The sequence below is a fragment of the Carya illinoinensis genome, chromosome 10 (assembly GCF_018687715.1).
Source record: "Carya illinoinensis cultivar Pawnee chromosome 10, C.illinoinensisPawnee_v1, whole genome shotgun sequence".
Lineage (NCBI taxonomy): Eukaryota > Viridiplantae > Streptophyta > Magnoliopsida > Fagales > Juglandaceae > Carya > Carya illinoinensis.
The window spans coordinates 32,898,759-32,970,847 of record NC_056761.1 but is presented as its reverse complement, the minus strand read 5'-3'; the positions used below and the strand labels follow the sequence as shown (position 1 = coordinate 32,970,847).

The following is a 72,089-nucleotide window of genomic DNA, read 5'->3' as shown; positions in this document are numbered from 1 at the left end:
CTTAGCAAAAACAGGTTGGGAACTAAGTGGACCAAAAACCGGTTTATGGCACTCAATACTATCCTCCAAATACCTAAGGAACACAACCTTCCGGACGGCAATCTCAAGACTTTCAGATTCTCCAATGTGGAAAGGCATTCTCAAGACTAAAGATCTACTTTCTAAAGGTAGGTGTTTCCAAATCTTCAATGGCCAATTGGTTAATATTTGGATAGACCCATGGATCCCTACTTTAAAAACGTTCAAGCCAACACCCCTCAGGAACATGGATTCCATCCATCCTTTTATCAAAGTCTCTGACCTCATCCAAAATAACCCGAAAACATGGGATATCTGGAAATTGCAAAGCCTCTTTGATCATCCCAACATAAAGGAAATTCTAAAGATTTCGTTGTCTCAAACAGCACAAGGCGAGGATAAAGAGGTATGGGCACTTAATCATAGTGGGAAATACTCAGTCAAGACAGCTTATCAAGCACAGGTCGACTACCACGAATCAGTTCTTCAGAATCAAAACCCCATCTTTAAGACATTGTGGAGCCTTAAAATTCATGACTGTCACAAGCTTCTATTATGGAAGATACTTTGGAATACTTTTCCAACAAAAGCAAAAATCAACGAAAGAATCTCTCAGCAAGTCAACACAAAATGTACTTTTTGAGACCAAGAGGAGGAGACAGCACTTCATTTATTTGTGGAATGTCTAATCGTCAGGATATTATGGCAATAAGGCAGCTGGCCTTTAAATATAGCAAGATTGCCCATCCATTCCATTTCATATTGGATAAAAATGATTATCTATCCTGGTAAGTTCCTAGGACTATAGGGACAAGATAGTCATCATTTCCAACTTTATGTAGTCATTTTGCTAGATATATTATGGAGAAACTGAAACGAGATAGTTCACAATCTTTCAAATTTCTCTCTAGAAGAGATAAAGAAGTAACTATTCACAGTTTATGTAAGCTACAAAAATGTCTGGTTCGATAGCTCTTTGTTCAAAGCCCCAACTCTCAAATGGACCCCTCCTACAGTCGGAACTCTTATTATCTCTTTTAATGCAACAATGAGAAATAACTTTTCTATAGCTTCAACAATTCAAAGGAACCACTTAGGTGAAATTTTGGAGATCTTCACAGAAAAAATCACCTCTTCAACCCCTTTGGTAGCCGAAGCTAAAGCGGCGCTACTTGCAATTGTTATGGCAAGCAATTCTTTTCAATCCAACTCAAGTTCTATAACAATAGAAGGCGATGCTCAATCAGTCTTCTCAGCAATCAAATGTAAATATTCTACCCTTTTCTAGTCGATCTGCCCGATCATAGAAGACATCTGATCATATGCAGAAGATCATTCAGGTTGGAAATTTACCAAAATCCATCAATCTCATAATCGATATGCGCACTTGGTGGCGCATTGGGCAGCTACAAACCATGTGTTTGGTAGCCTACCCCTAGTTTCAATTCCTCAATACTTTTTGTATCCGGATAGTGGAAAGGATCCACCTCTAACTTTGTAATCCCTCTATTTTTATATATATTAAGCTTGATTAGAAAAAAAAAAAAAAAACATAGTATCACTTTACATCTGACATAGTATAACTTTACATCTGACATAGCATAACATAATATAACTTGACATAAAGCATAACATAAATTCACATATGACATAGCATAATTGACATAATTTAAACTGAAACGTGGACTAAACTTGACTTGTTTGACATGAACTTGATCTGAAACTTGACTTAACATACACTTAATCTAAAACTTGACTTAACATGAACTTAATCTCAAACTTATTCTTATCTCATGAGGTCACCATGATTACTTAATCTTATCTCATGGGGCTACCATGATGGTATATTCTTATCTCATGGGATTACCATGATTGCTTCTACTTATCTTATGGGTTCACCATAATTGTTTATTCTTATCTCATGGAGTTACCACGATGGTGTATTCTTATCTCATGGGGTCACCATGTTGCTTATTCTTATCTCATGGGATTACCATGATGGTGTAGTCACAATAAACTGAATAATAACTTAACTGCACGAGGACATACATGGGACAGAAACATTTCATAACTTGACATGGCATGCAGCAGACAACATTTCTTAATATAGCATACTTGCAATAGTGAACTTCACGTGACATGATTTACATGTAACATTGGCATACTTAACATGATATACTTGCACTGTATAGCAATACGTGATATAATATCTTGTATAACAAAGGAATAATTCTTGACAGAATAAATTATGTGTAACAGAAAAATATGTGAGAACTTGACATGGCATAACATATATGATAACATACATACATACACTATAGTTCCTTTACTTATCACTCATACACAATAAAATGCCAGTAAGTTAAAAGTTAACTTACCTCGGTCTTCGCATTTTCTAATTAATTTCAAGTGAGATCACGAGGAACTGAAAATAGTGATTTTTAAAAGTTAGAAATTAATCCCTAACAATTAGAAATATGGAAAAATATAAACTTAGAGCAAAATTAGTATTTTACTCTCTACATGTAAAAAAATGATTATTTTACCCCTAACTTAAGGATTTTGCATCCTAACTCCAAAAATCACTAAAATTTACATACCTCATGTAAGTTTCATCATAAACTCAAATATCAAATCATAAAAATTTAATACTAAACAAAACCATAAAAACTCTATACGGGCCAAAACTTTCAAAGGCTTTTTCCTTGATTTTTGTTGCAAATCTTTCAATTTCAAAACTCATTATCAAACCAAATTTTGACAACAAAGATCTTTATATCCTAGGTTTAAAAACATACTTAAAACACCCACTAAAATATGCTAATCATCAACACCAAACTTTTAGAAAAAGGATTTAAACTTTTTAACTAAAAGCGCAAACCATTGAATCAAATGTTTTGATCTATTTCCAAGCATCTTCAAAAACTTAACAAATCTAAATCTTTCTTCTAATATATTCATAAAATATTCCTAAGAATAATCATATTTTGAATCATCAATAAAAGTCATCAAAATGACTAAAACAATACTTGGAATTTTTTTGGCTTCTTTCTAAGTTCTAAAAGCAAATTTTTGTTTCTAACTTGTTTTGATCAACCTTTTGATCCATGACTTATAAAGATGTGATCTTCAAACCAAAACATCACATGATTTAAAAAGGTGTCTTAAAACATATCTAAGCTTCTAATTCAAGATCACATGGTTGATTGAGCTAAAATATTGCATACTTCATACATTCAGAACCAATATATTTTAACTATTTCATGACATTATTATTGATTTTAGATGGAAAAATGATTAATAGACATAAATCTGAGTTGTGATTTAAATTGATTAATACCATAATTTTGTTTATTTTTATAACTTATGATTTAATTGTTCAATAATTCTTAACATGGACAACACAGTTTTAATATTCTATTCTTACTTTTTTTTTTTTTTTTTTTTGTTGGTTCTATTTCTTTCTCAGTTTTTGAAAGTTAATCACCCAGACGACACAAACGGAATGACTTTTCCCTACCTTTTCACTTTTGACCCTCAGAACATTCAAAGAGACCGATTGGACCCTTGGTTTAAATAGAGAGAAGGACTTTTATTTCTCAGGCAAAAAGACGAGACTTCTTCATGGGGAGAAGGCGATTTTTGGCAGCTGGAGAAGTGGCACTTCAGTTTTAGAGAGGAGTAGGGACAGAGTAGCGACAGGCACCAGGGAGAAAGAGGAAGACCAATTCTGCAGCTGCTCTGCAGACGCTCAAATCTTTGCCATTTCTATGTAACATGCAGTGAATTAATTTTGGCAACACAATTGGCTTTCGAGAAGGCTTTTAGGGGGAGACACGCTGAAACTGTAGAGAAAGCAGGGATTAAATCACGGACAAGACTTTGGGAGGGGGGAGGGGGGGGGGGGGGCGGGGGTGGTGGTCAGACGAAAAGGAAAAGATAGGCGAAGAGTAGATTTTTATTTTTCATTTTGGAGAGCTGAAGGGAACGCCAGACAGGGAAAAGAAGGGAGGAGATTTGTGTAAAGGTGGTTTACGGAGAGAGAGAGAGAGCAGTTTTTGGTCTGAAGCTGGGTTCACGGCAGGAAGCGAGGCTCTGGTTCTTTTTTGGGTATAGGGAAAACAGGGGCTTTCAGTAGTTCAAGGCAGTGGTTGTTTGGCCTGTTGACTAGCCTAGGGGCTGTTGTTTGGTGTTATAAGGGCTTCTGGGTTTTATTTTTCTTGGTGAGAAGAAAAACAGAGCAAGACGTTTGGGGTGCGAGAGGACTGACCAGAGTGGGCAAAAAAAAAAAAGCTTTGAGAAAAAGGGTGTTTACGGAGAGAGAGAGAGAGAGAGGGAACTAAGCACTTTGGATGTTGAGTGAATCACGGAGCCATGGAGCTTTGGAGAGAGTGGGGAGGCTGGACTTGAACGAAAAAGAGGGGAGAATTTATTTTTCTTCATTTTGACGCTGGAGAGGAGATGGGTAGTGGCGTTTGAATCTGGAAATGAAGGAGAGACAGAGTTGGAGAGCTGAAAACGACGCAGGAGAGTTCCTTATTTTTTTCGTTTGGCTCACGCAGGAGGTTTTGGGAGTTTTTGAGAGGCCGAACTGCTGGGAACTAAAAGGAAGGGACTTTCTGGTTTCAGGAGATGGGAACGTGGAGACCTTGGGGGTTTACGGATTTGAGTGAGTTATTTATTTGGGGCTTCTATCTTCTTCTTTTTTTTTTTTTGTTTTATGGTTTACATTATTTTTCTAGTCTTAATTTGTGTGTTTTATTTTAGTGTTTTTATGGAGAACATTTTTGTAATTTTCATAGCTCTTGTGTTGAATATGGTTGGCTAAATTTTCGCACTAAGGTTAGAGGTGAAGTTTAATAATTTAAATATTGTTTCCGGATCAACGTAGAATTTATATTGAGAGCTTGATCGATTGAATGATTTTATTATTGGATATTTTGATTGTCTATATATTTATCTTAATTAATTGTGATTTCTAAATGTATTGAATGCTTGAAAAATTTCCTGTGATATTCAAATGAATTTATGAATGTTATAATCTATTGACAACACAATCAATGATTCCAATTTGCACAAAATCCTCACCATATTTTCAGCAAGAGTTATTCATTTGTAAATTATTTCCATACTTAGTCTAGTTTCCTTACATTTGGTTATTTCCACGCTTAGTCTAGCATTTCCATACTTAGCCTAGCTTCTTGTAACTATTTAATCATCCGTGTATCATTGTAATCAGAATGTATTTTTTAAATAAAAGTTATTCAATTTCTCACATTCTTGACATGGTATCAACCTAAACACGATCCCTACCCTACCGAGTCCTACATGGCCTCTTCTTCCTCTTCCTTTTCCTCCTCCTCTTTTGTTGTCCTCTCTCCCTACCTCCTCCATCCCGCTGATTCCCCTAGCCTAATCATTGTTTCTGGCCTCCTTACAAGTGACAACTTCCCAAAAGGGCAAAAAGCCATGACCCGTGCACTAAATGCCAAGAACAAACTCAGTTTTGTTGATGGCTCTCTCCCCACCCCTGATCCTAATTCTCCCGACTACAAACAATGGAATCAAACCAAAGACATGGTTCTTACCTAGATTTTGAACTCCATCAGCCCATCTCTAGCCAACTCACTTGAATATCACACAAACCCACGCGATGTTTGGATTGACCTCCAATCTCGTTTCAGCCACAACAATAACGCTATCACCTCAAGCATGCCCTTTCATCTCTACACCAAAATACCAACTCCATTCATGAATATTACAACCATATCAAATAGATATGGGATGAATTAAGTCATCTTCAAAACACCACTGACCTCAAGGATATGCAAAAACAAGACGATGATGAGCGTATCTTTCAGTTCCTCCTTAGCATAAATGATTCCTTTGCTCAACTCAGAACCCAGATCCTTGCTATGGACCCGCTTCCTTCAATCACCAAAGTTTTTTCTATCTTATTTCAAGAAGACCAGCAGCGACTCCTCCAACTCCAACCACTGCCGATGGACTCCATGGCCTTCGCCGCCGCCAACTCCAGCCACTCACAGAGCCACCTTCGTTGCACCGAATGTGGAAAACAGGGTCACACCCGTGACCGCTGCTGGAGGGTCATCGGATACCCATAGGGCCGCGATCAACGCTCCAAGCCACGTCCCTCCATCCTCGGAAAACGCCCATCTAGCTTCACTTCAACTGCCAATCAAGCTCCCCTCCTCGGATTGACGCCGGATCTCTACCAGCAACTCTTGGACCTGCTCAAACCGAAACCCACTTCCTCTAATTTTGTTGGTAACGTTTTTTCTTCTCCCCCCTTCTTCAATCGCCGTCGGGACTGGCTTGTGGACAGCGGCGCTAGCGCCCACATGTGCCATGACCGGCAGCTGTTTTCTATTTTGGAAACCCCTCTTTCTCTTTCGGTGAAGCTGCCGAAGGGCCATACCCTTCCTATTAAGGGTATCAGCACTTTCCCCTTATCTCCCTCTCTTACCCTTTTAAGTGTCTATTTTATCCCTGAATTTCATTTTAATCTCTTATCTGTCCCTCAACTTACCACTCACACAAATTGTACTATTTCTTTCTCCTCTAAAAATTTTTTCTTTCAGGACCCACAGTCGACGAGGCTAATTGGAGCGGGTGATTTTTGCAATGGGCTTTATGTGTACTGGTCCAACAATATTCTGGCTTCTTCCGTGCAATCCACTATGAATAAAGACTTATGGCACCGACGCCCAGGTCATCCTTCTCGTCTTATTATTCCCCAATTATTTAATAATTCTCATGTTGTTTCGGATTGTGATGTTTGCGCACGTTCCAAGCACACTCGTTTGTCTTTTTCCTCTACTGATAATAAAAGTACTTTTGCTTTTAATAGAATATTTTGTGACATTTGGGGTGGCTACCACACTTCTTTCATTTGTGGTTCTCATTATTTTCTCACTATCGTCGATGATTTTTCACGTACTACTTGGCTCTATCTTATGCATTTTAAATCTGAGACATATGCCAATCTCATGCATTTCTTTGCCCTTGTCCAAAATCAATTTAATACCACGGTAAAAAAAATTCGCACCGATAATGGACAAGAATTTCTTTCGCACAAATTTCAAACCTACCTTCATACTCACGGCATTATCCATGAGCATACCTGCATTGAAACTCCTCAACAAAATGGCGTTGCGGAGCAAAAATATAGGCACCTCTTGAATATTGCTGATAGCCTTCGCTTCCAAGCACACTTACCCCTAAAATTTTGGGGCGAGTGTGTCCTCACTGCAACATATCTCATTAACCGTACACCCAGTTGCATTCTTCAAAATAAATCCCCTTCTGAACTTCTCTTCCACACCATTCCCAACTATAATCACCTTCGTGTGTTCAGTTGTCTATGTTACACCCAAACCCTTCATGCTCATCGAGATAAATTCTCTCCTCGTGCTTCCAAATGCATCTTTCTTGGCTACCCCAGTAACCACAAAGCATACAAACTCTACAATCTAGACACACATACCATCTTTTTTTCCCCCGATGTCACTTTCCATGCAGACATATTTCCCTCCCAAGATCTCCCCGATCTTTCCCTGTCACCTTCTCCTATCCTTCCCTTACCTGTTCCCGAACCCCCCTCATCAACCCCATCTCTCCCTTCTCCCACCACTCTCACGACCCCTTCCCCCCTCCCTACTACCATCACAGAATTTTCCTCTCTACCTCCTCCTTCACATCCTCGTCGCGCTACTACTCGACCTGCTTACCTCCAGGATTATGTTTGTCCGACTCTACATGCAGGGCCCACGGCACAATCACTCGCTGCGTCAACCTCAGGTACTGCTCACCCTTTATTTGCTTTTCTTTCTTATTCTCATTTCTCACCCTCTCATCTTACATATTTACATGCTCTCACCACTTCTATTGAACCTTCTTGTTATTCTACTGCTCTTCGTCAATCCCATTGGCGTGATGCCATGACTAATGAGCTACGTGCTCTTGAAGCGAATTCTACCTGGACACTTGAACCCCTCCCTCCTGGTAAAAAACCCATCGGTTGCAAATGGGTCTTTAAAACCAAGCTCAAAGCCAATGGCTTTGTTGAAAGATATAAAGCTCGCTTGGTCGCCAAAGGCTACAATCAAGTTGAAGGCCTCGATTAAAATGAGACTTTTGCCCTTGTTGCAAAAATGACTACTATCCGGTGCTTGTTAGCTGTCGCCGCTACTCAGCAATGGATCATTCACCAACTTGATGTCAACAATGACTTACTACATGGTGATCTTGATGAAGAAGTGTACATGACACCACCTCCCGGATATTGCCCTAAGGGGGAGACCCGTGTTTGCTATCTCCGCAAATCTCTCTACGGCCTCAAACAGGCATCCCGCAACTGGTTTTTTAAACTAACCACTGTCCTTCTTGATTCAGGTTTTATTCAATCTCAAGCAGATCACTCTTTATTCACCTTGATCACAACCACGAGTATCACCATTGTGCTCGTCTATGTTGATGATATTCTGGTTGCTGGAAATGATCTCTCCAAAATAGAGGACTTCAAACATGCTCTCTCCACCAATTTCAAAACCAAGGATCTCAGCCCCCTCAAATATTTTCTTAGTTTCAAAGTTGCTCGTTCATCAAAAGGCATCTTCCTTAATCAACGAAAATATGCTCTTGATATTCTGAATGACAGTGGCCAACTCGGCGCCTGGAACGCTCCCTTTCCCATGGAACAAAACTTGAAGCTCACCAATCAAGATGGCACCCTTCTTCCTGACCCAAGCTCCTATCAAAGACTTGTGGGCCACCTTATCTATCTGACCATCACTCGTTCTGATATTGTCTTCGTCATGAACATCCTCAGTCAGTTTATGCATGCTCCCCGTCTTCCTCACATGCAAGCCGCCACCCGTGTTCTCCGTTACATCAAAGGCAGCCCTGGTCAAGGCATTTTCTTTCCATCCTCCAATACCTTACATGTTACTGCCTACACTGATTCTGATTGGGCCAGCTATTCCACTACCCATCGCTCCACCACTGGTTTTTCATTTAGCTTGGCACGAGTCCTATTTCCTAGCGCACAAAAAAACAAACGACTGTAGCCCGCTCTTCTGCTGAAGCTGAATATCGAGGTATGGCCGTCACCACATGCAAGCTGACATGGTTGAAACAACTCCTCACTGACTTTGGTATCTCTCATTCTGAACCTTTCAGTTTGCATTGTGATAATCAATCCGCTGTGCACATTGCCCATAATCTTGTGTTCCATAAACGCACCAAGCATATTGAGATTGATTGCCACATTATTCGAGATAAGATCTGGTCTGGTCTACTCACTGCAATCCATAGCTCATCACATGAGCAAATTGCGGACATCTTCACCAAAGCTTTAGGCCGCGAACTCTTCCATCATTTTCTATGCAAGTTGGGCATTACGGATCTTCATGCGCCAACTTGAGGAGGAGTATTGACAACACAATCACAGGATTCCAATTTGCACAAAATTCTCACCATATTTTCAGCAAGAGTTATTCATTTGTAAATTATTTTTATACTTAGTCTAGTTTCCTTACATTTGGTTATTTCCATACTTAGTCTAGCATTTCCATACTTAGCCTAGCTTCTTGTAACTATTTAATCATCTGTGTATCATTGTAATCAGAATGTATTTTTTGAATAAAAGTTATTCAACTTCTCACATTCTTGACATAATCAGCAATTGTTCATACTTAATCATTAGTGCCTATTTTTCTTGACCTTAAATGTTAAATCATCCAATCAAACAAAATCATTATTCTAGTTTAATTGAAGTAAATCAATAAGAAACAATATTCTAAATTATTAGATGGATCCTCAAAACTTTATTTTTATCAATTTATTTTTTGGATCCCCATATCAATTTATTTTTATCATTTTAGTTTTATTCGGTTATTTTAAAAATCTTTATATGGATAATTTTCTCTTCTGTTTGATTGCACGTTCCTTTTAGTAATTTCTTTTCATTGTTTGAGTTTATTTTTCTTATCATATAAGTCAATCCATGTAGATTCGACCCTGTTAGGTACTAGAACACCTGTATACTTGTAGGTGAAACTGCTCTAAATTTTTGGTTCACTAGTTGAGTCAAAGTTTAGATGCAACAATGATTAAAAATCAACAAAAACATAAATTTAGCCAAGAACATCCACACTTTGGCCTATCCAAATATCTCTTTGCATAAAATTTCATATCTTTGAAACTAATATCAAATATTTTTAAAATAAAATTCTAACATGTATATAAGAAGCTTAGGATCCTTCAATAAAATTATCAAAGCCATTGGAATAGGCTTATACCACCAAAGATTTAAACTTTCTCAAAACAGAAACTGTTTTTTCCTCTTCCAGTTTCTAAGTTTATAGATCTAAGAAAATCTTTCTCCAAACCTTTAATCATGTAACAAATCCTCAACCAATAATCATGTGACGCCCCCAAATCCCCACGCACGGACACGGGGAAATCGAGAAGTCCGAATGATGACATCACGGGTCACCACCCTAACGACGTGTGCCAAGTGTGTGCATAAGAAACGAATGTGCACGAGAAACACGCAGCAAAAAACAAAGTCAATAACTAAGTACCAGAATTTTTTCTGTTTTAATACAAAGCTGTTTAAAACATACATAATAAAATATTACAAAACACAAATATTATTTCAAAGCCAAATACAAAGCATAAACTCCACTCAGAACTTCGGCGAAGCCGCATCCTCGGGATCAGCCTCCTCTTCCTCCTCCTTGAACTCTGCACCAAAATCTACGGAACCAAAAATGGTGCCGCAGGTAAGTAAAATCCAAACACCACTAGATAAAAACATATAAAACTCAAACAATATGCATGAAAGGATGCCAAAGCACAAAACCCATAAAATCATATTTTTTCCACACACACCAAAAAATCTCATTTGGCCCAAAAACATATCCTTTCCAAATATCACGCCAAAAGTCACATTTGGCCCATATCAAACTCAAACCGTTAACCAATTAATCCGTATGCACCATGACCTCCCCTAGGGGTCATCCGCACACTCTGGCTCCAGTGCCACACCGCAGGTAACGACTATGCATGTGACACCTAAACGAGTGATGCCCAGTTCCGCGCCCCACGCATTTGTAACCAAGCATCCTCTAACCCTCGCCAGCGAAGGGCCACGGAGTCGGTGCGTAGAGCGATGCCCGGTTCCGCTCCCGACGCGTTTGTAGCCAAGCATCCTCTAGCCCCCACTCCCATCGTTGCCCAGCGACAACTCAGGGGATGTCACTCTGTTTATTACGCTCCCAAGTGACCAGAGGAGCTCCACCGGGATAATACCCCATCCCGGCTTGAGGTCGTGATACACATGCACCCGAAAATCCACTTACGCCAATAAAACAAGATTTTCTCAAATTAAATAAAATGCACGTGCATGCACCATGTAAATGCGATTTCAATGCACAAAACAATCAACCAACCATAAATTAATAAATCAAGCAACTTCGTCCTCCATCCATCCGACCCCCGAACTCCTCGGACTCAATCCAGAATCAGCCAACCAACAACAAATATTTATTGAATGAGAAAAATATATTTAAATCTAAAATTAGGGTTTGGAAAATACTTACAGCATTATATGGTATTTTTAGAAAGCTCGCGGCGTTGCAAACGGCGGAAGAAAAGCAACGTAACAGTGAAATTTCACTGTGGTCATAGGTTGTAAAATACCCACTTTTGAACGGGGACAAACCAAAGCTCGGGATTGATAGGGAATGATCTAAGGATGTTTATGAAGCTAAGGGAAGTGGAGTTTGGCCGTGGGTGGCGGCGAAAATGGTTGTTGAAGGGCTGAAATACCCAAATCGGAAACTAGCTCGTGGGAGCTGTTCCGACGACTGTTAGAGGCCGAAAATGCGTGGGTTAGGATGGCAAGGAGTTGGTAATGAAGTGGTGAAGAGGTGGTGGCCGGAGGTGGAGCGACGGCGGCAAATTGGGGCTAAAACCGTGTGGCTTGATGGTGGTTTTCCAACTAAACGGCGGCACGGTTGGGGATGAAATTTGGCGGGGTGGTTCACTGGAGGGAGGGGAAGAAAACGGTGGTGGTGGTGTGGCTCACGGTGCTGGCAAGCGGCGGCCCTGGGTGGCTGGACGAAACGGCGTGAGGGAGAGGAGAGAGAGTGTGCGCGCGGGAGAGAGAACCGGGGAGGAGAGAAAAGAAAGAAATAAAAAAAGAAAAAAAAAAGAAAAAAGAGAAAGAAGAAAAAAAGAAAAGAGAAAAAGAAAAGATGATGGAAAAGAAATGAGGTCCAGTCCTCACTCCATAAACCAAAACAAATCCGCCGAAAACGATTTTAAAAACCGTAAAACGACTAAATAAATAAAACACAACATCAAATAAATTAAAAACCAAATAAAATACATTAATTTAAAATAAATAAACCAATATATTAATTAAATTAAAAATAACCCTTCAGTGAAAATACACGTAAAAGCGGGTCATCACATCCTCCCCCCCTTAAAAACAAATTTCGTTCTCGAAATTTACAAGATCAAACACCAACTTGAAACAAGCCACATAAAATCAAATAAACCACTTGTGACCAAGATTAAGATACGTACCTTCATTACTCAAACAAGTATGGGTACTGCTCCCTCATGTCCGCTACTCGCTCTTAAGAGAAATCTTGAGCTACCGGATCTCCCCATGCCACATTAACCAAAAGTATCGTCTTGGTCTCAACTGTTGCTCCTTCCAATCCATGATCTGCGACAGAACAACCTCATAAGTAAGATCCGGTTGCAACTGAATACTCTCTGGGTCGACAAAGCGTGGCTCTTGTTGTCCAAAGCTCTTCTTCAGGGATGATACGTGGAAGACATCATGAAAATCCCCAAAATATTCTGGCAAAGCAACTCTATAGGCAACGGACCCTACCTTCTCCAGAATTTGAAAAGGGCCGACATACCTCGGATCCAGTTTCATCTTCTTACCAAAACGCTTAACTCCTCTCATGGGAGAGACTTTGAGATAAACCCAATCACCTTCTTCAAAAGATAACTCTCTCCTCCTGGTATCAGCGTAGCTTTTTTGGCGACTCTGAGCTGCCGCCATTTTATCCCTAATCATCCGAACTTGGTCTTGCATCTCTTAAATTATTTCGGGTTCAATAATCTTACTCTCCCTGACTTCATCCCAACACAAGGGCGATCTGCACTTCCTCTCGTAAAGAGCTTCATAGGGAGCCATCTGAATGGTCGCATGGAAGCTATTATTATATGCAAACTCTAAATGGCTTTCCCAACTCCCTTGAAATTCCATGACACATGCTTGCAACATGTCTTCAAGGGTCTGAATGGTGCGCTCTGATTGGTTGTCTATCTGCGGGTGATATGCAGCACTGAACTTCAACTTAGTACCCAAAGCTGCCTGCAAACTCTTCCAAAACTACGACGTGAACCTTGGGTCTCGATCCGACACTATACTATTTGGAATGCCGTGCAGCCGCACTATCTCTTTCACGTACAAGCGTGTCAACTTACCCAAGGAATCGGTGTTGTTAACAGGCAAGAAATGAGCACTCTTCGTTAACCGGTCAACAATCACCCAAACAGAATTTTTCCCACTAGACGTTCTTGGCAAGCCCACTACAAAGTCCATCGTGATGTCATCCCATTTCCACTCAGGAATAGGGAGGGGTTGGAGCATACCTGCGGGTCTTTGATGCTCGGCCTTGACTTGACGACAGGTGTGACATTTCTCAACATACAAGGCAATATCCCTCTTCATTCCATCCCACCAATAACTTTTCTTCAAGTCCCGATACATCTTCGTACTGCCCGATACATCTTCAAGTCCCGATACTGGCATAAGCTTCTGCCATGATCCGCTCCTTGAATTCTGAATCCTTGGGGACCACTCTAAGATCTCGGAACTGAAGTATTCCATCTTTATCCAGGCTATAGTGCAACGGCCCTCGAGATTTTCTAACTCTTTTTCTGATATCCAGCAGCTTCAGATCCTTCCTTTGAAGAGCCTTCAATTCGTCAAAATCAGTTACTCGAATATCAAGAACTGAAGATAAAATCTCTTCTTGCTGTGAACTTTCAATAAGGAGTCTTCTCATCCCACAAAGTAAAGAATCCAATTCTGACGGCTCGGCTTCATCTTCCAAGTGCGATTTTCGGCTCAAAGCATCAGCAACTATATTTGCCTTTCCCGGATGATACTTGATCTCACACTGTTAGTCACTGATTAACTCCAGCCATCGCCTCTGCCTCATGTTCAGATTTTTCTGGGAAAACAAATGCTTCAAGCTCTTGTGATCAGTGTATACTTCACAAGCTTCCCCATACAAAAAGTGTCGCCAGATCTTAAGAGCAAAAACAATCGCAGCCAATTCCAAATCGTGCGTCGGATAATTCTTCTCATGGACCTTTAGCTGACAAGATGCATAGGCAACAACCCGTCCTTCCTGCATAAGGACACAACCCAATCTGAATTTAGACGCATCACTGAAGACTACGAATGGCTTATGCGGTTCTGAAAGCGCTAACACTGGTGCTGTAGTCAACCTGTTCTTCAATTCTTGGAAGCTTCTCTCACACTTATCTGACCAAACAAATTCTATATTCTTCCGAGTCAAAGCTGTGAGAGGTCCGGATAGGCGAGCAAAACCCTCCACAAATCTTCGGTAATATCCGACAAGTCCCAAGAAACTCCGGATCTCGCGCACTGTAGTCGGACGATGCCATGATAAAATGGCTTCCACCTTACTAGGATCAACAGCCACTCCGTCTCGGGAAATCACATGCCCAAGAAATCTGACTTCCTCCAACCAGAATTCACACTTGCTGAGCTTGGCATACAACTGGTGTTCTCTCAATTTCCCAAGAACTAGACGAAGATGATACACATGCTCTTCAACATCTCGGGAATAAATCAGAATGTCATCAATGAATACTACCACAAAGGAATCCAGGTAAGGTCAAAATACCCGATTCATTAAATCCATGAAAGCAGCAGGGGCATTGGCTAATCCAAACGGTATCACCTTAAATTCATAATGCCCATATCTCGACCTAAAAGCAGTTTTGGGCACATCCTTGTCTCTGATCCTCAACTGGTAGTATCCCGACCTCAAATCAATCTTTGAGAACACAACTGCTCCTTGAAGCTGATCAAATAAATCATCAATCCGTGGGAGAGGATATTTATTCTTGATGGTCACCTTATTTAATTCCCGATAATCAATACACATACGGAGGGTTCCATCTTTCTTTTTAACAAATAGAACTGGCGCACCCCACGGCGAAGTACTAGGCTGAATAAATCCCTTATCTACCAGCTCTTGCAACTGAGTCTTCAACTCTTTTAATTCAGCCGATGCCATGCGGTAAGGAGCTTTATGTAAAGGAGCCGCTCCAGGTTCCAAGTCTATAACAAACTCCATTTCTCAAACGGAGGGGTAGTCCAGGCAAGTCATCCACAAACACATCGGGGAATTCTTCCACAACTGGAATGTCTACCAAAGACTTCTTCTCAGACGGCGTGGACACCATCTGGACTAAGAATGCATCTGCTCCCCATGCAATCTCTCTTCTTGCCTGAATTGCCGATATAATTACCAGCTTTTCTTTTAACTTACTCTCTGCAAATTCCAGACAATCACCATCTGGAAGCTGAAAGGTAATTACCCGACTTCTGCAATTAATACTTGCAGAATATCGGTATAGCCAATCCATCCCAAGCATGATATTAAAACCCAACAGCTTAAATACCACCAAATCAGCATCCAAGAACCTTCCATCAAAATTTAATGGGCATCCCAAAGCAACCTTGGAATACCACACCATTTCACCATTGGGTAGAGCCACTACCAATGACTTCGGCAAAGGTTCCATGACCAAATTACACATCCGAGCAAACGTGGAAGATACAAATGACTGTGAAGCACCCGAATCAAACAAAGTGCAAGCATAAAACTCATATAAACAGACTCTCCCTGAACCAAACACATAACCCATGAAATCCAAATACACAAAGAAATCAAAGCACAACAAAAATCAAATCCAACATAAAATTAAATTAAATCCATACCTGTAATTACTCCAGCATCATGGGTCGCTGGCGCCTCATCATCCACATCTCCGGGTGTGACAGCATAAACCCGGGCTTGCACTGCTTATCTTGGATTTGTTCTTCCACCGCGTCTACCTCCACGGCTTCCTTGAACTCTGACGGGGCACTCACAAGCAATATATCCCACTTGGCCGCATCGGTAACACTGGGGTCCACCACTCAGCCGACACTCGCCCTCATGAGCTCTATTACAAACTCCACAAATTGGCACCCGTCCTCCCATACGAACACCTAAGGACGCTTGCGGTCGAGTTCCGGTCTGCTAAATAAATTTCTGAGGCAAACCCGAGCTGCTTCCTTCACCAGAAAAACTCCGCCTCTTATGTCCTGGAGGGGAGCCCATACTCAGATTATTCTCTCGCTCTATAAGAGTGGCCACATCCACTAAGTCCTGAAAAGTGGATATCTGGTGACTGACCACCATACGGCGTATATCAGGGCGTAGTCCCTCCTGAAAACGCTCAGTTCGTATTTTCTTAGTGGCGATGAGGTGGGGAGCAAATCGCCCAAGTTCTATAAATCTTCGAGCATATTGTTCCACTGTTGTGCTCCCTTGGACCAAATTTGAGAACTCTCTTGCCTTTTGCTTCCTTACAGAAGCGGGAAAGAAGCGATCATTAAACTCTTTCTTGAAGCGCTGCTAGGTCACAGCGGCGAAAGATCCCAATTCTGATTCCAGCATCACCCTCTTGGTATCCCACCAATCAGAAGCGGTGCCTTGCAACAGATAGCTGGCGTAGAGTACTTGTTGCACCTCGGTGGAACCACATACCTCAAAAGTTCTTTCCAAGTCTTTGATCCACTTTCCAGCTTGAAGTGGATCCTCTTCTCTAGTGAAGTGTGGAGTTCTATGCGCCAGAAAGCGCTCATAGGTGCATCTGGCTTGCACCATGCTACTAGGCCCTCCTGGGTATAGCCAAGGCCCTCCCTGATGTGGCCAAGGACCTCCTGGTTGTGGCCAAAGCCCTCCTTGTTGTGGACAAGGCCCTCCTTGTTGTGGCCAGGGACCCCCTTGTTGTGGCCAAGGCCCTGCCTACTGTGACCTAAAATTCTGCTGCATAAACTCCGTCATCTACCGTATTGCTTGGGCTATGGAGTCATCTCTTGATGTATTGTCCCGTGACTCCTGAGTAGATTTCCTTGGTCTCACCATTTTTCCTACCACCACAACCTTTGACCCCCTTTAAGAAAACAAAAATAAATAAAACCAACAACAAACAAAAAACAAAAACCAAAGACCAACACCACATAACAAAAAACAAAAAGAAACCAGCTTACAAAAACATAACCAAATAAATAAAAACAAGCAAACAAGTTCAAACAAATAAAACAAATCAAATAGCAACTTTACTTAACATAATTTTTTAAAACACAACTTTAAAAACATTCTGGTACTACCTACGGGATATGTGGTTTTACCCAGAGCCAAACCGCTCTGATACCACCTGTGACGCCCCCAAATCTCCACACACGAACACGGGAAATCGAGACGTCCGGATGATGACATCACGGGTCACCACCCTATCGACGCGCCAAGTGTGTGTAAAATCAACGAATGTGCACGAGAAATATGCAGCGAAAAGCAAAGTCAATAACTAAGTACCAGAATTTTTCTTAATTTAATACAAAGCTGTTCAAAACATACATAATAAAATATTAAAAAACACAAATATAGTTTTAAACCAAATAACAAAACTTTAACTTTAACTTCAGCACCCCGGCAGAGCCGCATCCTTGGGCTCAGCCTCCTCCTCCTCATCGTCGATCTCTGCACCAAAATCTACGGTACTAAAAATGGTGCTGCACGTAAGTATTTTCCAAACTTTACTTTTAGATTTAAATATATTTTGCTCTTATAATAAATATTTGCTGTTAGTTGGCTGATTTCGGACTGAGTCCGAGGAGTTCGGGGGTCGGATGGATGGAGGACGGAGTTGCTTGATTTATTGATTTATGGTTGGTTAGTTGTTTTGTGCATTTAAATTGCATTTACATGGTGCATGCACGTGCGTTTTATTTAATTTGAGAAAATCCTGTTTTATTGGTGTAAGTGAATTTTTGGGTGCGTGTGTCTCACGAGCCCAAGCCGGGATTGGTTATTATCCCAGTGGAGCTCATCTGGTCACTCGGAAGCGTAATATACTGAGTGACATCCCCTGAGTTGTCGCTGGGCGACGATGGGAGTGGGGGCTAGGGGATGCTTGGCTGCGAACGCGCCGGGCGCAGAACTGGGCATCGCTCTACGCACCGACTCCGTGGCCCTTCGCTGGTGAGGGTTAGAGGATGCTTGGCTATGAAAGCACGGGGCGCGAAACTGGGCATCGCTCATTTAGGTGTCACATGCGTGGTCGTTACCTGCGGTGTGGCACTGAAGCCAGGGTGTGTGGATGAACCCTAGGAGAGGTCATGGTGCATACGAATTAATGGGTTAATGGTTTGAGTTTGATATAGGCCAAATGTGACTTTTGGCGTGATATTTGGAAAGGTTATGTTTTTGGGCCAAATGGGATTTTTGGCGTGCGTGGAAAAATATGATTTTATGGGTTTTGTGCATTGGCATCCTTTCATGCATATTGTTTGAGTTTTATATGTTTTTATCTGGTGGTGTTTGGATTTTACTTACCTGCGGCACCATTTTTTGTACCGTAGATTTTGGTGCAGAGATCGAGGATGAGGAGGAGGAGGCTGAGCCCAAGGATGCGGCTCCGCTGGGGTGATGAAGTTAAAGTTTAAGTTTTGTTATTTGCTTTAAAACTATATTTGTGTTTTGTAATATTTTATTATGTATGTTTTGAACAGCTTTGTATTAAATTAAGAAAAATTCTGGTACTTAGTTATTAACTTTGCTTTTTGTTGCGTATTTCTCGTGCACATTCGTTGATTTTACACACACTTGGCACGTCGATAGGGTGGTGACCCGTGATGTCATCATCCGGACGTCTCGATTTTCCGTGTTTGTGTGTGGGGATTTGGGGGCGTCACAAATCATATACACATGTTAACAACACTCCATAAAAACAATTTCGGACCAATATCTATCCATTAGCTTGGTCAAAAGCTCCAAAATATAACATACTCTCCAGTTTATCACCCGAAATGACCTTTCTAAGGCCTAAACAACCTATGACTGAACAAATAATCTTAAAATAGAACAAATAAGATATACATGTAAACTAGGCTAAAAAAGAAACAACTTTTATGAAGGAAATTTTGTGAGAAAACACTTAAAAGAGCTTCAAAATTGGTGTGCAAAAGAACTCCTAAAAGCTATCCAAGAGAGTCTTTGGCTTTCTTTCTAAAGAATGTGGGAACAAGAGGTGGAATGATTGTAAAATGAGTAGGAAGACTTCTTGGATAAGTGAGAGATGAAGAGAGGGATGAGAGTGAGCTTGAGTGTTTCTCTTGATAACCCAAAAAAGTAAACAAAACTATCCCAAGATATTTCCTCATGGTGGAGTATTGAGTTGAAAGAGTGAGGTGGCCCTTTTAGCTTATCCCTTCTAGAACCTTCAAGGCCCCTTTTTGAAAGATCTGGTCAGTCAAGTGAGGGTGCAAAATTGAGCCAAAAAGCAATGCTAATGAGGCCAAATTCATGGGCCTGAACTTGGGGTTTTAAGAGGGTTTGAGTTGCTATCAAGGCCAAATCCAATTTCTCTTGGTCCAATGAAATATCCAAAGTTAAAAAGGTTGGATAATGATGTTCTAACATAAATTTGAAGGATTAATAGCATGTGTAAGTAATTTAATCAACCAATTAAACACAATGCTAGAAACCAATTCAGTCAGTATTTTGAGGCCAACTTTAGAATTCGGATAAAACCGTTTAGGATTTTGGTTTCAACCATGCTTTTGGGTTCTTAGTTGGATTCCAACCATATAGGGTTTTACTACGGTATAAATCCTCTTTGGTTTGGCACAATTTAATTAGTCAGATGGAATAGGGCTTTTTGCTTAGGTAGCATGGTCTCACACCTTGATTCCTTCAAATCCAACAAATGTCCCTCATGGTGCCATGTGTCTAATACTATTCATCATGTGTGGCTAAGATCTTGCCAAGTGTCCAAAAAAAAACTTCTTGAACCTAATTTGGACATTCCACACTACGATTTTGAAAACACTGCACTTGATGAGCTTATGGAGGTTACTATTCACTCCAAAAATGTGCATGATAAAATTGATGCCAAAAAATCCTAAATATTCATATGAAGCTAAAGTGAAAATCGTTTATCGAAATTTGACCCTGAAGTGTCCCTAAAAATAAATTCAAAGTTTCAAATAGGCATTTTGTCAGAAAATATGAAAATAGGTTATTGTACCATAAAATCCTAAATAATTCACCGAGTCTAATGGCACCAACCATAACACATTCTGACACGTCTAACTATCTCAAATAATTAAAATGACACTTCTGGCATCATTGTGAGTGATAATACTAACTATGTAGTTAGACTAAAACCTAAGTTATTGGTTTATTCATGAAAACTTATTAGTTCTTCACGAGACTAAAGCCAATAGAAATTCCACCATTGAATTAATTTCTAGCGGGCTATTACAACTAAAGACAAAGGAGGAACACATGACCTTGTTAAAGGAGAATTTGAAAAAGGCTCAACAAGGGATGAAGAGTTTTGCTTACATAAACAAAACTAAAAGGTGTTCTGAGGTAGGGAACTAGGTTTTCTTGAGGCTCCAACCATATAGACAAAAGACAGTTGCTTTAAACCGCAATCTGAAATTGGCACATCATTTTATGGTTCATTTAAGATCGTTGAAATTGATTATAAATTGAACTTGTCCCCTTCATCAAAAAGACAAGATGTCTTCCATGTTTCATGTCATAAGAAGAAGTTAGGTCAACACATTGTGCCACTTCCATCTTTGCCACTAGTGGACAAGGAAGGGAACATTCGACTTGAACTTGAGGCCATTTTGGACAAATGTATGTAGAGGATTAGGAACCATGCTATGACTGAAGTGTTGATTAAATGGAGTGGAACCCTGCCTAAGGACAACACCTCAGAATCTTTGTGGAAGCTCAGAAACCTTTACCTCACCTTGTGGGCAAGGTCTTGTGAGAGGGGAGGGTCAGTCCTTAGACTTGTGGTCAAGGCTCTTTGAAGGAGAGGAGAATGTTATGGGTGTGAAGGAATTTTTTATGTATTTAATTTTGGATGGTTATTGTATATAAATTTTATATTTTGTAGATTTCGGGTTAAAAGGGTTCACACTCGGGTACTGGGATGGATAAGTTGGTATCAGAGCCTCGTTTTTAGATTCAACAAACTTTTATATGTGAGTTTGATTGAAGGCTAGCTTTTATATTCAATAGAGTTTTAATATGCAAGTTTCATTGACGCTAGGTTTTAGATTCTATAAACTTTATAGAACAATTTTTATGAAATATGAGATTTTAGATTCTATAGATTTCAGTATTTGAGTTGATCAAATCTAAGGTTTAGATTTTGAATGTGTACTTAAGTTTGATCAAAGAGAGGTTTTAGATTCCACAGGCTTTAAGAATAATTTTTAATGAAATTTAAAGGTTTTAGATTCTGTAGATTTTAAGGAATAATTTTTATGAAATCTGAAGTTTTAGATTTTGCAGACTTAAATATATGATTTTGATAAAATTTAAGGTTATAGATTCTGCAAACTTAAAGAAATAATTATAAAGAGCTTTGAGGTTTTATATTTTGTACTTTAAGAAATGATTTTTATGAGTGGATCAAATATTAAGTTTTAGATTTTGTAGGCTTCAAGAAATAATTGTTGAGAATTAAGGTTTTAGACTCTACAAAATTCAATAAATGATTTTGATCAGATTTAAGGTTCTAAATTCTATAAACTTTAAGAAATGATTATTATCATATATAAGGTTGTAGACTCTACAAATTTAGAAAATGATCTTTGTCATCTTAGAATATAGGTCTAACAAACTATTGAGAATGGTACTTTTGTTTGATGGTATAGGAGGTGATCAAGCTAAGTTGAGAGTATGATTGGGTAGATCAGCTAGTATTGGAGTCAACGTCAATGATGATTTTGGTGGACTTTAGTGGTGTTTGAGATTGATTTTGATTACCACTAGGTAATATGCTAGTTTGAGGTGATGAGTTTTTAAGTTTATGTTGTTGGGTTGAAATTTACAGGTGCATTTACTTATTTGTTTAGGGTGGTTAGAACCATTTGAGCTTGTTGCTTATTTTAGACGGGATGTATGGACTTCCAATTAGATAGTGTAGAGGCAAAAATTGGCTAAGATTATATGACTAAATGATAAGGTTTATCTTATCATTATTTGATTAAATTTGGATGAAAATAAAATAAGAGATGACTTTATCTTTAACAACATTGAGTTTATATAGAAGTTTATAAGGTTGTTTAGATAAGTCAGTTACATGATTTTCGAATCCATAAGAGTCTGCAATTATCAAGACCTGAACACAGATAAGAAACTATAGTGAAGAGTTATCGCAAAATGTCAGGAACCCATCAGGAAACGTTCTCGCGACTGTCTCTACCCGTCAGCAAAGTCCTACTGTAACTAGAACACTTTCTAGACTTTCTATTTAAAGGGATTCGGTTTTGTATCTCAGCAAATGTTTTGAGCCACGAATTTTAGAGAGTATATTATGAGCATTTATGAGAAAAAATTCACTTGAGAATTTTCAAGGGGTTTTTCATCTCTTCTTGAGTGTGATCATGCTTTGAGTGTGAAGGAACATCGATTGGATTTCAGCCTTTGGAGTTCCAAAAGGGAAGTCAACATTTGAAGATCGCTAGAGGTTTTGGCTGCTACTACGGTAGAAAACAAATAGATCGTTTGTCTAGGCAAGTAAGAGAGTCGAATTGCAAAGGTTTTGTAATTGATTATTGCTTGTAATTGTTCTTCAAATAATAAGATTGACTTTCTTGGGTTTGGCTGCCCCGTAGGGTTTTACCTTTAAAGAGTTCTTTAAAAAGTTTCCCTTCATAACCAATCGTTGTATCTTACAAAGTTGATTATTTATTTTAAATTATTTGATTCGTTTTATAATCTTGATAATTGAGATCTAACCTATTTGTTCAAGGAAATTGGTAGACAATTTTGTGGTTTACAAGGGTACGTTGGGAATTTCAATTGGCATCAGAGCGTGGTTCACTCATTAGAGTGTAATCCGTGCCCTTATAGATCATGTCGACGTCATTGTATGTCCTGCCACACTTTGATGATGATATAGATCGCATTGTAAGGAAATTCAGAAAATTCTTGTTTTATAAGAAAACTAATGGAAAACAAAAGCGAGGTAAGGAATTTTCTGCAAAGATAAATGAGTCTAAAAATTGGAATAAAGATAAATTTGAGAAAAATGATAAAGTTAAGTGCCATGAATGCTTAGAATATGGTCACATAAGAGTTGAATGTCCAAACTTTAAGAAAAATAAAGGAAAAGTATTGAATGCCACACTTAGTGACAGTTCAAATTCTGAAAATTCAACCTTATCCTCTAATGATGAAAAATATTTTATAGCTTTTCCTACTATTGTGAATGATTTTCCTAATATTGCACTAACAAAATCTAAAAGTAGTTGTAATTACAGTGATTCAGATGTATCGCTTGTTGATGCTGACCAAGATTTAAGTTTACAGGAAGCATACAATGATGTGTGTGAAGAACTGATCAAATTATAGAAACTCAACAATTAAGAAGCTGTACAACAGATTTACTGCTATGGAGAATGAGAAAAACAATCTTTCTGAGGCATTAAAAATTTCTGGTGTTGAAGTATCAATATTAAAATATCAAAAGGCTGCACTAGAAAAAGAATTGGAGAAGTTTCATGAGTTCAAGCAAAAAACCGCAACACAGAAATTAGAAGAGGTGTTGAGTTTTCAAAAATCTAGTTGTGATCGCACGGGTTTGGGTATATGACTTCCCAAAATATGGAACTTAAAGACTCATCATCCACTACCACTTCATCAAAATATATCATTTTTATTAAAGGAAGTCAAGATAAGGAAGCTCCAAAGAAGGCCATGTCTAAAACCCAAGTTCCAAGAGCCTCACATGATAGATCAATGACAAAGAAGCCCAACCAAGGTAAGTCCAAAGGTAAGTTTATTCCTACTTTTCATTATTGTGGTGTTGTTGATCATATAAGGCCAAATTACTTTAACTTGAATAAAGTGAAGAAAAATGGAGGTAAAAGAAATCTAAAGAGGAAAAGAAGAGTCTAGAGAATCAAGTTGGTAATATGAGTCAACAAATCAATTTTTTAAGTCTTAAACTTTGGTGAACTAGCAGATTTTTACTTTCAAAATAAAGAAAAGATCATACAAAGTGATGCTGATAAAAAGAATAGGCCAAAATTTAAAGCAAAGTGGGTGGTCAAAGAAGATGCCATGCCACATTAATTAATAGGACTACTTGCATGTTCTTGCATTCTTTATATTATTGCATTAGTCTAGGACATGCATTTTATTTTTCTGTTTTGCTTTTATGGTTCTGTTTTTCAGTTTTAAATAAGAAAAAATATAATATAAAAAAAAAATTGGTTTGGTTCAAAACTTTTCTTTAAGGAAAGTACATGCTTAATATGTCAAAGTTTGAGCACTTGTGTTATCACTTAATAAATTCTTGAACCTATGCATCTCTCTATTTTGTGCGATTCACTTTGTGCATACTAACACTATAGATTATCTTGGCAAAGTTCATTTTCAATGCACAGTGAGGAACTTATATGTATGCATTTTATAATTAAAGTTCACATCATTTAATGAGATGCTCATCAAAGAGGGAGTTCATGCCTTGAATTGACTAGTTGAACCTAGTACATCAATAAAGAGCTCTCATCTTGCTAAACACAAAGAGTTGATCCATATAGAAAAAGTCGGTGTTAATTTGTTGCGGAAAAAGACAAATATCCTACAGGGATCTACCACCTTAAGTTCTTACAAAAAAATCATTGCTCTATCATTATGGAAAAAGATGAGCAACAAACATGAACACAAAAAAGGGGTGTACAAACTAGTATTTGGAGGAGATGCTCATGTATCTAGGCCCTAGCATAAAGTTTGACTTTTAAGGTGAAGCAACAAACTCCTGTGAGCATCTATAAGAAGCAATCATTCATGAATAAATGTATCATAAATATATTAAAGAAAGGAGTTCATAAAACTGCTATGGTATAAGTATACTCACTCACACACTCACATGAACTTTGACATTGATGATCTTATGAGGAGTGAACATCCATAGTGATTGTTGCGAATAAGAGGGTGTACTCTATTTAATTTGTTTTGTGAGTTACACTATGTTTGAACTAAGATGCATCTAGGCATGTTACTTGCCCTATTGCCTTTTTATATTTAAAAAAAAATAAAAGAGTTCATTTTTTTGTTAATCTCTATTTATTTTGGTTTATATAAAATAAATACAAAAATATAAATATAAAGTTTTTTTTTTTTTGGTCAAGATGGTGTATTGGGATATTATTCTGAAACAAAGTGTATAAGTTCTAGTGGGACTTTATGGTCTAGCACGTGCACTGGAGGTTCCAGCCTTAAAGACTTAAAAACTTCTGCTACCTCTCTCATTTACTCCCAGCCTCCGAAACATAAGCCCTTCTCTATACCCATTTTCACGGCCTCTTGGCTCCTTCACACAAGCCTCATTTCATGGTGCCCCTTTCATTTTCCTCTCTTCATTTTCCATCACAAGGTAAATATACTCGAATCCACTATTTTTTTGTTTCTTTTTTCAGTTTTATGTTTCGGCATGTGGATAGATGAAGTATGTGTGGAGGGCTTTGATTTTAAGAAGCATTGGGCTATTTTGTTGAGCTGAGTTGCCTGTAAATGGGTTGTTTTTTTTGTTTTTATATCTACTCTATACATGTATTAAGGACAAGTTTGTATAGCTCACGGCATTATGGCCTTTGTTTTCTCACGGGTGCACACTAAGTGTTTGTGATAATTCCTAACTCATCTCAGATCCTTTATTTTTGGCTATTTATAGTGGTTCTCTTATGCACATGGCAAGCTCATAAGCGTGAGTAGAACATATATGTATTTTGAAAAAATCAAGGGATTCTAATATCAACCGATTCTCACACCTTGATTTTGGCTATTTCTTTTCTGACTTGGTTAAAGTGTTGACCCAGATGAGGTTCAAAGAAAGGGAAAAGCGAAAGAAGTTCACTCCTCCCGTGCCATTTGAGAACTCTTCAAGTGAGGATAAACCGATACTAGAACCTATGCAGTTAGGAGAAACTTTAGGTGCATTTAATCCATGAAAAGTTGAGACACATAGGAATTTTTTTTATCATGGCACACATAAGTGGTATTTATTCTCTTATGGTTATTGTCAGATTAGTGACAAAAAGGGGGAGTGTTGAAAGTGCAAATTAAAATATGTTGAAATATTTAGGTGTTGTGAAATTGAGGGGGGGTTTAATGAATTTGCTTAAATAAATTTGTTGATGGGGAGTTGAATGATATTGAGGGGGAGAATGTTTTTATTCTTGATTATTTGCTTGGAATTTCTACTAGGTTTCTTCATTTGTTGTTTGTGCTTTTGACAGGTTTTATATTATATTCATCAAGTTGGTTTTGTCACCAATCCGCCAAAGGGGGAGATTGTAGAGGTAAAAATTGGTTAGGATTAGATGACTAAATGATAAGATTTATCTTATCATTATTTGATTAAATTTGGATGAATGTAAAATAAGAGATGACTTTATCTTTAACAACATTGAGTTTATCTAGAAGTTTATAAGTTTGTTTAGATAAGTCAATTGCATGATTTTCGAATCCATAAGAGTCTGCAATTATCAAGACCCGAAGTTGAACACAGATAAGAAACTACAGTGAAGAGTTATCGCGAAATGTCAACAACCCGTCAGGAAACGTTCTCGTGACTATCTTTACCAGTCATCAGAGTCCTGCTGTGACTAGAACACTTTCCAGACTTTCTATTTAAAGGGATTCGGTTTTGTATCTCAACAAAGGTTTTGAGCCATGAATTTTAGAAAGTATATTCTGAGCATTTATGAGAGAAAATTCACTTCAAAATTTTCATAGGTTTTTCATCTTTTCTTGAGTGTGATCATGCTTTAAGTGTGAAGGAACATCAATTGGATTTCAGCCTCTGAAGTTCCAGAAACGAAGTCAACATTTGAAAATTGTCAGAGGTTTTGGCTGCTACTGCGATAGAAGACAAACGGGTTGTTTGTCTAGGCAAATAAGAGAGTCGAATTGCAAAGATTTTGTAATTGATTATTGCTTGTAATTGTTCTTCAAATAATAAGATTGACTTTCTTGGGTTTGGCTGCCCCGTAGGGTTTTACCTTTAAAGAGTTCTTTAAATGGTTTTCCTTCATAACCAATCGTTATGTCTTACAAAGTTGATTATTTATTTTAAAGTATTTGATTCATTTTATAATCTTGATAATTGAGATCTAACCTATTTGTTCAGAGAAATTGGTAGACAATTTCATAGTTTATAGGGGTATGTTGGGAATTTCAGATAGGGATATCTTGGATAAAGTTTGGGATTGAGGATAACTTTGCCATAAAGCTCATTGTTAGTATATATGTTGACATTTGTAGGAGCTGAGGAAACAATTTAAAATTCCTTTGCCGCGAATGCTATACTCATCGCTGCTCTTAGGATTCACTCAAATTGATGTCAGCTTGACTTTCCCCAACCATTCAGAACTCTTTACACTCATACTTGTTACACTCTTGAAAAAGACCATTCCATGAATTATTTGCAAAATGGTTTGTATGACATGGCCCAAATTTTTCTTAGGAAGTCAAAATGTTTGAACCAACGTCTCAATGGGTAAGTTTATTGTTATGAATTGTTTTCACATGCTTTAAATTTTACAATCTTTGTTAAATTCTTGTATTAAATCATTTTACAAAAACTATGCCCTGTCTTGGAATATTGTTTTTTAAAAAAAGTTTCTAAGTCATTTTTTCTCTTTCTTGGAATTCTTTGTGATTTGATACGAAGCAAAACCACCATTTTTGTAACTTCTTTTCAAAATTGGACTTTGAGGCAAGGGAAAAAAAAAACCTATTATTTCAATTTTGTCTATTTACTTTATTTATTTATTTATTATTTTGGAAGTCTACCTATTTGTCCAACTTGATGAAATATTTTTGGCGACTCAGTTAATGTTTTGACAAGAGTTTTGGAACTATATTGACAAGTTGTTAGAATTTCAATTTCCTTGTATTTTTGTTAAAAAAAAAATCAATAAAAGAACCAACCTTGAACCTAACTACGTCATTGTGACCTTCCCATTCATTTTGCTAGTTTATTTATTTCTTAGTTGCTTGGTGGAACCACACTTTTTGTCTATGCCATTTCACGAAATGTATATTTATTACACTATACTATGTCAAGAAATTTATATCTGTTATACATTATATTATGTCACAAAATGTATATATGTTACATATTATATTAAGTCATAAAATGTTTATCTGTTACATATTATGTCATGTTACAAAATATTATTTGTTTCACATTATGTCATATCATTCATCTCACATACATGTCATGTTACGTTACATTAGGTCATTTATCATTTCGTTTCATATCATGTCATGTCTCGAGTATAGAGTATGTCTTAAAAATAGTTTTTCCACGTCAAGTCTATTTATGATTGCCACGACCCTAAGTGTTTGGATGAGATAATATCCTAATAGGACTCCATTGTTCATACTGGAGTGTCTAAACTAGTGTGAAATTTCCTAAGTTAACAAGGTAAAAATCACAAGCTTCAAATGGGACCTAACTAACTGGTCATCGGAGCAAAGCCAGGCACCAACGTCAAAGGTGCCACCCACATTTCAATTTCTATTATACGTACTTGTGCAAGTGCAGATACTAGTCACGAGATACGTACATTAAGTTTTTCATAATAGGTGTCGATATCTGTGAACTGATACGTATGTTAACGCACTCACAACTAGTATAAATACTTATGATGTGATGCGGTATCAACAAGGACACACACCTCAATGGGACCAGTGTAGCACCCACTTTTAATTAACTAATTTAATTGTTAAATAAGATTCCAATTTCATGTTCAATTTCAATTCAGTTTAGTTCACGTTTTGTTTCAGTTTAGTTCACATTTAGTTTCAGTTCAGTTTCAATTCAGTTCACGTTCAACTCATGTTATTTCACATTTAGTTCAAGTCATGTTATTTCACGTTCAGTTTCCAATTCACGTAAGTTCAGTTCATTTCATATCAGTTCAAGTCATGTCAGCACATGTCATACTATTTGCCAAATCACTTCCAATTACTCATATTCACATTTTGCATTCATGTTTTTACTGTCATGCATGCATATTTAAACTATCAGTTTAAATTGTTTATTAACTTGATGAGATTTGTAATCAAATTTCACCGTGGTAATCTCAACTACCATTCCTCCCAGAATGGTAGATCATATGCCACGATTAGGAAATGCAATAGACGATCAATTGGAAGCGATCGACTAGATAGTGACGGCATGACTGATTGAGCTGAAATATTACATATTTTATACATTTATAATCAATATATTTTATTTATTTTATTACATTATTATTGGTTTTATATGAAAAAAGTGTTAAGATGAATAAATCTGAGTTGTGATTTAAATTAGTTAATAGCATGATTTATGTTTAATTTTAGAACTTGTGATTTAATTGAGCAATTTTTCTTTATATGCATAACACATATTTTTTTATATATTTTATTCTTCTTATTTTATTTTATTTTATTTTATTTTATTTTATTTATTTATATATGTTGTAGTTAAAAGAAATGAAAGTGGAGAGTTATTAAAAGTTATGCGCTGGGTCTTACTTGCTTTATTGGGCATTTCACGCCGCATGGGAAAGGGTGAAGGGATTCTTTGCATTTTGAGAAAGTGGGCATGCCGCACAGGAAAAAGGATTTTTATTGGAGAGCCCAATTCATTCATGCCACATTATTTTCGTTTTGGAAGACAATTCACACCGCACGGGTAAAAAGGGGATATTGGGATTGGGGCTTTGACCAGGGCGACGGCAAATTATATTTTCTCGTATTCATTCAGCGCCACAGATTATATTTTCTTTTGGGGCATTTTAGCACCGCACGGATTTTATGTATTTGGCAAATTCAGCGCCGCAAGCTAGCTGGGAGACATTATTGATTCTATTATTTTTATTAAGGAATTGCAATGCTGTTGAAGAGCTTATTGAGGGGTTTAATGGCTGCCACAATCTAGCCTCCTTCACTATTTTTTATCTCCATCATCATCTATCTACTTGCTCTTTTTATTTCTTATTTTTTATTTAATTTCAATTTGAAGTTTATAGTGTATTCTTGATATTTTTGACTTAAAATTTTAGGCATTTTATTTGCTAATTATTTTATTTTATGTTAGTTATTTTTCTTGTTTCTTTAAGTTTCAATTAAATATGCATTACAATTACATCTTAGATTGATTAAAGGTTAATTAAGACTTAAATAATTTCAGTTTTATTATTTAATTTTCAGGTTAATTAATAATGATTGTTTAGCTTAGTTGATTTTTTTTAATTGTTAATTTCAATATATTAGTCTTTTACATTCCATTTCGACACTCAAAAATCCAAAAACATGAATCTAGTCTATGATTAGTGCCCTTTTTATTTCCGTTGCATCCTTCCATTCATTGTACATAACCCACTTTTATTTGTGAAATTTTTCACCATTTTATACGAATTTAAATTTAAACAACTTTCCCCGAGGAGACGATCTAAGAATTTTATTTTTAATTATTACACGACATCCTCCTGTACTTCGGATAGCATTTGTGCTACTCATTTTCGAGTGAGTCAAGTTTTTGGCACCGTTGCTGGGGACAGTTGTCTAACTTAAATTTAAACTCGTTTTTTTTTTTCACTATCTTATCTATGATTACACATTTTCCTTGTCATCTACTATTCAGTCGCTTGAACCTTATTTATGCTATTTAGACTGATGTTTCATGTCATGGGTGAGAGACAGTTCAAATAGGTTGCTCAGAGTTATATCGAGCTTTGAGAGTAGTGTACACAGCTCAGAGATAGATAGCTCTTCTGTCTCTTCTATGAGTGAGGATATTGAAATTGAACAAACCATAGCTGCACCTGCACCTTGCACTCTTAAGGATTATTTGCAACCCACTCGCACCACTACACCTTCATGCATTGTTTTACCCAATGATGCACCTAATTTTTCTATTAAGCATGGTATGATGTCAATGATACCTCTGTTCCACAAGATGGATTCTAAGAGTCCTTACCAGCACCTGACAGACTTTGAATTGGCTTGCACTACTTTTATTACTAAGGTCATTACTATGAATTTATTAGACTTTGTTTATTTCCTTTCTCTTTAAAGAATAAAGTGAAGATTTGGTTTAATTCTTTGAGGCCTAATTCTATTTTTAGTTGGTCTAATATGCAGCGTGAATTCTTACAAAAAAAATTTCCTTTTCAGACAACTCAATTTTTGCAAGAGCAAATCAGCCAATTCAATCAGAAACTTGATGAGACTTTTTAGGCCAGTTGGGAAAAATTTAAAGATTTGTTAAACATCTGTCCACATCATGGTTTTGAATCTTGAAAGTTGGTGAGTTATTTTTACACTGGTCTCACTCCAAAATGCAAGCAATTTGTTCAAATGATGTGCAATGGAAAATTCTTTAGCAAGGAACCTGATGAAGCACTATCATTTTTTTATTATCTTGCCAAGAGCGCACAACAGTGGAACACTCGGACTGATCGAGTGTTGTTAACAGCATAGCCAGTAAGATTTATTTCTGGTGGGGGCAAATATGAACTTAAGGAGGACACTGATGTTCAAGCCCGAATAGCTGTATTAACTAGAAGACTGGAGGTCATGGAAATGGAAAAAGTGAAAGCTGTGAAAGTAGTAGAGGCATGCTCTATATGCGCTAATTCGAACCATAAGACCTAGAACTACCCGATTATGCCAGTATTTCAGGAAAGTGGGTCTAAGCAGATGTAATCAGCTAACTGAGTTAATAGAGCACGAAATCAGCCCTTTTCCAACACATATAATCCGGAGTGGAGGAATCACCCAAATTTCTCATGGAGAAATGATCAGCCTGGCTGGTCTCCACATCTTCGCAGATATAACAGAGACTGATGAAGCTGAGAAAGCTAAAGGAAGTGAGGCTAGAGTCAAAGAAGCCTATGAGTGGAGAGGTTGAAACTAGTAGGGGGTACCAACCTGTGGTTCCCTATCCTCAGAGATTGGCAGCTGGCCAAAAGAACAAATATCACACTGAGATTAAGGAGATTTTCAAGTAAGTAAAGATTAATATTCCATTCTTGGATACCATACAACAAGTGCCCTCGTATGCAAAATTTTTAAAGGACTTATACACAGTGAAAAGGAAGCTGAATGTGAAGAAGAAAGCCTTCCTAATAGAGTAAGTTAGTGCACTGATATTGAATAAGACTTCTCAGAATTTTGGACATCCCAGCTCTCCCCACATTTCTATTATGATTGGTGAGTCACGCATTGGGAGAGCTCTACTTGATCTAGGGAGTAGTATGAACTTGCTACCATTCTTAGTGTATGAGCAGTTGGGATTGGGTGAGCTAAAAAAGACCTCCATCATGCTACAGTTGGCTGACAAATCAGTTAAAGTGTCGAGGGGTATAATTGAAGATGTGCTAGTCTAGGTGGACAAATTTTATCACCCAGTGGATTTTGTAGTTCTTGACATGTAACAACCAGTCTCCACATTCACCATGCACCTGTCATCCTTGGACACCTATTCCTTACTACCTCCAATGCACTTATCAATTGTCGAAACGGAGTACTGAAACTCACTTTTGGGAATATGAAATTGGAGATGAATGTGTTCAACGCTTGCAAGATGCTCAGTGGATGTGACGATTTAGACATGTATGTTGTTGATATGTTGTATGATTTTGACGTTTCGAAGTTGTTATCAGTATTTGATTCCAAAAGTGCATCTGAGGATAGCTTTCTTGAGCAATCCGAGGTTCTTGTTGAGACAATTCCTACGTCATTAGAGTTGAAAGAATCAGATGGGCAGTTGACAGAGATAACTAGGTCTCTTCAGTTATCAGATGTGAGTTACACGAGTAATTGGCGTAGGCCAATCTTTGAAGTTCTTCATTTACCAGGAGCTATGAAGTCATCAAAAGAAGAAATCCCAATATTAGAGTTGAAGCCACTACCCAAGAACTTGAAGTATATTTTTCTAGGCCCAATTGAGGATACATTTCTGGTGGTCATTTCTTCTCAGCTTACTTCGAAACAGGAAGTAGAATTATTAACAATGATGAGATATCATTGAGGAGCGATAGGCTGGACTATTGTAGACATCAAAGGTATTGACCCTTCAATTTGTACCCACAACATTTTTCTGGAAGGAGATGCGACACCAGTTCGTGATGCACAGCGGATGTTGAATACAACCATGAAGGAGGTGGTGAAGAATGAAGTGCTGAAATTGTTAGCTGTGGGCATCATCTATCCTATCTCCGACAGCAAGTGGGTAAGTCCGACACAGGTAGTCTAAAAAAATATGGTTTAATTGTTATGGAAAATGCTAATGGTGAATTGATCCCGACGAGGAAGATAACAGACTGGAGAATGTGTATTGACTACCAAAAGTTGAATTCGGTCAATCTAAAAAGTCACTTCCCATTACCTTTCCTAGATCAGATTTTAGAAAAAGTAGCTGGTAATGGTTTTTAATACTTTGTGGATGGTTTCTCTAGTTATTATCAAATTTCCATAGCACCAGAGGATCAAGAAAAGACCACCTTCACTTGCCCCTTTAGTACTTTTACTTTTAGAAGAATGTCATTTAGTTTATGTAATGCAATCGCTACTTTTCAGCGCTATATGATAAGCATTTTTTCTGATATGCTTGATGACGTGTGAGGTTTTTATGGATCATTTTTCTGTGTTTGGTAAATCTTTTGATGTCTGCTCAAAAAATCTTGCTGCTGTGTTGAAAAGATGTGAGGAGAAGAATTTATTGTTGAATTGGGAGAAATGTCAGTTTATGGTCACTAGTGGTTTGGTACTTGGACATTTAGTTTCTGAACGCAGAATAGAGGTTGACAGGGCCAAGATAGAATTAATATCTCAACTGCCTATTCCTAAGACAATGAAGGATATTTGTTCTTTTCTTGGTTACGCTGGCTTCTATTGGCATTTCATTAAAAGCTTTAGTAGTATTGCAAAACCATTGTATACTTTGTTGCAAAATGATACTACTTTTGTTTGGACTGATGAGTGCCAGCATGCTTTTGAGACCCTGAAGGAACACTTAACAGTTGCACCTATTATACAAACTCCTCGATGGAACTTGCTGTTTAAGATTATGACTGACGCTAGTGATTTCGCTCTTAGTGCCATTCTTGGCTAAAGAGTGGACAATAAGCCTTCGGTCATTTATTATACAAGTTGTACTTTAAATGATGCACAGAAAAATTATACCACCACCGAGAATGAGTTATTAGCTGTTGTGTTTGCCTTAGATAAATTTCGTTCCTACATTAGTGGGTCTCATGTTATCATTTTTACTAACCATTTTGCTCTTAAGTATTTGTTGGCAAAGAATAATGCTAAACCCAGGTTGATTCGTTGGATCCTTTTACTCCAAGAATTTGACATCACTATTTGGGATAAAAAGGGAGTCGAGAATGTGGTAGCCGATCACCTGTCACTACTGCAGCTACCTGATGTGTCTACATCCATTCCTCCCTTGAATGAAGATTTTCTTGATGAGCATCTTTTTGCAATGTCGCATACTCCATGGTTCACAGACATTGTGAATTACCTTGTCACTGATCGGATGCCGGAGAATTGGACAGGTCATGGCAAGTGTAAGTTCCTTGCAGAGGTAAGATTTTATTACTTCGACATTCCTTATATTTTTAAGTATTGTGCTAATCAATTGGTACGTCATTTTGAGGCTTGTGGAAGCCATTTTGCAGATAAGAAAACTGTTGCTAAAATTTTGCAAAGTGGACGCCCACTATTTTTAGAGATGTAGAGTCTTTTTGCAAGACATGTGAGCCTTATCAGAAACTTGAAAATATCACAGCACGTAACATGATGCCCTTTTCTCCTATTCTTACACTTAAGATATTTGATTGTTGGGATATTGACTTTATGGGACCATTCCCAAATTCATTTGAGAATTCTTATATTTTAGTTGCTGTGGATTATGTTTCAAAATGGGTAGAGGTCATACCTTGTAAAACAAATGATCATAAGGTTGTCATCCGTTTCTTGAAAAAATTGTTTGCACATTTTGGCATGCCCAAGGTGGTTATTAGTGATTGGGGGTTCACATTTTTGTAACAAACATTTTCAAAAACTTATGCAGAAATATGGAGTGACCCACAAAGTCTCTACTCCATATCACCCCCAGACTAATGGTCAAGCTGAGTTGGCCAATAGAAAGATGAAACTTATTCTTGAAAAAACAGTCCATCCCACTCAGAAGGACTGGTCTGAAAAACTGGTTGATACTCTCTGGGCTTATAGGACTGCATTCAAAACTAACTTAGAGATGTCACCTTATAGATTGATTTATGGTCGGGCTTGTCATTTACTAGTTGAGATTCAGTATCGTGCTTTATGGGCTATTGAGCAAATTAACTTTTCACTTGATACTGCCAAAGATTTAAGAAAGTTGCAGATTTCAGAGCTTGATGAAACAAGGAGGAAGGCCTATGAAAATTCTCACTTGGCAAAGGAGTGAATGAAGGTTGTACATGACAAAAAGATCCATGATAAACATCTTGTCCCTGATCAGAAAGTGCTCATCTATAATTCTAGACTACATCTTTTTCCCGGAAGCTAAAATCCGAATGGAGTGGGCCGTACATTGTAAAGGAGGTTTATTCTCATGGGGCGGTAGATATTGTCAATCCGAAGAATAGCAATAGCTTCACTGTCAATGAACAACGTCTAAAGCCGTTTATGACTGCCTTTGATCCAAACAAAGAGATCTTGCTTATGCAAGACCCCAGGGAAGTTTTTTTATTCTAATTTTTATTTATTTCTTTATTTATTTATTTCTTCCCTTTACGGCTTTCTTTAATTGCACTTTATCTGTTATTTATATTTGTTGTTTTGCTTTCATTTTATATCACATGATTGGTTGTCTGTGTTGCTTACTTGTTCTTGTGCACTTTGTTTTCTTTCATTCGATTCATTGAGGACCATGTATCTCACTAGTTGGGGGGTAGCGTGTGTGCGCAGATTTTAAAAAAAAAATTGCATTAATATGATGTGCTTTGATACATATATGATTGACAGACTTTATTTCTAGTAGTTTGTGAAATATGAGCACCTTGGTGGGTAGTTGAGCAGAATTATTTTGTGAAGATTTATTTTCAAGCCTAAGCATAGAGCATGATTTCTGATGCATCATATTTTGTTGATATATGGTTTGAAAGACCGAGCTGCTATACTTATTGAGATGAGACTTGGTAAGATTTATATAGAACGAAGGTTTAAAGGACACTTTGCACATGTTTACACCTGTAGTATTCATCATTTACTGTCCACTGATTTAACACAAGAGAAGTAAACTGTAGGACTACCGACCCATGCTAAGAAAAAATGAAAGAAAAAAATATATTAAAAAAGAATCGAGAAAAAAAAAAGAACAAAATAAATGCAACTTAGTGAACTTTCCTAAGTAAAGGGCTAGAAATAGTTACCCTAACTTTGGGGTTTGAGTGTTCAACCTTTAAATAGAGTTGGCGTGAAAACTGCTAGTCTCTTGAACTTTGAGGTAGTTAGAATCAACAATGATTAATCTTAATGTTGACAAATCATGGCTAGTAATGAGGAATACACAACCTTGTAGCTACATACACATCTGGGCTCTGAGACATTTTCCCCAATTCTATGTGAAGGATTGTTGAGACAGTCTTGGTGGGTATAGCTCCTAGGGTTGAGTAGTCATGGATCACCTTTTGTAAGAACATAATTATGTTTGATTGCTTTTGTTTGAATTTCGATCTTTATGCAATGTTCATCTCAACTAATTTTTACTATTTTGCTTAAGGATTAGCAAAACGCTAGTTGGGATGTGTGATTGAGCTAAAATATTACATACTTTATACCTTTAGAACCAATATATTTTATTTATTTTATTACATTATTATTGGTTTTATATGAAAAAAGTGTTAAGATGAATAAATTCGAGTTGTGATTTAAATTAGTTAATAGCATGATTTATGCTTAATTTTAAAACTTGTGATTTAATTGAGAAATTTTTCTCTATATGTATAACACATATTTTTTTAAATATTTTATTCTTCTTATTTTATTTTATTTATCTTTACATACAATAGTTAAAAAAAATGAAAGTGAGGAGTTATTAAATGTTACACGCTAGGCCTTACTTGCTTTATTGGGCATTTCACGCCGCATAGGAAAGGGTGAAGGGATTCTTTGCATTTTGAGAAAGCAGTTCTTCTACGTACCACCGGGGTTGCGGCCCCGGCGAGTCCCCGGATGACGTGGCTACTGCCACGCCAGTTGACTTAAAAAAAAAAAAAAAAAAAAAAAAAGAAAAAAAAAAACGATGGAGAAGCGCGTCCTCGGAAATGAGATTTTGAGCTGCGTATTATTTTCTTTCGTTTTCCGCGAGCTGGGTTTATTTTCTTTTCCGCGAGCTGGGTCTTTGTCTTCCTCAAGCTGGGTCGTTGTCTTCCTCAAGCTGGGTCTTCGTCTTCCTCGAGCCGGGTCTGCGTCTTCCTCGAGCTGTGGGTCTTGCTCTTGGTTGTTGCAGTCGGTTGAGCTGGGTTGCATTCTGGTTGCCGAGCCGAGCGTGGTTTGCCTCATTTCTTGGTTGTTGAGGTCGGCATTGTATTAGAGAAGGAGGTCGGCATTTCTATCAGCAACGGAAGTTTGTATTTTCGTGCCTGGTTGTCCGATTGTTGTGGGTAGTATAACTGGGTTTCAGATTTCGTCGTACAAGAACTTGTCTTCTCGCCGTCTGGTTTGGGTTTCTAGTTAAGGTATAAAGATATCATTTTTCATTATCTTTTGAAGTATTTATGATCCAGCAGCTAGATCTGATAAAATGGCACAAATGACTCTTGGATGTTGAGGTTTTCAGTTTTCGTCCCAACCAAACCCAGTTGGCTGTACTGGAATGAATATTTATTAGAACAAAAATGATTAGAAAAAATGAATGTAGTTGATATGTTGACTGCTACCCATTCCTATGTTTCCCCGTTTTGAATTGGTGCTTAAAAAACAATTTGTGGCGCTTTAAAAAATTTTTTCAGTTGGAAAATCTCGACTGCTACCCATTCCTATGTTTCTCCGTTTTGAATTGGTGCTTAAAAAACAATTTGTGGCGCTTTAAAAAATATTTTCAGTTGGAAAATCTCCAGGTGCCAATGTTCGAGCACTGGCCGACCACATTCAAGAATTTTAGAGACCTTAAGAAATAAAATAATGGCTAGGAGTCAGGAGTGGAGCATGCAAGGATGCTTAAAACTAGTAATTTAACACAATGAATTATCTAACTTTTATTCATTTCTTTAGTTTTGTTGGTTGGTATATCATGATGGCAAATGCTTTTCTTGTCTGGGTGACACTACTAAAATAATCAAACAGAGAGAAACAAAGCAATTCATTGATATTTTGTATGTTGGTTTTTGGTCAAATTGTCATGTGTATTATAACATAAAAATGTGTAATTTTTATGTATATTTAATAGGAAAAATGTATATGTTGACTGCTACCCCATTCCTATGTTTCCAAGTTTCGAATTGGTGCTTAAAAAACATTTTGTCTTTTTTAAAAAACATTTTGTCTTGCTTTAAAAAACATTTTGAGTTGGTTTAAAATTTATACACATTAAAATCTCCAGGAAACAATATTCGGGTAGCGAGAATCACATAATTTTATTTACATCTTGTGGACCCATTGTAATTGCATTATTTATTTTTAATTTGTATCGTCCTAGTCATAATTCCATTCTTCACAACCCATTGGATTTTATTGATCGTGATTTATTTGATTGGATGTTTTTGTACCGTGTTGGTGCTGTTTTACTTTTCAAATCCAGTATTTGCATTTAGCTCCCTCTCAGCATGGGAGAAGGGAAAGAACAACCATCTACAATAACACCATGTAGCTCAAATAGATATTCAGAGGTAAGTTATATCATTTACTATATCAAAATAACTAGATTGGAATGTGTTGAGTTACCTATTTATGCTAAGAATACAACAATAACTTGGTTCTATTATCTTGTTAGGACATACCATCAACTTGTCCAAGCATCCCAAATTACATGCATGGTCTTTCTAGTCAAGTGTCTGCGTGGTCACCGGGATTTGATCCCATCCATGCTACTTACCCATTTCCCCATAACATGGCTCCAACTCCTCTTGAGAATACCACCAGCTCCACTGCAGGGGAACTAGTTGGGTCAGATTCTAACAGTGCCGGTGGTGGGGAAACTGATGGACTATGTGGACGTAATGAGGATATACCTAATGCAGAAGGAAACAAGGATTGCAATGCTGGGACATCTCATAATGTTGAAAATGATGGTGATGATATGATTGAGGAGCCAAATAAGGGGATGGAGTTTAATACGCATGAAGATTTAGTGAATTATTATAAATCTTATGCTAAGAAGTGCGGGTTTGGTGTGATGACAAAAAGGACCGAGAGGGATGAAGACGGCACAGTTAGGTATGTCACCCTTGCTTGTGCTCGTGGTGGTAAGGCCCGTAATAGAACTGTCAATGTCGCCAACCCACGTCCGACAGGAAAGACCGAATGTAAGGCAAAAATTAATGCCCTGAAATGTGATGGAAAACTTCGGTTGACTACGGTTCATAATATCCATAACCACGGTCTTAGTCCCAAAAAATCAAGGTTTTTTCGATGTAATAGAGAAGTAAGTGATGCCGTAAAAAGAGTTCTAGATACAAATGATATGGCTGGTGTCCGAATGAACAAAAGCTTTAACTCTTTAGTGGTTGGCGCGGGCGGGTTTGAGAACCTTCCATTTTTGGAGAAGGATTGTCGTAATTATATCGACAAGGCAAGACATCTAAGACTTGGCGCAGGTGGTGCTGGTGCACTTCAAGAGTATTTTTGTAGGATGCAATACAAAAATCCTGATTTTTTTGCATTGATGGATTTAGATGATGACGGGAGGTTAAAGAATATCTTTTGGGCAGATCCTCGAAGTAGAGCAGCCTACCAATATTTCGGTGATGTGGTGACATTCGATACCACATATCTGACGAATAGATATGGGATGCCGTTTGCACCATTTGTTGGTGTGAACCACCATGGGCAATCAATTCTGTTGGGAGCCGGTTTGATTTCTAGTGAGGATACAGAGACCTTTGTGTGGTTATTCCAAACTTGGCTGCAGTGTATGGATGGTATAGCTCCCAAAGCTATAATCACTGACCAAGATCGGGCGATGAAAAATGCAATAGCAATTGTTTTCCCAAATACCCGACATAGATTTTGTTTGTGGCATATACTGAAGAAAGTCCCCGAGAAGCTTAGCTCCTATGCTTCTTACAAAATTGGGATGAAAAATTCATTGATGAAATGTGTGTATGAGAGCCAAAGTGTTGAGGAGTTTGAGACGGCTTGGGCTCAGTTAATTACCATGTACAATTTGCATGAGAATGCGTGGTTGCAAAGTCTATACGTAGAGCGTGAGCATTGGGTACCAGCATTCTTAAAAGACTGCTTTTGGGCCGGAATGAGTACAACGCAGCGGAGCGAGAGCATGAATGCCTTTTTTGATGGGTATGTTCATGCTAAGACGAACTTGAAGGAGTTTGTCGATCAGTTTGATAACGCATTAAAAAAAAAAATTGAGAATGAAAATGCTGCGGACTTCCACTCATTTAGTGTCACAATCCCCTGCATATCTAAATCTCCAATTGACAAAAATGTTTCAAGATTTGTACACTAATTCTAAATTCAAAGAAGTACAACAGCAAGTGACCGGCATGATTGATATGAATCCTAAGTTATGCCAGGATGGTGGTGCAGTAAAGACCTATATGGTAAAGGATGAAATCCATATAGGAGACTTCGCTAAGCTGGTTATGTATTATGTGGAGGTTTGTGAAAAAGATTCATCTGCTCAGTGTTCTTGTGGATTATTCCAGATGAGGGGTATATTATGTAGGCATCTTTTGTCCGTTTTCAGATTGCACGAGATTTCAATTTTGCCAGATATGTACATTTTAGATCGATGGAGAAAGGATATCAGGAGGCGATACACGTTGATCCACAGTAGCTTTGATGCAGGGGAACAACGGGCAGATTCTAATAGATATTCAGAGTTGTTGAATATCTGTTATCAGATGATTACTCTTGCCGCGGGTACGAAAGAGCATACTCAGGACGCAAAAGCTAAGTTATTTGCAATGATTGACTTGTATCGTGCCAACCAAGAATTCCCATCCATGACTCAAACGGGGTCCAATGTTCCAATATCGGCAGGGGGCACAAGTACCATTGGGGGTTCTGGGCAAATACGCAGTCCACATGTTGTGCGTGGGAAAGGTAGACCTCCATCTCTAAGGAGAGCATCCAGGATGGAGAAGGATATGCGGAAAGTTAAAGCGAAAGCAAAGAAAGCTCAAGAAAGTATTAAAAGGAAAGAGGTGTGTATTTATTTTCTACGTAAAGGAATGCTAATTTTGTTTGTTTTCCAATGCAAAGATAATTGTGTTTTCTAATTTTTTATTTGATTATTAGCAACATGGTGGAGATTTACCCATCTTGGGCACAAAAAGATCTTTATTTGGCGATTCAGAGATGGATATATCATTTGCTAGACATGTGCAGGTATAAAGAATCAATTACTAACAGATTTAGTTACTACTAATGATATGGCTGGGTGACATTGGTGTTTATTTTCTCACCAGGCCGTTCCAGGAAGCACACCTTTTGACCCAAGTGGAACTCAGGTCCGAGAAACAGTGGTTCAGAGTCAAGAAAGTGTAAGTGGATAAGGAATTTATATTGATATATTAATGCTATTAAATGCAATATGCCATTTAACTTGGATTTATTATTTATAGATGCAATTTTAGTTGGTTGGATCGCAACCGTTGCACTATGGGATTGATGGATATGAGATGGATGGATCACGAGAGCAATAGATGATTTTGTGGACTTTAATGTAATTTTCTGGATTTACCAAAAAAATTTTTGGTGGATCTAGGACAATATTTTCGGAATGAATGTATTATTTTTTTTAAGAAATTTATTTTTGGCGATTTTGTGGATTTTATGATCGGAATGAATGTATAATTTTTTTTACAGCAATTTATGTTTGGAGTAAATGAATTTATTGGCGATTTTGTGGAATTTAAATTAATTTAAGACCATATGTGCAGGACATAAGACCATATGTGCAGGAAGTTATACACGATGTGAGCAAATCATTTATGTACGTTTCTATATGTACAATGTGCAGGATGTTAGGAAAATCCCCTGGATTTCATGGTCATTCTTAATGATGCAGGATGTTATACTCACATGTTGTTTGATGGCCAAACCAGACCATGTGCAGGGTAGACGATTTGCGTGTAGGACATGCAGGACGATAGTGAAGGACGTCCGAATGATGTGCATCCTTATGGTGCACTTTGGTGATTTGTTAAACGTGAACGTCCATACATTAATTTTCTGCATTTGGTGTTTAGTCCACATGTTGTTGCCGTGATTGCACATCTACCTAAGCATCCAGATTGGTCTAATTACCATGTACATATAGAAACACCATTTCAAAGAGCAATAGAACAACTAACACATAAGAGTTTTCAATACAAAAACAGCATCATCATATAGCAATAACTGGGTTTCCAAATCAAGTCTACTACATCCAGACCGAGTCCAATAGAACAACACCAACAACAAACAGCATATATGATGATACATATCCAACAAACAGCATACATCCAACTCCACCTTACTATAGCATATTTGATGATACATATCTACATATAGCAACAACAAACAGCACAGCTTGAATACCACCAGAAAAATAAGATCTTACAAAAGGTTTTCTAACACTAGCTAGAAATTAATTAGATGCTAATCTATAACATGCAACAAAGACTGCAAATGCCCAATAAACCCGCAGTAGTGTTTGTGAACGGGATATTTTGGCCTCACGAAGCACAAGCACCAACTCCTTCTTCCGGACCTCCTCATTTAAATTTGCAACCAGCAGCTCTCTTTTCTCAATGTCATCCGATTTCTTACCAAGCTCAGCCTCCCTTTTTTCGAGATACTCGAGTCTCTTCTCGAGTTCTTTATCTTTCCTCTCCAGTTCTTTCTCTTTCCGTTCTAGTTCATTGGCTTTTTCTCGAAGTTCGAGCTCATTCTCTTCATTACCATCTACCCATTTGAAAAATTTGCAATATGGTAATCCCTGATCATTTGTGACATATCCATTAATATGTTAAATGACAACATATTAATCATTAATAGAAAAAAAAATTCATTAACATTCTAAGAATTTACTCAACTCTGAGTTGTAGTTTGGACATCCTAAGAAGGGTCGTCTTGGATTCCTTGTAGTGTTTGAGAATTTTAGTGTGGCCTCGACCTTGCAAAAGCACAATGTTTGACCCATTGTGCGTTTAGAAAATGATGGAGAAAACGTTGTTGATGATGATGATGACATTCTAAGGTGAAACAAAATAACTAGATCAGTAGTAGTAAAGGATATAATAAATCTGAATTAATTATCAACCCAAAGTTTGAAATGCAATTTCTAAAAGCTTTATTCCTACTGTCAAGCTTGTGCGAGTCCTTACCTCAACAATTTTGGGCTCAAGAGCTATCAGTTATGCCGATGCCCCAATTTCATTTGCCACGCAAAGAGTCATGACTTCATCAAACCTCATATTGTTGATGGAAATAACAAGCTTTTGATTGAGTCATTAACACAGTTTTTTAAATACCACATGCAGGAGGAGAACAATATGAGTCATTAACAAGCTTTTACACATTTAACAGTTCAAGTAACTTCTAAAGATCGATCATCCAACAATACCACCAGACTTTTAGTAGTATTACAAATCTCCAATTTTTCTACCTTTATTGCTTCTGGTGGTTAGTGTTTATATGAGACAAAAAAAAATTTAATGACACTGAGATAATTGATTTCTAGTAGTAAAATGCCTAACAAGGTCAAATATATAAAATTTTGCACACATGCACAGCCAGATTACAGATTACAGCACAGCCCAACCCCATCCAATTCCTCTAATCCGTGCAACTTCTCCCAGTTTGCATAGAGAGTTGCTATCTGTCAAGTGTCAAACAGAAAGTCATACCATTCGCCTAAAAACGTCTAAAGCAGCAACAAACCAAATCATAACCTAACCCAGTTGTCAATCCCACAAAAATACGAATAACCTAATAGGTACCAGAAAGCATACCTAACCCAGTTGTCAATCGCAATAGATTTTATTGCGTAACTGTATGTTTAATCATCTAATCCATCAGAAACAGAAACATCAAATTTAATTTCTAAATAAAATGTATTCTGGAAAGTAAAACCAAAACAAACCCGAAAAGTGACCGACTTACCTCCGCTGTACATGGTGGTTAGGGTTAGGGTTACACCAGTATCTGTCAAGCCGCGGGGTTGGGTTTCGGTGGTTAGGGTTTTTTTGGGAATGTTACAAAATCATAGATCTACCAATTTTAAAGCACGAAAATGGGGGGAATCATGGAAGGGGGTCGGTCGATTTCGGAGAGGAAGGTGGGGGTTTCCATGCCGATTTTGGAGAGGAAGATGGAAGGGGGAAACCAACAAAAAAGGAAAGGGAGGGGGTCGGCCGGTCGGTTGATTTCGGAGAGTAAGATCGAAGGGGGGAAGGGGGAAACCGGGAGGTGAAGGGGGGAGGTGAAGGGGGGGAGACGAAGCATGAAATGGGGGGGTGGTCTAGGCCGGTCGATTTGGGAGAATAAGATCGATGGAGCATGCAAGGGAAGCCAAAAAGAAGTAAAGGGAGGGGTTCTCGGCCGCTCGATTTCGGAAAGGGGGGAGGTTAAGGGGGGAGACGAAGGGGGGACGGGGGAAACCTAGGAAAGGGGGGAGACGAAGGGGGGAGACGAAGGGGGGAAATTTCGAATGAAATGGGGGAAGGTGCGAAACCGGAAAGGATTTAGGGTTAGGGGTACAGAACGACGTCGTTCTATTTTTCCACGTGGCCGCGTGGCCGCGGCGGGGACGCCAGGCCGGTTGCACGTATCATTTTTCTTGAGAAAGTGGGCACGCCGCACGGGAAAAAGGGTTTTTATTGGAGAGCCCAGTTCATTCACGCCGCATTATTTTCGTTTTGGAAGACAATTCACGCCGCACGGGTAAAAAGGGAATATTGGTATTGGGGCTTTGACCAGGGGGATGGCAAATTATATTTTCTCGCATTCATTCAACGCCGCAAGGATTATATTTTCTTTTGGGGCATTTCAGCACCGCACGGATTTTATGTATTTGGGCAATTCAGCGCCGCACGCTAGCTGAGGGACATTATTGATTCTTTTTTTTTTCATTGAGGAACTGTAATATCATTGAAGAGTTCTTTGAAGGGTAATTATTACTACAGTCTAGCCTCTTTCACTATTTTCTATCTCTATCACAATTCATCTGGCTTGCTTTTTTTATTTTCTACATTTTATTTAATTTCAATTTGAAATTTATGGTGTATTCCTGATATTTTTTGTTTAAAAGTTTGGACATTTTATTTGCTGTTTATTTTATTTTATATTAGTTATTTTTCTTGTTTATTCAAACTTCAATTAAATATGTATTAAAATTGCATCTTAGATTGATTAAAGGTTAATTAGGACTTAAATAATTTCAATCTTATTATTTAATTTTTACGTTAATTAATGATGATTGTTTAGCTTAGTTGATTTTTTTAATTGTTAATTTCAATTTATTAGTCTTTTACATTCCATTTCGACACTCAAAAATCAGAAAACATGAATCTAGTCTATGACTAGTGCCCTTTTTATTTTCATTGCACTCTTTCATTCATTGTACATATCACTACTTTTGTTTGTGAACTTTTCACCATTTTATACGAGTTTGAACTTAAACAAATTTTTCCGAGGAGACGATTTAGAAATTTTATTCCTAATTATTACACGATATCCTCCTGCACTTGGGATAATATTTGTGCTACTCATTTTCGAGTGAGTCAATGACACGGAGCTTCTCACTTCGATGCTCCATTTTAATTTTATCGATAGTATTATGACGTCCTTGATCGAGTTAAGCGAGCTACTTGATGGATTAGCCTGGTAGTTACCTTAATTTTTGCATATATTTAGGGAGCTCTGTCCCCAGTACTTTTATGGTTATAACTTTTTTGGACTTATGCTGTAACTTAAACATCTATTATTTTCAATTTATGAAATATATTTGTTATATGTATGCTAGGTGTATTGCATCTTTAATTGTCATGAACTGGACAAGTAACCTTGGTTGCAAGTTCCGATGCTTAAGAGTCCGTCCATAATCTAGGGGCTTCACGGTTATCTTGGTTAATGTGTGTCAAATTGTATAATAGGTTTAGCAATGGGTTTAGAATTAGAAAATAATGAAGTTTGTAGAAATGCAAAGTACGAACTTTACAAAGAAAACCTTTTCAAAACACACGTCACGACCCCAAGTTGGGATGTGATATTATTCCAATGAAATTCTTCTGTCCACTTTGAAATGCTTAAAGATGGTGTGAATTCCCATTGTTTGGTAGAGAAAAGTCAACGACCTTGAATGAGATACTAATAATCTTGGAGGTGAGGGAAAGTGCCTTCTTGCTGGTGGGGGCTAGTGATTTCGGTACAAAAGGTTTACATTGAAAACAACGATTTCTATTTTTTAAATAGGTGGTTTGTTATATAAGAACTATGTAATGTTACTATGAAATGTATGTTGGAATGTATTTTATTCTAATACAAATATTTGTTAGCTTCCACTGCTAATTACTCATACTGCTAGACACATATTAGGTGCAGTCATATTATCTGTCATGAGCGATTGTATGACCTAGTGTTTTATATCTTGACATCTCACTCTCCGTTAAATCCCAAGCGGAGGGTTAGGGGCATCATAATATACATTGCAGAGAAATTAAAATTAGTTCTTTCAATACATCAACTTACAACTTCACAAAAGCATAATTCAGTCTCAACAATCGACAACAAAAGGTGTCTGAGAAAGAAAATAACTTCAGATTTCAATAATTTGTTTGAGATTTTTATAGATGTAAGATGAATGGGAAAGCTAAAATCAGACATCTGATGCAGCACGTTTTCCTTCTTTACCATCTTCTGCTCCCCACCTTTTAACGCGTTTATGTGCCAAAATTACCTACAAATGTACATTGTATGTGCATATACATGTTTGTATGAATAAAATCGGCTAATGTAAAACTAGAAAACAAACATCTATAATTAAGCTGAAAAAAGGCAAACAAAAGCTAATACCTGTTCGTCCCAGTCAGTTCTATAAGTGATAACAACTAGTACCACAGTCTGAACAAATGTTCCAAACAACATTCCAACCCAAACACCCTACAAGATGAGATTGAGAAAAACATGAAACATTTATAGTTGAGCTTTGCATGGAAATATGCTGATCTTTGGAATGATATTTAGATTTTAACCATTTTTTTTTCTTTTAACATTACTCATGTTTATAGAGAAGGGAATACTTTAGCATATAGTCTTGCGAATCAAGGAGCAGCACTGTAAGTTCTCTTCCATTTTTTAACTTTCCAAACATATGGTTGGCCTTTTCGCTTTAGATCGTACAGATATTCCCAACTTTCAACATTAGATTGTTCTTCATGGTTTTCTTGTATTTTCAGTATTGTATCTTTCTCATCAATGGTTTTTCATAAGAGCTTGGTTTTGAGATTTCCATCTGTTACCCCCTTTGCCCTTACATATAAGGTACTCCTCTGCCACAAGTAAAGGTCTAGCAATAAAATTTGAGTACCATCATCTTCTTTAAAAAACGAATTTGCAGTTAAACTTACTTATATGACATGTTTCTATAGGTAATAATTTAATATGACCACATTTTATCAAATCATGCCATATAAACAGTATGGAATGTGTCTCCACACAAACTGGCAAATAGAATTCTTCCCGTTTTCAGTTTTGGAGTAGTCAGAAAACATGGATTCTAAACACAATATAGGAATGGTAAAGCTCACCTTGATTCCCATATTAAAAAGATATCCAAGAACAGCACCAACGGGAATTCCCACAAGATAATAGCAGGCTATGTTAACATATGCTACTGTGCTCTGCCACCCAGCTCCAACAGCAACTCCTGTCCACAAAAATCATCTACTTTGCAACTAAATAATAAAACCTTACAATAGTTTAATGATAGCCACAATTTATCCTCATTATATGAGTAAGCTTGGTTCGTGGTTCGTGGAATCACGGTTCATTGAATATGATTTTTCTCAATCATAAATAAAGATTATTAATAAAATTAGGGATACCATACTCTTAAAAAATATGTGGTCGGACAACCCTTCGGCCACCACGAGAGATGACATAAGCCAGGACTCTTTGAAAGTATGACAGTTATTCAATTCTAGGGATCTGTCCCAGTTAAACCTAAGTACTATAGTCATCAGAGAATAGCACGAGAGATTGAGAGGGGAAGAGTACCAGAGAGCACAGGTTGAATACTGTTCAATAGTATCGATACAGCCAACAAGGGTGACAAGCTTGCAACCGCTTCAACCACCTCCTGACTGTCGGTAAATATGTAAGCAATACGTCCTCTCACAAATAGGAAAACTAGAAAAAGGGCAAATCCAATGACAAATGAAGTCAGCACTGTATTCATGATTGAGAACTTTGCCGCTTTTGAATCCCCTCTTCCCAATTCGTTTGATACGCGAACACTGTAAGATTTCAATCAAGTATCAGTACAAGAATGAGGTTAAAACATTCATAAGCATATCTTACATATTCTACGAACAAGAACTGTTACAGACACAAAGAGATTACACAAAACCAAAGCCACAAACTAACATGGCTTCATATGATCCGTTATATCTATTTACACTAAAAATAACTTTACAATCTGACGTACAAGTCACAGCAGTTTGTGCAATCCCTTTGTGGCTAAAGTATTTCTCTTTACAAATATGTAAGTAATACTTCATCCATCATAAGTGAGAGCTTATCAATAAAATTGAAATACCGTCCTCTTTTTTAAAAAAAATAAATAAAAGAAAAGAAAGAAGTAATTCTAATGCTTCGTAAAGCTGATGAAAAAACCACATTCAAAACACATTTTCAAGCGGAGAAAAGCTACTCTCACAACGTTGATGTGGACTATGTTTCAAGGATGAAGATGATGGTGATACCTTGCTGCAGCCAAGAATCCCAGAGATATCATCATTTCTAATCCATTGATGTTAAGGCTGTAAAAAAAGATCAGATATTTCAATGATCAAGGGACATAAACAGAATTCCTTGTGTCTGGATAAGGTTTCCAATAGTAACATGATGGCACGGGTATGAAAACATGACAAATTAAAGGGAGGGGGAGCCTGAAAGAATTACCATATAGATAGAGCATCAATGGAGACCTCAGCATTTTTCATGAATCCTGCTAGAATAAGCAACCCTGTATTGTAGCAGATCTCGAGACTATCATGAATAAAATAGCGTTCAGTAATAATTATAATACAAAAGCAATCATGCCAGTCATAAAATCTTAAGGAACTCACAAACTTCAAACGGTCATAAAGAGAATTTCTATAAAGAAGAACAATAACTGTTTTTCAGGAAAAAAAAAAATAATAATAATAATAATAAAAAAAAAAAAAAAAAAAAAAAGAACCTATTCCATATTACTTTGGTCTGTGTTTAAAACATAAGAGTCTCTGAACACCCTGTTGGATAAGTGCTTACCAGAGCATAACACCAGATGACACAGAAAGCTTGATAACAGGCCAAAGCTCCTTGAAAGCTAGTGATGAGAAACCTTTCCATGTTTGCCGACATCCTCCACACATAACAAATGCAAGCTGACCAATATTTGGAATCCAATATGCCAACACAGTGGAGAACATTGCACCAGGAATCCCAAACTTATACTTCACAGTTAAAAGCCATGAGAGGAGGAGGTGGATTGCAATTGAAAATGCTGCCAAGTAAGTTATGATCACGTTTTTGCTCTGTGCTTGTAGGAACATTTGGCATGTAAAACTTGGAATCAAGGAAAATAGCACGGCAATGAACCAGTGACCAACGTCCCCTCCAATATCTGCTATATTCTCTTCTTGGCCTAAAATCTTAAGAATTGGGGTTGTGAAGATTAGTAGAGGAAGAAGAAAGATTGAAGTGAAGAACAAGACTATCCACGATCTTTGAAGATATACTCCAAGCATGTTATACTGTTTCGCACCGTATGCTTGTCCACAGAGAGTTTCCAGTGCACTTGCCATGCCCAACTGCACTTACGAATTCACAATTTCAATTCAAACGCAGATTTCATTACCAATTGCATGCTGTTATCACAAAAAACGATGATAAAATCCTCAAACAGAGAACACGTCCTGTCAGGCCATTGTCGGATGCAATTTACATTAAATAATAACACGTACGATCAGTTGAGTGATTCTTGCTTTTGTGTTTTCGTTTCTGTTTCTCTCCGCAGCTTCCATCTCACAGTACTTTTGTCCATGTATTGAAAAAATCCATTTCAAGTATTTCATCTGAATTTGAGAGCTTTAAATGGCAGATAAATAGGCACATGAAATGAGTGTTACAGCATTTATTGAACATTCAACGTTGCATAAATATATAAACAAATAACAATCAATCCAAACGTTCAGATAATAGTACTTAGGGAATCGTGATCCTCATTTTACTATAATCCACATTGCATCTATCTCAAGCCCCTTTCTAAATAGTTCAAGCAAGAGGAGCCTGCTCCAATATCATGATCCATTAAAGTCAGGGCCATGGTGATGAGACCCAAAACCATTTCCATTCAAAGCATAAGCCGATACTAATTTGTCATCAAACCAGAAAGAAACCAGAATGGCAAAAACATACCAGGACGCCGCTTGAAAACCTCAAAAGCACGGTATATACGAAAGAGTAGGCAGCTAGTTCTGCAGCACCAATGTGACCAATAAAGGCTTGACTGATGACATTGATCCCAAACGTGGTGAATCTGGTCACTATAGCAGGCCCCGCCACAACCCACAGCTTCTTTGTCTCGCTCCAAACCTTTTTCTTTAACGACACTTCGTGATCTGCAACAGTTACTTCTGCTTCTGCTGATTTGCTAAGAAGTTCCTGGTTGATGTCTCCTTCCATTTTCACACCATTAACAGAACTTTCTGCATATTTTATGATTATCAATAATCTGCATTATATATATATATATAATATTGAGAAAATTCCATGTCTGATTTTTCAATTTTTTTATAAAATTAATATCTCAAGTTCTCAACATCAAATAAACTTTCAAATAGTAGCTCCCTCAATTTGCCGCCAACAGCAGGTAAATGACAGTCAAATGTCAATCAAAACTTGACTCATGCCACGTACCAATTACGGTGTTAATTTTTTTAAGATAACATTAATGGAGGTATTCAAATTTCGAGCTTCTTAAAATTTAAATAATAATTTTGTAAGAATTAAAAATTAGAGAAACCATAGTTCGACCCAGGATCGATCTTGGTATTTATTTTTTAAATTTTTATTTAATAAATAAGTAATTTTTTTAATAATATTATGAATTTATTTTTAAAAATATGAAAAAAACGAATAAAAAATATAAAAAAAAATTCGGGAGTGCTACAGCCACGGTAATATGGCTCTAAAAATTAAGAGCTAAAATTGTAAAAACGTGAAAATCCAATTACTAATTTTGTAACGTACCCTCCCTTCTTTTAGGGTAACAATACACATGACATCACTAATCATATTTCATTTAGATGCACTCTTAAATGCTTTCTAAAGAATATAATCACACGTAGAGAATCAGCATTCACACAATTGTCCCATGCCCTCTCTCTCTCTCTCTCTCTCTCTCTCTCTCTCTCTCTCTCTCTCTCTCTCTCTCTCTCATTAGTCAATTGCAAACAAAAATTGGGTAAAAAACATGTACGAAATTCTTTTAAATTTTCTTGACAGTGTAAATTATCCCTTGAGCCTTGCTTCTGAATGGTCTGGTTATGAAACGCTATGAAGAGCCATGGTTGGGAGTTTGAGTTACAGTTGGGACTGAGTTGCAACTCAAACTCCCAAGTTTTGTCATAAATTTGCCAAGAAGCATGCTTAATGGCACTTTGAGTCCTTCAATTGCAAAGTTAAGTTTCCTGATTGAAATCAGGCTTGGAGAAAACATAATCTAATATAGACCAATTTAAAATGATATTATGTAAATATGAAGATGAATAAACCATTGCCAATACTCTTAAATGGCTTAGTCCCTATGAATTTTACTGAATTGAAATCGTTAAAGGTTGTTGGATTTGAGTGGAAACAATCTTTCACCCACCATTATTGAGATTTTGAAGGTTATGATTGAGGGAAATCCTCTGTTGGTCGCTAATACAATTGATGCATCTCACTTACCTGATAGAAGCCCACTACCTGTTAGTTTAAAACAAAGTTTTGAAATCTGTTCCATTCACTATTTTCATTGAAATATTAAAACGGAATATTTTGATACTGAAATAGACATTAAATAGATAAATTATATATATAAAAACTATATTTCAAAATAATATTAATACAAATCTTTAAAAAAAAAAAAAACACACACACACACACATATATATATATAAAACACAGTTATTAAGATATTTATTTTATTTTTAAAATCATAAACACACCGAGTTGACTTGATGTAGATTTTTTATAAAATATTATAAATTTAACTTTTTCCCAATTTAGAGTTGGTGTTAGAATTTTAAAAATACTTATATATATATATATATATATATATATATATATTATTAGACAATATAGAGTTGCAATAAGTGTAAGACATTGATTAAAGTAAAAAGTGTTTTGGTTTGGCCGGAAGAGTCTCGCACGGAAAGTGTAGAGGAGAAGATAGGATAGTTGACTAGGTAATAAAATTTCAATTTTGTCCCTTATTCTTCAGCTTATTTATAAAAAAACAATTATTTTAACATTTGATTTAATTTTGAACAAGAATAACTATTTCAGCCGAAATAACAGAATTCGGCCATAATTGACCGAAATTAGCTGGAATTTGACCCAAAACGAATTAAGTGCCTACCCTTTGCCAATTCCCATTCTGGCACGAAAAAATCCTACCATTTTGGTTTGAACAGAACATTTTTTAAAACTTTGATCTAAAATCTCTCCAAATAACACACCGTTAGCTTCTGCACCCAAAACACCACCATCCCAAGGATCTCTTCCAAGTAAAGGCTCAAACAGCAATCAATTATCAAGTACTTCATAGGTGATATAGGCTTTAGAGGCAAAAATGGACTCACACTCAAAAGGTGAGAGGACTTGAGAGAAGTGAACTCAGAGAAAGGGAGGAACGGACTCACGATAAAGGGCAAAAGAGCAGAATTGTTATATGTAAGCCGACACACAATAACTATAATGGATTAATTATATGTCGTCCTGTCATTGAATGGTGTATAATACCCAAAAGCACCTAGTCCGATTTGAAGTTAAACTCTTTAATATTTTCCATCTTTAGATTTTTTAGTTATATATTTTATTTAGCGTATCGTTCTTTTATATGTTGTTTGAGATGTCATTTGTTTTAATTTTTTGCTTTTTCAATTATATTTATGTTTGTTTTGTTAACTATTTCTCTTGAACATATGGTGATAAGCTCCAAGGTAAATCCTTTGCAAGTTTTAGATTGGACAGTTACAAGATTGAGAGCTAAGAAAGTCAAAGAAGTAATGTAAGAATTGGTGCAATTCATTTGGGATGTGTCTAGCAAGAGCCCAACATTCATAATGAACTTGCGAAGAGGAAATCCAGTTTTCATTCATGTGATACAACAAGTTATGGAAGACATGACTTAGATTTATTGTTATTGAATGTCTTGAACTTGTTTATTTTATTAAAATGCCTTATTTTATTAGTCATAAGAATTAATTTAGAATAATTGAATTTTAGGGATGTCCAGCCCCCATATATGTTTTATGTTTTATGTGAACTAGATTAATGGAACTAAACTGCACTTGCATAAATCTCCACTTAAAAAAAAAAAAATCTGCACTTAGTACTAAACTGCACTACTAATCTGCATTTATTGCATAAAGCTTCACAATTAAAAACATGATGAAGAAACAGTATCAGTCAAATATGACTTTTGTTTTGGATTCACTATAAATAAAATTAATTATAGACACACTTTGACTAATTCAATGCAGCCTTTTTTTTTTTTTGTCCCTAATAGCCATTTGAAGCATTTTATTTATGTATGACTATTTCAATGAAAATGCTCTAGGCATAGTTTTCTACTGAATAGAAACTATGTCAAGATTAGTAAAAAAAATACTCATGCGAAGGTTAATGGCTTGGGAGTTCGAAGCTAAAACTAACTATATCGGTTTGGTTACATAAATATGATACGATAAAATAAAAAATTAAATAAAATATTATTAAAATATTATTTTTATTTAAAAATTAAAAAAATTGTAATAATTAAATAAAATAGAGATATTTTTAAAAACAAACGCAAATATCAGGTGTAGAAGACTATCAAATAGACTGTATTTAAATTACAATTTCTAACGTTTCCCAGTATCACGTGTAGAAGACTATCTAGAAGTAGACCATACAGTGAACTAAGCACAGTGAACTAATGGGGATTATTAACAGAAAATCATTCACGATATCTTGTTTATATATTTTCCTTCGCTTAATAGCAATGAATGATACTTCTTTAAAAAAAAAAAAAAAAAAGAAGAAGAAGAAGAACAAAACAGAGAGAGAGAGAGAGAGAAGGGGACGACTTACATGGCCGATGTGAGAAAGGCCGAAGAAAGGTTAGCAAAAGAGCTTGCAGAAATAGACTCCGCGACCGAGGAAGTGCTCATCTTCCAGTCTTGGTACCATATAGGAAAAGAGTGATGTTCACAATACGAAAGAAAGGCTATTTGAGAGAGATATCATTTACTGAAACGCACCGTAATCATCACATGCATTTCTGAAAGCCTATTTCCTATTTACTAATTTCTTGTGTCCTTGACCATCAAAGGTGACGGGCCCAAAAGTTAAAATTGATTAATAGTGGTAGTTGTACCGGTACAGTCTGTGGGGTTGCGCTAGCTGTTGTTTCATTCAAAAAATTCGCCGAGTGGAAGAAATGATTAATGAGGCTAGATTGGTTGTCGCGGCTTCTTCTCCACCGGAAGAAATGATCCCACCCCTCTGCCTCTACTTACCAACGATAAGAACAGCCATCAATCCCGTTCAAACCATCCAGTCTGTGACTCTGTCCTTATAATTAATGAGGCTAGACTGGTTGTTGCGGCTTCTTCTCTTTCAAGCTGTTGCGTCAGTTTTCCGTTGAGGTTAGGGATGTAAAACAAATCTAGAAAATCAGAAAACGGGTCCAGATTGGACCGGTTGGATTGTGCTAATTTTGAATTGTTCTGGTTCAAAACCGATTTTCGAAAATAAAAAACCGGTCAGAATTAGTTCAGTTTAGATTTTGATCATTTTTAAACTAGATTAGACCGGTACTGTTTGATATATTTTTAATTTTTATATAATAATTTATATATAATATATATAATAATATAAATTATAATTATAAATAATATAATGTTATTATAATTTATAAAATAAAATTTTAATATTAAATATGAAAATTTAATTGATCATATGCTTTAGATATATAATATTATAAATATATATTATTTATTAATAACATTTTATCATAAGAAGTAAGAACTAAAAAAAAAAAAAATACTCAAATTAGTTAAATATCATTACTAAATTTTGATGGCTTAATAAACTTAAAACTCTCAATATTTTTTTTAATAAGTACATAAGATATTAGTAGATAAATATAAATTATATATATTAGTATATAATTTATATTAATACAATTTACATGTTATGACCTAATACTAAATACTAATAGTCTAATATTATATTACTCTTAGTATTATACTTTTAAGTCTATGTATAAATTAGTATATAAATCATTATACTAAATAATCACATATAAAATAATGATATAGTAATACTTTTTTTTTTTTTTTGAAATGGACTTCAATTCATTACTGAATGAAGGAAGTTACAGTTATGACCAATAATTGCGGGTAACAAGCCCCGATTACAAGCCAACTAACCCTCAGTTGTACGCTCCCCCGTACACAATTTCCATTGCGCCGGATTGTGTCTAAAAACTTCTAAGCTCTCCAATGACGACACCATACTGAGATGCAAGACTCTGATAAAACAGAAGTGTCCATCCTGGCTCGTCTCCGAGAAAAAACAACACAAACCATCCTCACTCTCTAAACGAGAAGAGGAACTAATCAACCTTCACCCTCTATAAGAGGAGAGGACTCACAAACCCCATCCTCAAAAGAGGAGAGGACTCACAACCCCTTCCTCAAAAGAGGAAAGGTATTACCCATTTCAAAAATATTTATTCAGATCTAAAATAAAACAACATAACAGACACTGAAAAAACAAATTAAAAAAACACTACGCCGTACGCCCACTCGCCATTCGCCCAACTTTCTGCCCATCGGTTTCTGTCAGCACCCATCACGCACACGTAGCCTGCACCACACTAGCTTGCACCGCGCAATTCTTGCACAATGGTTTCTTACAACAACCAACCAAAACAGAGCCACTTCCTTCACCCTTCGGTTTCCTCCCCATCACCGTCGCCAGCCCACCATCACAAAAACCACCCATACTCCACTTCGGCTAAACTAAACGGAGACAGAGACGAAATCCAAAACCAAACCAGAGACGAAACCGAGCTTATTCCAGACACCCAAACAAAAAAGCCAGATCTAGCACCCGGATTCCATCTAAACAACCCAAAAAGAAAACAAGGAAAGACTAAGCCAAACCCTGCAACACCCGGGTTTGCATTTAACCTCATCTAAACAACCAAAAAACGAAAAAAAACGATTTCCGGCCATCATCCTAAGGAGTGACCGCCATGAGATACACCCAGACTCCACCCTAAAACCCCTTTAAACCTCCATGCAGCACGGCATATACCCCAAAAAAACAATCCCTGTTTTCCATGGTTAAAACAGAGCTCCTAAACCCCACGGGATATACCCCAAACCAACATGTAAAAATACATCTCCAGGAGCAAATCTCCCGAGTCAACTCACACGGACATCCAAAGAGAGATCTCCAAAAACCAGAAAAACCGAAAGCAGAAAAAAATAAAAAGACAACCACCGTTTGACTGCGTGAAGCCATCCGCCGTGAGCTGCGCCCGAGATCGACCTCGGTGAAACTTTATCCCCTTTATGCATCTCGGCATGCGTCCCCTAACAACCTCTGTTTTCCATGGAAAAGCAGAGTTCTATACCCCGTAGACAAACACCCCAGCCAACATGTAAAATCCATCTCCACGAGCAAGATCCAAGACCAGCCCACGCCTTAAAACCTCAAACCTATCCCCTCAGAAGACCAAAAGAATAAACGGTCAAGAACACCTGCCTGTCGGATCTGAAACCCTTCACCTCCACCATGGAATAAATCTCCACCCAGCCGGGCGATTTGTTGAAGAAAAGAGGCTCGGCAACAACGGCTGGTCATCGGTCTCTCAATGGACATCAGCTCAGCCAAACGGCTTTTATTCTCAACGGAAAACGAATTAACTCAAACCAGAAAAACGAAAATGATGGAGGAGGGAGGGAGGAGGAGCCGAAGCTCCACCTCCCTCAAAACGGCTTCCCTGGAAATTTCTAGTGAGAGGGGAGAGTTTCTCTCACTAGGGTTTCTTGGAGACATAATCTTTAATGATATAGTAATACTAATATTAAATTACTATACTAATAAGTAATACTATCAATATAGTATATCAATAATATAGTTATAATAAACTAAACTCACTATAATAGTTAAATATTAACAAATACTAATATATAGTTATTATAGTCACTATAATTAATACTAATATTTATAATGATACTAATAGTGTAATACTATACTACTATTGGTAATATACTTTAAGTCTATTTATAAATTAGTATATAAATCACTATACTAAATAATCACATATAAAATAATCACTATAGTCTATCAATAATATAGTTATAATAAACTAAACTCACTATAACAATTAAATATTAACAAATACTAATATATTAATATAGTTATTATAATAACTATAATTAATACTAATATTTATAATGATACTAATAGTCTAATACAATATTACTATTGGTAATATACTTTAAATCTATTTATAATACTAATATAGTTATACTGAATCACCATAACTAATATTAATATATAGCTATACTAATAGCCTAATATTAATACTATTATATAGTCTAATATATTATATAGCTATAACTAATAATAATAATAATAATAATAATAATAATAATAATAATAATAATAATAATAATAATAATATATACTAATACTAATAATCTAATATAAACTTATAGTATTAATAGTAATAGTCTATTATATTCTTTAATGTATTATGTATAACTATATAGTCTATTAGTCTATTATATTCTTTAATATATATATATATTCTTTAATATTAATAGTCTATTATATATATGCTAATGCTAATAGTCATTATATTCTTTAATGTATAACGATATAGTCTATATATAGACTTATAGTATTAATATCACTATATGTAGTAGTAACACTAATACTATAATAGCATTAGTTATTGTCTTGTATTTAAATTATTTTGTATTTAATAATATAATTGTTGTTGGGTTTAATCATTTTATTTTATTGATATTTAGTTTTAATGTTTTTAATTGTTTTATATTTATTTTATTATACCATTTTTATTTTATTAGACTCTCTATTTTGGGCCAAGCCTTTTCAATTTTCGCGCCCCACCCATTGCACTTGAGGCTTCAGCCTAGCTGACTTTGGTGACATGTTCTATGGATAATTAATAGATAATCTTTATGAACAAAACGTAAAACTTAGTGCATTGGCATTGACTTTGGTTTTGTCAAAGTCATTTATAAAATTTAATACAAAATTTATATTTTTCATAAATTTAAAATCTCAATAGCTATAACTTCACATTGAATTAACCATTAGACTAGTCAAAATAATAATATTTTTATTTTTTTATTTTTATATTTTACAATTACACTATTCATATGTTAATTACTAATTTAATTTCATATTTGAATTAAAGGAACGGAATCTACTGTAATAAAAGAGGGAGAGCTCAGAGCAGTTGGACGAAATGATCTTGTAATAAAATAATGGGAATAGATCAAAAACAGTGTGTCTTCAAATATGGAGATGTAAATAACTCGAAGCTGGAGTTTTGATTGTTTACCGAGTCCAACGCACCGTTTTTAACCATAATTCATTCAAATTTTGAAGATTCCTCCATTTACGTAAAGAACACAGTACTTGTATTTTAATTTGTAATTTTTTTTCGAAAAACTATAATAAATATTTTAATGTTCTGATGACACAGAAAATAGAAATATTATTTATTTTATATAATTAATGGAGCTACTTTTTTTATTGTAATTTTGTATATTAGATTATTAGAACATGTATTTGATTTTTATTTAGTTTTAAAAAGGGTAACATTTTTTGATGATGATGATGATGGCGACCATTAAAATATGAATAAATCTACTCTTATCGACAGTTGGGTCCCGACAATTTTTTTTTTTTAAAACCTAGTTATTAAAGAAGTGTTTTTAATGGTGTTATATTTTTTTTTAAAAAATTATTTAAGTGTATAAAAAATGAAAGAAAAAAAGAGGTTATTTTAACTTTAACAATAAATAAAATTTTATTTTTATTTAAAAAAATTAAATTATTTATTAGATTTTATTTCAGAATTTGAAGAAGTTACGAGGATTAGACAAATGAGAATGATTTTTCAAAACAAACCAGGCCAACTATCACGTCTAGAAGACTATCAAATAGACTGAATTTAGATTAAATTACAATTTCTAACGTTTTCCAGCATCACGTGTAGAATTTCCAGCGTTTTCCAGTATCACGCGTAGAAGACTGTCTAGAAGTAGACGATAGAGATTAGAGGGAACTAATCGCAGTGAACTAATAGGGATTACTAACAGAAAATCATTCACGATATCTTGTTTGAAAAGCTATTTGAGCGAGAAATCATTACTGAAACATCGCACCTTAAACATCACATGCATTTCTGGAAGCCCATTTACTAAGTTCTTGTCTCTTTGTCCATCAAAGGAGACGGGCTCAAAAGATATAATGATTAATAGGGGTAGTTGTACCGGCACAGTCTGTGGGGTTGCTGCACTAACTATTGGTCATTCAAAAAATTCGCCGAGAATAAGAAATCAATTGATCCCCCCCCTACTTACACACGACAAGAACAGCCACCAATCCCATGAAAGCATCCAGTCTGTCCTTATAATTAATGAGCCCGGCAAATGTTACTTTGTCTCGTAATATCCCCTTAATTTGACCGGTAATATATTTTAATTTATTTTTACTATTTTTTTATTTAATAATTAAGAAAGTAAATATTAACCTACATGCATGCCCAAGGTCCAACCGTGACGACAGACGAGCATTATCCTTAGAGCATTAGCATTGGCTTCATCAAAGTCATTTTCAAATTTTGATGAAAAGTACATGTTTTTCATAATCATCAAATCTTCCTATCCATAATCCTACATTGGATTAGCCATTAGATTCATCAAAATAATAATATAACATTATATTTTTAATAATAATTTTTTTTTTTCATATTTTGCAATTAAACTGTATTTCCATTCAGTTATATATTGTTGTATATATATTTATAGTCAAGGCAGTATATGCTTTTTTTGGATATAAATATGAGACATACAACTGCAACATCTTCTTAAATAGAAATACAAATTCAGTGGATTAAAAGCTACACATCTCGTATAAAACCAGTTTCTTAAAAGCTGAATTTAGCTCTACACAACTCTACAAATTCAGATTCTAAAACTGGTACACAATATGGAATATACATCTCGTATGGATCTAATAAAACCTACAAACTATACTATTGACTGCAACTATACAGCTGCAACATTTGGAGCCAATAAACCTTCACAAATTCAGCTGCATGACATAAAAAATACAGCTTCAAAATAGGAATATACAGCAATTGGAAAAGCATACAAAATCAGCCTAACTAAATCTGAAACAGTTATCATATATATTGTCCACAAACAGATCCAACAGACAAGTTTAAGAATACAACCTCCATTCACCAAATACTTCCAGCAAATATCCAGTTTCATCACATACAAACAGATCCACAAACACTTCCAAAAAATGGGTACTTCACAGATTTTCTATCCACAAAACCAAGTCCAAAAACTAAACTAACATTCACAAATTCCAATGTATTTCCATTCAAAAAAGCTGAAAATTAGAAAGTCATCCATTATCATAGTGACTGCCCAGCCACATGCTTCATTATGAAGTCTTGTGGCTAAGCAGCCACTACAAGCTGGAAATCAGAAAGTCATTCAGATATACCATCTTCATCACTCATTGACTCTTCCCAAATTTTTTTCTGAACTTTACGGAAGTAGGCTTGCTGCATGGCATTCATACCAGAAAGATCCTTGCCCATCATCTCAGCATCAAACTTTCTTTTATCAAGATCCAGTTGTGCACCTCTATCACGATCAGCCTTCGTCTGCCATTCTCTTCTCTCCGCCATGAACAATCGTCTATCCTCGGTCATTGCTCCTAATGTCGTGTTGAACTCAGCATCAGATGATTCTTGAGCCTTTCGCTTCCTCAAGTTTTCCTTTTCAGCCTTTTTTCCAGCAAGCCTTTCAACATGCTCCTCCACAACATCGCCCAAAACTTCACTTGACTGCTCATTGGAAGGATGTTTATCATGTGGCTTTCTCCTCGTATTCAGCGTATTCATATGTTGATGCCATTTGGGTTGGTGTCTCAAAAGATTCCAAGAATGGTCCATTGTGAAATTTCCTCGTTCCATCTCTTTGTACAATATTTTTGCCTTTTCAATCTGAAAAAAGTTTTAAAGAATAGTGTCAAATAATAAATCTTTGAATAAATAGACCATATTATTAAAGGAAAAGTGTACATACCTTATCTTGTTCGGTTGCACCACTCGGGTGCAATGACTCTACTTGAGCTAGATATGCACAAAACTTATTTGTGCATTTCTGAATCATGGACCAACGATTGATCAATGATCCAACCGAACGGTTCATAGTCTGTGGTTTTTTATATTCGTGATAAAATTCAGAAATCCTCTCCCACATTTGAGTGGATTTCTGATCAGTTCCCCGAATGGCATCAATACTAATGTTGAGCCAACCAGAGACAAGTACATTATCCTCCTCAACAGTGAAAGAAGCTCCTCTTTGAACTTTTTTTGTTGGAGGCCTCTTTTCACCGTGAAGAGGGGTTGAAGCGACCACAACATTAGAATGCTGTGAGAATGTTGGAGTGGTAATAGGACCTTCTCCTCCACTTTGTAAGAGAGTGGTGAAGAATGGGTCCTCATCCAACAGATTGTCCATCCTAGGAGAATTATAATTATTAAGTTGTCAGACAAAGCAGCACATACATCGCAGCACAATAAACAAGACAGTACATTTCAAGCTTTTAACATCAGCATATATAGCAGTATATGACTGCAATTGACACGAAAAAATCTGCTACTAAGACACAAAAACAGTATAAAAAAATAGAAGACTTTTGAGAATTTAAGTTTGAAATTCTACTTAAATCTGCTACTAAGACACAAAATCATAGAGATTTTTGACTAATCAAAATAGAACACCTCATTGAAATTCTACTTAAATCTGAAACAGGTTTTATATAAATAGCAATCTTTGAAGTACATTTCAACTATAACATTTTTATTTTTTAAAGTCTAAAACAGGTTCACCATTTATTTGCATGAATAGCAATCTCATTTCAGAAAGAATCAATACTAAATGTTATAAGCACACATGAGTTGGTTTTCAGATGTTATGGATCCACAAAATACAATACCAGAATCTGTGTGGTTGCTAGAGCCAAAAGCAAGACTGAGTGCACCTTAGAAAATCACAAAATTAATAAAACCAAAGTCAGTCATATGCATTGGAAGCCACCAAAGTTAAGTGCAGTAAGTTAAGTGCAGTTGAGATGGTTAAAATGCTTTACATATGTAGCAGCCCTTCTACTTGGAAAAAAGAAAAAGAAAAGAAAAGACCAACATGGATCCAGCAGGTTTGGTGTAAATAGATTCAGATTTTAGCTTGTAGCTTAGGAAATATTTAACTATATATAAAAAGATTGAAATAGAAGCAGTTTATTTTGGAGGCAGCTGCAATCTTCATCATACAATTCAGTTAAGCATGGTCAGCATCTACCATGTGACCAATGCTTTTTCTAGTTAAGCATGCTCAGCATCTACTATGTGACCAAATAAATCTAATATCCAATGAACCTCACACAGTGGTATGTAGTGTCGAAGAAAACATGGGCAAGGAAAGAAACAGGGCACCCTCAAGCCAGAAATAATCTTGGTGTTAAACAGTGGTATGTAACACCAATAATCTTGCTACTCCTCACTAGCTAGGCATGAATAATTGCCTGCATGTAAACTACTTGTATACACTAATTTCTTCTTCATATATTTTAATGAGTTGACATTCTCCATCAATGTACAAGGTACTATTATATATGAGGAAGTAAGTATATTTATTTGAAATACCCTGAATATATTTTATTTAAGTAATAAAATCTAACTAAATTAAACATACAAAGCTATTCATTGCAACAAGATTAACGCAATTAGGAAGGCATGGAAGACAGATACAACCACTAAGAAAAGGAAATAGAAACGATAGAGATGATCACTTTGAAAATATAGTATTGGGTTATACTTTATTTAGTGTTGATGCTCACATTAATCACGGGCAGCATCTAATACACTGAGATTCACATATTAGAAAATGTAACGATAAAAAGGATATATCTCATGGCCATTTTGTCTATTTTGTTAAGGGGAGAGAGGACAAAAGAAGACAGTGCAGTAAGAGAATGCTTGACAGATTTTGTTAAGGGAATTTTGTTAAGGGTATAAATTCGTAGCCCCTTTTTCCTTTCTTTTCCTCCAAACAGATCCTCTCCTATCCGAATGCTTAATAAGTATAGACCCCACAGTCTCTAACACCCCATTATCCCCAACCCATCCTCTCCCAGACCCACCACCACAAAAACCACCCTCGGCTCCACCTCAAAACAAAACAAAACAAACAAACAAACAAAAAGAAAAAATGAAAGATAGACCTAGGGTTGCAGAAATTAGGAGATGAGACGAACCTGAAGGGAGCAGAACGTTGCGCCAAGTGCTGAAGGAAGCAATCCAGTAAATCACTCTGCTTCTACGTGAAGAAAAGACAAGGGGAAGAATCGGTGAGCCAATATCGTTACAGAGAAAAATAGAGAAAGGGAGAGAGCAAAAAACTTGGGAAGAAAATGGAGAAGAAGATCGCACCTGATTTGAGGAGAGAAACCATGGATGTGCTTTGATTTTGCGTGGAGGAGAAGAGTCCCTTTCGATTTTCTGAGCTCGGACGAAAACGAGAGAAAGAGAGAAAGGGGGGGAGAAAGACGCGGGGAGGGAAAGGAGAGAGAGAGAGAAAAGTAACCGGCTATGTATTAAAATTATAATAAAATATAAAGATGAAAGTGATACAGTAGCCTTTCAAATATGAAGGAAGTGAACCATTCACTGTAGCTCAAAACTTGACCGAATTGCTTTTACCGAATCCAATGCAGGGCAGTTTTATGTATATTCATCAAATTTTAAAGATGCATTGGCTTTTGATGAAGCCAATGCCAATGCTCTTAGCCTGGATTGGTTGCAGCTTCTTCTCTTTCACATCGGTTTTTCGTTGGCCAGCTCGCTCTCTTTCCTATTTTTGTTTTGTCTGTCTGTCTGTTTTTTTTTTTTTTTGTCTTTTTAAACTCTTTTTTTGGCTCGTAGAATTTTAGATACCGCTAAGATCTGTCACTTCTTAGGCTCCATTATCGTACATATGCCAACCTCATGATTTTCTTCTTACTGTCATCATTCTGGCAGACCCAATCTTGACCCACCCCATCTAGTGACCGGTTGTGGGAAGCTGAGGTGCCTCCCACATATTCTCTCATGCAAAGAATCTCAAAACACCAGTCCTTAGAATCCCATATAACCCTCCACACGCATGTCGACTCTATTCCCTTCCCTTTTGCCAGCCCAACCAATGACCATCGCATCCTCCTCCTTTACTGACCGGCCCAACAGTAATGCCCCGTACTCGGAGGGTATGGAAGTTCTTACCATCTGAAAAATTATCTCCCACAATATAAATATAATTTTTAAAGAGTTTATAAACACAAATTCATCTATTTCCAAAGACTCCATAAATATAAATTCATCTACCGAATATATATATATATATATATATCCTTCTACAAGGTCATCAATGCAATAATCCAATAAATAAATCAATAACTCCTCAATCAATGAAATAATCTAACAAAGAGTTACTCATTATCTCAATTTTTATTATCATCTCATCATTCTATGATGTGACATTAGATGATTAGAGACTAATTATTATATTTCACTTGTGAACATATTATCTAATACCACATCATGAGATAATAATAAAATAGATTATTAATAAGTTTTTTTTAATCAAATTTATTGAATAATAGTCTCCAGTAATTATAGTACTTATCCCTTGCGCTCTACAATCTTATCCCCCGTTTCTGATTCTTGATCTTTAGCTAAAACATCCAAATCATGTGAAAATATTGTGGAGATAAAGGGGTGGCTATCAACAATTTAGTAAGCAGAGAACATATATTAGAATGTAATATGAGCCATTTACAAAGTACATAATGCAAAACAAAAAAAATTTAGTTTAAGAATGAGAACAAAACATGTTTTCAAAATATCAGAGTGACAGTTTCAAAAATATTCATATACAAAAGTTATTTGAAATAGCATAATTGAACATCAACCTAATATATCATATCAAAGGCATCATATCAGAACAGAAGTCATGTTTAATCCCCGTGGTAGGGTTGTACTATCCTCGGTGGCCAACTAGGTAGAAATAGAAGTGAATCTTCTCATTATCTCCATAATATAATAAATCACTCAACCATTTCATAGACTACACTATCATGCACTCACCACCAGCCCATAATACTACAGTAGCCACTCTCCACACATTACACATGTGACGTCCCTAGATTCCGCTTGAGATCGAACGGACATCTGAAGCGTCGGGACATGTAACACAAGATTACCTGCCCCTATTTATGACATATAAGATGCAATGTTCCTAACATGTATCTAGCATTATGCAATATTCGCAGCAGATAAATTTTGTTTTTTCTTTAGCAATATTATGCACCAAACTAAATATATTTCAAATACTTGAAATATACTTCATACATAAAGGTATATTAAATAACCACGATCACAACACTAGTCCAAAATGGTTGTAATCAAAAGAGTATTGGAGATACAACTCCATAAGTACAAGTAGTAACCTAAGTTAATTACTATGCCATCATCGATGTCCCACCGTAGCTTAGTCGACCGTGTTCAGTTCGTTGGATTCCGATTCTCCTTTAGGTCTTGTAACAAGATCAACCATTCAGGAGGAATGGTAGTTGAGACTACCACAATGAGATTTCATATTAACAAAAAACTCCTACAGAGGTTAATGATACATGCATAGCAGTAAAAGCATGAATGCATAATTAAAGTCGTAAATAAACATAGTATAACTTGACATATAGTATGACATAACTGACATAACTTGAACTGAAACGTAAATTGAATTTTACTTGACATGACATGAACTTGAACTTAAAACATAACATGGACTAGGAACATAATATGAACGTGAACTTAAAACATGATATGGACTTGAAATATAGCATGAACATGAACATACATAACATAGACTTGAAACATAGTATGAACATGAACATATATAACATAAACATGAATATGAACTTAACATAAACTTGAGCATAACATGACATAAACGTGAACTTGAAATATAATGTGAACGTGAACATAACATAACATGAACTTAAACTTGAACATAATATATATGTGAACATAACATAAATGTGAACATATCATGATATGAACATGAACTTGAAACTTAATGTGAACATGAACAAACATAACATGAACGTGAGTTTGAACATAACATAAACATGAACGTATAACATGATATGAACATGAACTTGGACTTGAATTCTGATAATCAAATTGATTCTTCCAGTCGTTTCATCGGGAATATTGAACAATCAGAATGATTCTGCCCAACATATTCCATCAGAGATACTCAGAGAATTAGAATAATTCCATCATGAGTATTTTGAAACACGTACCCTAATAATCAAAATTATTACACTAGGAGTACCTAGTAATACTCTGACAATCAGAATGATTCCATCATGAGTATTTTAAAACACGTACCCTAACAATCAAAATGATTACACTAGGAGTACTTAGTAATATTCTGACAATCAGAATGATTCCATCATGAGTATTTTAAATAAAACACCCTAACAATCAAAATGATTACGCTAGGAGTATCTGCATAACTGAACTTGAACTGCATTCTGACAATCAAAATAATTTCGCCAAAAGTACGTAGTGTGAATTACAAATGGAGATGCCCAGACAATCAGAATGATTACATCATGAGTATCCTAGACATAACTGACTTGAACGTAACTTGCAAGATATGACTTGCTTGAGATAGAAATATTTCATAACATGATATAACATGTAATAGACAATATATTTAACATGACATACTTGCAACAGTGAATATTACATATCTTGAGATACATGTAATATATATCATACTTAACTTGGCATACTTATAACATATAGCAATACATGACAGAATAGATTGTGTAACAGATAAATATTTATGACAGAATAAATCATGCATAACAGATAAACATGTAATGATGTGGCATGACATGAAATATATTATAACATACATATATAAACTGTAGTTCCCTTACCCATCACAAATACATAGTAAACTGATAGTAAGTTAAGAGTTAACTTACCTCATTTGTTGGGTTATATGAAAATAAAGCGTGAAATACGAGAAACTGTAAAAGGATATTATAAAAGTTAGAAATTTAATTACTAACAATTAGAAATGTGTAAAAGAGATGAACTAGAGTAAAATTACCATTTTACTCCTAATTTAAGGATTTCACATCCTAACTCAAAATTTTCAAAAATTACATGAGGGAATGTAAATTTTGTCATAAACTCAAATATCAATTCAGAAAAATTTAAAATAAATCACAACTATAGAAAACACACTATGGCTGAAACATCCATAAGCCATTTATCATAATTTTTGTTGCAATTCCTTCCAATTTCAAAACTCATGCTTAAACTAAAATTTTGCAAACAAAGATCTTCATATCCTAAGTTTAAAACCATACTTAAAACATCCATTTAGAAAAATCTAATAATCAACATCAAACTTTTTGTAAAGAGATCCAAACACTTGGATCACAAGCTTTGACCTTAAATCAAAACATTTCCAAGAATTTCAAAAAATCAAATCTTACTTCTAACATATTCATAACATAATCATAAGATCAAACAGGCTTCACATCATCAAACTAAAGTCACCAAAACCACAAAATAACACTTGGAGTTTTTGGTTTTACACTTAGTCCAAAAACATAAACTTTTTTCTTAACTAGTTTTGATAAATCTCTTGATCAATGGTTTCAGAAGATGAGATATTCGAAACAAAGGATTACATGGTTTAAAAATGTGTCCTAAATAATATCCAACCATCAAACTTGAAATCAAATGACTAAAAATCAATAAAATATGGATCTAATTCAAAAACATCAAATCTCAGGCCTAATCGAAATCCTCTTGCATAGAAAACTCTTATCTTTGAAACTAATACTAAATATCTTCAAAATAACATTCTAACATGAAAATAAGATACTTTGGATCATCATATAAAAATATCAAAGCCTTTAGAGTAAGATCAAATCACAAAATATTCAAACTTTTTCCAAATAAAAATGTTTTTCCATTTCCAGTTTTTAAGTTTCTAGATCTAAGAAAATATATCACCAAAAGCTTTATTAATGCCAAAAAACCTCAATGAACACTCATAAACACATGCTAATAACACTCCATAAAATTTTCAGACCAAGATATGTTCATTAGCTTGGTCAAAAACTCTAAAACATAACATACTCTCCAGTTTCATGCCCAAAATGTCCATTTCATGGTTAAAAATATTTTTTACTGACCAAATGACCATGTAATGATATAAATAATATATATATGGAAACTATACTTAAACAGAAACAATTTTTATGAAGGATTTATCGTGTGAAAATACTTAAAAAGGGTCTAAAATCTCCACGCAAAAAGACACAGAAATCTACCCGAGAGAGCTCTTTTGGGTTTTTCTCTAAGAATGGGGTGAAGAAGTAATTAAAGGGAAAGAAGTGTGTCTTGCACTACTCTAGACTTCTGGAGGGGGAAGATATGGGCGGAAATGACCCTTGAGTGGAGGTGGCTATGTGACATAGAGTGGAGAATAGTGAGGGGAAAGGACTGCATGCAAAAGCTGTGAGGTATGAAGGTTGATGAGGTGGGTTTCTTCATCACCTCAAGGCACTATTGGGTGCAGCCAAGGGCAGTGGATGGTCTGCCATGTAGGGGAGGAAACTTCTTCTAGAAGTTTAGCCAATGAGGCCAAATTCGTGGGTCTCAACCAAGTGGGCTTTAATTTGGGGTTTAAAGGGGGTTTGGTTAGGGTTTGAGATGCTATCAAGCCCAAATTCAATTTTTCTTGAGCCAATCAAATTTCCAAGGTTTAAAAAGTTGGATAAAGATGTCATAACAATAATTTGAGAAATTAATAACATGTGAAAGTGATTTAATCAAATGATTAAACACAATGCTAGAAATTGGATCAAAAATGGTTTGAATGCAAACTTTAGGGTTTGGGGAAACCGTTTAAGGTTTCGGTTTCAACCAAACTTTTGGAATTTCAATTGGATTTTAACCATTTCAGGTTTTACTAGAGTTGAGACCCTCTTTGATCTGGCTGAATTTGGTTGATCAGATGAAAAAATGTTTTGCTTAGGTGGCATGATCTCACACTTTGATTTCCATCACAAATCCATTTGATGGTTCCTCTTTGTGCCAAGTGTCTAATACTATTCACTTTGTGTGGCTAAGATCTTAACAAGTGTCCAAATAAAATTTCTCTAAATTAATTTGGACATTTCTCACTGTGATTTTGAAAACACTGCACTTAGTATACTTATCGAGGTTACTATTCTCTTCAAAAAAATGCATAATAAACTTAGTACTGAAAATTTCTAAATATTCATATTAACCTAAAGTGAAAATCGTTTACCAAAACTCAACCCCGAAGTGTCCCTAAAAGTAATTTCACAGTTTCAAATAGGCGTTTCATCTGAAATTATGAAAATGAGTTATTGCACCATAAAATCCTAAATAATCAGTTGAGTCTAGTGGCACAGACCGTAACATATTCTTACATTTCTAACTATCTCAAATAATTAAAATCGCAATTCTATCACCATAGTAAGTGATAACATTGATTATGTTGACAGACTAAAACCTGTGCGATTGGTTGATTCATGAAAACTTATGGAATTTTCACGAGATTTCTAAAGTTTATAGAAATTTTACTATTGAATTTATAGTAGACTGTTACAACACATAACCCAATAACGACCCAATTAACCAGCCCATATGTCAACCCTGAGCATCCACACAACTTACAACACATTCAACACGACCAGCCTAACACACATCATCCCATAACTAGACATAAAACACCCTGACAACAACATCAATTCAAACAACCAACATCATCCATTCCTCTATCCACTTCACCCAACCATGAGAACTCCCAAAATAACACTCCAGTAAGAAACCACACAACCTACATGTTCTATCATTCCAATGTATTTTCATGAAATTTTCTAGCAATCACCAATAATACCTATCATACACGTTACAGTGCAATAAAAGAGTCTAATACTCTAGTTATCATACCTAATCTCGTTGGTGGCCAATGGAGTTAGCTAGTGAAGCGATGTTGTTCAGTGACGTAAATACTACCTTGTGAATTAGCAAACAACACTAACATTTAATCTTTGTATTTAGGAGTGTCATGCGATGGAAAAAACTCAAACCAAGCAAGCAGAAGGAAGAAAATTACCTAGGCGGTTAGAGGCATAAGTCAACTCTGGTGGCCTAAGTTAATCACAACTTAATCTTAGTGGGAAAGTGCTACTGTGAAAGGGGAAATATATCTGATTGTTTGATGAGAAAATACGCAAAAGTTAGTATGAATTAAAGAGGGAAAAATCTATATTGGAAAAACACGTATAGAGAATCGACAGGGGCTTACTAACATTGGTGGTACGAGCAGAGATAGAGGTGTCATCGTGCTTGTGGTGTAGTGGATTGGCAACTATAATGTGGGGTAGGGTGTGGCCGTCGACAACTTGTGTACAGTGAGGAAGAATTACATCTCAGAGAAGAGGGATAACCACATAGAGAGAGAGAGAGAG

At 36.2% G+C, this 72,089-nt stretch overlaps 3 protein-coding genes across 8 annotated transcripts; 1 reads left to right on the top strand and 2 right to left on the bottom strand.

Annotated features, from left to right (window-relative positions):
• Positions 1 to 37,776: 37,776 nt before the first annotated feature.
• LOC122278656 (protein FAR1-RELATED SEQUENCE 5-like) lies at positions 37,777 to 41,160 on the top strand. Its single transcript, XM_043088840.1, has 3 exons — positions 37,777 to 38,025; positions 39,287 to 39,361; positions 39,466 to 41,160. Exons 1-3 carry the CDS (start codon positions 37,777 to 37,779, stop codon positions 41,158 to 41,160), a joined length of 2,019 nt encoding a protein of 672 aa, XP_042944774.1.
• Positions 41,161 to 47,303: 6,143 nt separating this feature from the next.
• Positions 47,304 to 55,437, bottom strand: LOC122278032 (protein DETOXIFICATION 21-like). 4 transcript variants are annotated; one of them, XM_043088097.1, is made up of 11 exons: positions 55,245 to 55,437; positions 51,324 to 51,613; positions 50,870 to 50,980; positions 50,175 to 50,716; positions 49,824 to 49,910; positions 49,625 to 49,681; positions 49,090 to 49,156; positions 48,918 to 48,999; positions 48,449 to 48,567; positions 47,715 to 47,801; positions 47,304 to 47,598 (listed from the first exon to the last, which is right to left on the bottom strand). In XM_043088097.1, exons 2-11 carry the CDS (start codon positions 51,588 to 51,590, stop codon positions 47,518 to 47,520), a joined length of 1,500 nt encoding a protein of 499 aa, XP_042944031.1. In that variant the 5' UTR covers positions 51,591 to 51,613; positions 55,245 to 55,437; the 3' UTR covers positions 47,304 to 47,517. The 4 variants fall into 4 exon arrangements, with proteins under 4 accessions (XP_042944031.1, XP_042944029.1, XP_042944030.1 ...); XM_043088095.1 differs by having other exon boundaries at positions 48,918 to 49,156; positions 55,245 to 55,435; XM_043088096.1 differs by having other exon boundaries at positions 48,918 to 49,156; positions 50,870 to 50,938; positions 55,245 to 55,435.
• Positions 55,438 to 61,638: 6,201 nt separating this feature from the next.
• On the bottom strand, positions 61,639 to 65,119 carry LOC122279908 (glutathione S-transferase T3-like). Of its 3 annotated transcripts, XM_043090812.1 has the most exons (5): positions 64,945 to 65,119; positions 64,770 to 64,831; positions 63,453 to 63,497; positions 62,537 to 62,975; positions 61,639 to 62,454 (listed from the first exon to the last, which is right to left on the bottom strand). In XM_043090812.1, exons 4-5 carry the CDS (start codon positions 62,972 to 62,974, stop codon positions 61,936 to 61,938), a joined length of 957 nt encoding a protein of 318 aa, XP_042946746.1. In that variant the 5' UTR covers position 62,975; positions 63,453 to 63,497; positions 64,770 to 64,831; positions 64,945 to 65,119; the 3' UTR covers positions 61,639 to 61,935. The 3 variants fall into 3 exon arrangements, 2 of the variants coding, with proteins under 2 accessions (XP_042946746.1, XP_042946747.1); XR_006229690.1 differs by lacking the exon at positions 62,537 to 62,975; XM_043090813.1 differs by lacking the exons at positions 63,453 to 63,497; positions 64,770 to 64,831; positions 64,945 to 65,119 and having other exon boundaries at positions 62,537 to 63,432.
• Between the last annotated feature and the right edge of the window lie 6,970 nt (positions 65,120 to 72,089).

What these genes read in the sequence shown, in the direction of transcription:
- LOC122278656 (XM_043088840.1), top strand. Translation starts at nt 37,777, where the DNA reads ATGGAGAAGCGCGTCCTCGGAAATGAGATTTTGAGCTGCGTATTATTT. An exon ending in TGGTTGCCGAGCCGAGCGTG is followed by an intron (nt 38,026 to 39,286) that starts GTTTGCCTCATT and finishes ATTTGCATTTAG; the next exon opens with CTCCCTCTCAGCATGGGAGA. An exon ending in GCTCAAATAGATATTCAGAG is followed by an intron (nt 39,362 to 39,465) that starts GTAAGTTATATC and finishes TTATCTTGTTAG; the next exon opens with GACATACCATCAACTTGTCC.
- LOC122278032 (XM_043088095.1), bottom strand. Translation starts at nt 51,590, where the DNA reads ATGGAAGGAGACATCAACCAGGAACTTCTTAGCAAATCAGCAGAAGCA. An exon ending in TATTCAACCTGTGCTCTCTG is followed by an intron (nt 48,568 to 48,917) that starts GTACTCTTCCCC and finishes TTTTGTGGACAG; the next exon opens with GAGTTGCTGTTGGAGCTGGG. An exon ending in GAACTGACTGGGACGAACAG is followed by an intron (nt 47,599 to 47,714) that starts GTATTAGCTTTT and finishes GTACATTTGTAG; the next exon opens with GTAATTTTGGCACATAAACG.
- LOC122279908 (XM_043090812.1), bottom strand. Translation starts at nt 62,974, where the DNA reads ATGGACAATCTGTTGGATGAGGACCCATTCTTCACCACTCTCTTACAA. An exon ending in GTGCAACCGAACAAGATAAG is followed by an intron (nt 62,455 to 62,536) that starts GTATGTACACTT and finishes AACTTTTTTCAG; the next exon opens with ATTGAAAAGGCAAAAATATT.